Source organism: Magnolia sinica, chromosome 12 (genome assembly GCF_029962835.1).
Source record: "Magnolia sinica isolate HGM2019 chromosome 12, MsV1, whole genome shotgun sequence".
NCBI lineage: Eukaryota > Viridiplantae > Streptophyta > Magnoliopsida > Magnoliales > Magnoliaceae > Magnolia > Magnolia sinica.
This window is the reverse complement of record NC_080584.1, coordinates 78,798,131-78,855,573: the sequence shown is the minus strand read 5'-3', so window position 1 is coordinate 78,855,573 and position 57,443 is coordinate 78,798,131. Positions and strand designations below refer to the sequence as shown.

Here is a 57,443-nt window from a genome sequence, read left to right as displayed (position 1 = left end):
TATGACGTTCTTATGTCAAAGATCTACTCGTCTCTATGATTGTCGTGCAAGTGTCCGATCATGGACACAGACAGAACATCACCTCCACTTGTCTTTTCATCAGATGTGACAAAATTAGCCTTCCTGGAAGAAGCCTCTGAGTTTTCTTTCTTTGCTTTAGGATTTGTACAATCCTTCTTCATGTGTCCAATCATTTCATAGTTCTAGCACTTTAATTTTCCTTTGCCCTTGCCCTTTGATTTGGATATAGGTCTTAAAGATCCTGTACCTTTCGCTTTGTTTTCTTACTTCTCGTAAACAATGCATCAGAAGATGTCCCTACCGAAAGTGCCCTAGTTTGTCAATTAGCGTGAAGATTGAGTCGGTGAGTCAGGTAAGCCCCATATGAAGATTGATCAAGCTATCACCTCAATCAGATGTGTGTTCCGAGCTTGTCACAGGTAAATCAGGTTCACATTCCAAATTCGAAAACACCCAGGTAAATAAAAGCCTTAAAAGACTTAGAACAACATAGAGGTTAAAAGTCTGAAAACCTGGTTTCAAAATGGAAAATTTTCTAAGTTTTCAGCTAAGTTCGATATCATCGATTCTTAGTCGATACAATCGAACACTCAGTCTCGATGAATCGAACTGGACTCGATAACATCGAATTGAGTCCTTTTTATGTCCAGCAACCACAAAGTATTTTGGATAAATATTCGATCAATCGAAAGTACATTCGATAACATCGAATTTTAAATATAGATGATATTGAAAGATAGTCGATGATATCGAAGGACTTAGAGTACTCTCTATTGAACTTCTTTGGAAAATATTTTGACATTACTCGAGGAATCGAATCATCCTCGATATCATCGGAATTTAAACTTCGATGACATCAAGAGATGATCGATGATATCGAATCTGGACAGATTGTGTCCAGCAAGCTTGACAGGAAAATCAAATGGAAATGATCGAGGAATCGATACAACATCGATAACATCGATATTCAAATTTTGATAATATTGAGAAAGTCATGATGATATCGAATCTGGACAGATTGTGTCCAGCGAGCTTTGAAGGAATAGATTCGAAAAAGATCAAGAAATTGAAATTTGTTTTGATGATATTGGAATTTGAATTTCGATGACATCGAAACAATATCGATATCAACGTAATCAGGTTTTAAAAAGTCCAGTAAGCTATTATGTTTATAACGTCGAGGAATCAAACTGTGATTCGATAACATCGAAGTTCAAATCTCGATGACATCGAATAGGGTTCGATGACATCGATCCTTTCTCAGAAGTTTTAGGAATGTTTTTTAGTTGAGTTCGTATCATCGAACTAATATTCGATGGTATCGAAAGTATACATTCGATGACATCGAATCAGGTTAGATGATATCGAACTCAATCATAATCTGACAATTTTATGTCCATTGGAGCTTTTTGCCTTTATAAGGAGTGTAAGACCCCAATCATAGTCCGTACCATTTCGTGGACTTCCGCGGTCCTCCCGGTTGAATTACGGCAACCCTTGACCTGTATCTGACATTTGCGCGCGATCCTAAGCCGGGTCTTGTATACCGAAGTTGGCTCGATCTGAAACTTGTTTCATAGCGACCACGCCGTCGCCGCGGTTCTAACGTCGCGACTCACTCACCGATTTGATACCCAAGCTAGGAGATGTGGGCCTACGTTCATTCCGAAGAAATACCGCGCGTTGCGAACTTTTAGGGAATCTCTACAACATGTCACATCAAACCAAGTCAAGTACACCACCTTACCTCCATGCTACCTCACCCAACAACAAGTACAAGTGGCCTCTCTCTCTTTTCCCACAAGTCAACCCTCTCTCTCCCCTCACTACTCCTCTTTTATACATTTTCAAACAAACTCATATCTTTCCTTACAACCACCACACCACCTCATCCCTTTAACCCATTACTTCCCTCTTTTTCTTTCATTCCATCTCCTCACTCTCAAGCAACTAAGAATTCCATACGTCCAAGCTCTCTCCCTAAACAATAAGTGTGGCCCACTTTCCCACCCTCTATCAAAACTCCATCATCCACCATTAAAAGTTGAGCATAGGACCATACAAGTACAAGGAGCCAAAGAAGGAGGCTAATAGGTGGGTGCTCTACCGTTGATTTGCATTTGAAAGTCCACTTGTTGGTGGGACCCATTAAGATGTATATGTTGTAATCATGAGGGACCCATAGTGGCAGGGTCCCTCCATCACCGTCTTTCTCTCTCTCCCTCTCTCTCCCTCTCTCTTTCTATCCGTTTTGATGAAGTGGGCCCCTCTAATTTGTGTTTCATCCGCACCGTCCATCATGAATGGTGGGACTCCACCGTGAAGTGCAATTGCACCCGGGCTGTCCAGGGTTTGGACGCACCCCGATCCATAGCTCAGCTCGCAGACCGAGTGGAGATACCTCGTTTCAACACTTAAGGTCTTAGTGGAGGTGGCTAACATGAAGTGTGTGTACTGACGTGTGTATACTAACAAGCTAATAAAAAAAAAAAAGAAAAAGAAAGAGGATGAGGGCATGGACGCTGACACATCCCACCCTCCCACACACGTGTACACACACACACACACACACACACACACATATATATATATATATATATATATATATATATATATATATATATTACTTTATAATATAATATTTTATATTACAAGATGCACTGGTGGGCCACTCATACGTGGGACCCACCTTCAATTTACACCATCTGCACCGTCCAGATGTATCTGGACGGTGGATTTGTGCATGTACATATAATATATTATATTATATGCTATATATTTATATATATTAATATAATATATATTATCATGATTTGAGGTGGGCCACACGTGTGGCACACCATGTAATGTGCATGAGATCTCCACCGTCCAGAACATTCAGGTGTCTGGACGGTGGCTAGTGTAATTTATATATATTATATTATATTATATTATAATATATATACATATGTAAGGTGGGCCATGTGAGTGGTGGGTCCCACTGATGTATGTTTGTATCCACGCCGTCCAGCGATCTGGACGGGTGGAGTCCAACTTGATGCATGTTTATATTAATGCCGTCCATTCATCAGTGGATAGGTGGAGTTCACTGTGATGTATATTTGCATCCTCACTGTTCGTTCATTTGGACGAGGCCCCACATGGTGTATGAGTTCTATCAGCGCCGTCCATCCATTTGTAATCCAGACCATTCAAATGGACGATGGGCACTGACTGGCTGGTCTGCCACACCAGTTATAGCTATTGTTTCCAGTAGCAAGTTTCGTGGGCTACACACGATGTACGTGCTTCATCTATACCGTCCATCAATGGGCACCATGACATCAGTAAGTTCTGTGTGGCTTACACCTGATGTATGTATTTTATCCATGCTATTTATCAAATGGACCACACTGCAGTAAAACAGTGGGGGGATTGAACGTCCATCATTGAAACCCTTGTGGGAGCACAGAACTTTTGAAGCAATTAATATAATATTTGTTTTGCTTCTAAATTCCAGGTCTTTGTGACCTTATGAAAAGACTGGATGGGAAATAAATACTATGGTGCGGCCCATTGAAATTTAACTGTGGAAATCGTTATCACCACTGTCATTTGTGGTATGGTCCAGATGATCATTGTATATGATTCATTTTTAAATAATGCTCTAAAATCATCTCTAACAATGGGTGAAGGGAGTAGTTGGTACGACCCATTGGTATGGCCCATTTAATGTATTAGGGGCCCACTTGATTCGGCCCATTTGTAACGGCCCAATCGATTCGGCCCATTTACACCGGCCCATTTGGTTCGACCCATTTAACTTGGCCCATTTGTAACAGCCCACTTATATATATATATATATATACATATATATATATATATATATATATATATATGTATATATATATATATATATATATATATATATATATATATATATATAAGGCCCATATGATGGGGCCCACCTGTTTGAATCTAAGGCCCATTGTGACATGTATTAGGCCCATGACGCGTGACCCTTTTAATGTATTCGAGGCCCATGGGCAAGGCCCAATGTGATGTATTGGAGGCCCATGGATAAGGCCCGATGTGATGTATTCGAGGCCCTTGTGCGAGGCCGTGGGGCCATTATGTGTTTGGTTCTATGTGGACTACCCCATTAGGGAAAATGTTGGTTAAATGTCCACATTGATCCGCAATGATGGTTAGATGTCTACATTGTGACCTTCCCTTAGGCCTTGATAGGATTCTCACCGATTGTCGAATATCGATCGAGGACGATTTTCAATTCTGATTTGTCGTGGCCGATTGCCGATTATCGATCGAGGCCGATTTCTGATTCTGATTTGTTATGGTCGATTGCCGATTATCGATCGAGGCAGATTTTTTATTCTGATTTGTCATGGCCGATTACCGATCACCGATTCTGATTTGTCGTGGTCGATTGCTGATTATCGATCGAGGCCAATTACCAATTCTGATTTATCGTGGCCGATTTCCGATTCTGATTTGTCGTGGCCGATCGCTGATTATCGATCGAGGCTGATTTTCGATTTTGATTTGTCATGGCCGATTGCCGATTATCGATCGAGGCCAATTTCCGATTCTGATTTGTCGTGGCCAATTGCCGATTACCGATTTTGATTTGTCGTGGCCGATTGCCGAATATCGATCGAGGCCGATTACCGATTCTAATTTGTCGTGGTCGATTGCCGATTTTGATTGTCAAGGCTCAATGTGATGTATATGTGACCCGTATTTGAGACCTGACGTGATGTGTATTCATCCCATGTCCAAGGCCCAATGAGATGTGTATTGAGGCCTAGGTGATGGGACCCATTATGATGTATTTGAGGCCCATGGGCAAGGCCCATTGTATGTATTCATGGCCCATGGGCAAGGCCCATTTTGATGTATTCTCGGCTTATGGGCAAGGCCCATCGTGATATTATTATGCCCGACCCATTTGATGCATTCGAGACTTATGTGCAGGGCCCACATGTCATGTATTTGAGGCCCATGAGCAGGGCCCACCTGTTGTGTATATGTGGTCCTTGTGTAAGGCCCATTGTGTTGTATATTAAACCTTTGTGTGAGGCTGTGGGCGCATTATATGTTTGGCTCTATGTGGACCATACATCGGGAGCAATATTGGTTAAATGTCCACATTGTCGAGGCCGATTGTTGATGTCGGTTATTGATACCGATTATGAGTATGTGACAGCATAGTATCATGATACATGCCCATACGTATCATCTGCATATTTGTTATGAGATGTAGTTGACCATTGCATATGTCATTGGGCAATTTGTTATGAGACTCCTTGATGCGAGGAGATTGTCTCACATGAGCGCATGGTATGCACAGGATCAATGCATAACTGGATTGTATGAATTATGCATCTTGCATTGTGTGATTGTGATTATTATACGCCCTAGCAACATCAGGGCTATGACCTCCACAGGCTTGTTGTGGATGGCTAGATGGGACACTGGAAAGTTTAGTTCGAGCATCTGGGCACTTTGGATGTTCGTGGGTGAAAGTCCTTAAACCTCCAAGGCCAAGAGATGCTCCAACGTCGAGACTGAGTGAATACATGAGCGCTCGAGTGCCGAATACCAGGAGGCTGCGTCTCTCACTGTGTTGTGGTCGGTTGGGAGGGGGTATGGCCTTACCCGCCCGAGAGAAGAGGGCAATACTAGGCCGAGTTTGACCAGCTCATGAATGGATCCGCTATCGACGTGCCGGATAGGTATTGCAGACTATTGGCCAGGCGGATAGTGAAGTTTCTTACTCTCATTGGGAATGTGCAGCTGGGAGAGCGGCAGTGCCATTTGGAGTGTACTAAACCTCGGTGATGATCCCAGAGATGAACTGTACTGATATGTGGACTTATTGAGCACGAGTTGCATACTCATTCATTCATTCATTCACTATTCACTCGGGCTGGTGGTGCGCAACTATTTGTTATGTGTACCTTCGTAATGGCCAGGATTTCGATTGAGGCGCGTGACTAACCTGAGATCAGGAGTTTACCACATTGAGTTTGACTATCCAAATTAGGTATGAGACTAGTTTAGATAGAAGTCAATTGTGATAGACCCCATAGCTTGCGATACTACGTACTACCATCTCGACTTCACACTCCAGCATGGTCATTCTATTCGCACCGCATTTTGCATTACATCCGTGGCATATGGTATGGCTGACGCTAACTGTATTACTCATCAGGAATGTATATTGCATTGCATCCTCTGCATTTAATATTTGTCTCTCTATGACTCCTCATTTGCACAGTTTGATTTGTATTGCGTATCTTAATATTGTATGACTCATGGACTTGTAAGTATTCCCGCTTACTCTGTTATCGTGTGAATTATGATCTTGTCAGTATTTCTGACTACTCTGATAATTCATGATCTTGTCAATATTTCTGCTTATTCCGACATTGTACGATTTATGGATTATTAGTATGTGCGGTATTGTATGACTATGACATTGTATTGAATACTTGTACTTACCTTGTGCACATACTTACACCACTCTCTAAGCTTTTTATAAGCTTATGCATGATAGTTGCGTGCAAGTGATGTAGTAGTGTTGAGCTTGGAGCGTACAGTGGTCTTCTGGAGCATGATTTTCGATTTATGTATTTTCTTTTCAGCATTGTAGTCAAATGATTATATTAGTGGATATGTGATGGTGATATTGCTCTTGTGATTTGGGTATACTTGTGGTTATGCTTCTTTAAGATAAATGTACATTGAAAAATCCTCTTTGTAGGATCCTAGGATTGGAATTTGGTGCATGTGCATTGGGAGCCGAGAATGGGGTACTGCGGAGGCTGTCGACCAAATTCGGCGAACGAGAATTTTGTGAGCCCGGTTTCTGAGTTTGGGGCATGACACGCAGCCGTAGCCTCATCAGAGTTGGAGCGTACAGTCAAGCTTTTGAGTTTTTGTTATTACCATCATCTTATATTTCCTTTCAGACGCATTGTATTTAAAAGTTTTTGATCATAGTGGATTTTGTGATGGTGTTCTTGTGGTTATTGTTCGTGGGTTATGCTCATGGTTATGCTCATTATGAATTAAATTGATATTGAAAATCCTCCTTGTAGGATCCACGGATTGAGACCTGGTAAATGGGTGCTGGGAGCCGAGAATGGGGTTTTATGGAGGCTGTCGGCGTCGGATTCGGCGATCGAAAATTTTGTGAGCCCGATTTTCGAGTTCGGGGGGTGACAAGGAGAGCTTGGTCTTGGTTGTTGTATTGAGAAAAAAGTGAAAGCTTTGAGAGAGTAATTGCATATCACCTTCCCCATACTCTTTTTCTCATGGGAGTTCATTCCTCAATCCACCCCCATCATTGATATTTAATAGAGTGGATTGGCGAATGAAGTTCCTCATTCAAGGATCACCCGGCTACTATCTCAATGACAAATCATTGAGCTGGGATACCTTGAATGCTTGGAATCACTCATTTTCTAAAATAGGAAAACATTTAGTAGAGTAGGATTCCAAGATAACCTTAACTTAACCCGTCGCCTTATTGGAACATCATCGAGCATTGCGGATCAAGGGAGCTGAAAAATCTCCATCATCAAGGGGGTATATCTTCATCATCGTGTAGAATGGTGCTCATCTACTTATTTGTAAGTCATTAGAGTCCAAAGACCCTGTTGATCATTCCTTATGTAGATTAGGTCACAGGTGCTTCTCACCCCTTCAAGTTTTCATAGGAGGCCTCCAACGGGAGAGTACGTTTGGGTGTTGTGTGTTGACCCTTGTTCTTGTGTTGGGTATAAATTTTAGGTCCCTTTTGTAGGTCCTTAGCCTGTGTGGCCTAAACTAGGGTTCTAGTGTGGATCATTGACCTGTGTGGTCTAAACCAGGTTCCTTATATAGATCCTTGGCATGTGTGGCCTAAAACCTAGTTTCCTTGTGTGGATCCTCTGCTCTTGTGTAGGGCATACAACTTAAGTTCTTTGTGTGGACCCTTTGCTCTTGTGTAGGGCATAAAACTTAGGTGTTTCGTGTTGACCTTTACTCTTGTGTAAGGTATAAACTTGTGTCTTGTGTAGGCACGTCTTAGGTACCTTGTGTAGGTCCTAGAGTCATCCTTGTGCAGGTTGTAACAGTTTGAGGTGAACCTGATTTAAAACCTCCATTAGTAAAATCCGGTACACTCATGGGATGAGTGCGTCTGCCGGGAGTGGAGTTGGCACATAGCCGAACCACTATAAACGACTGTGTTTGGGATTGATTCTTGCTTGATCTTTCATTATGTTTATCTTTTATATACAACCTTGATAATATGAATGTTTTGATTTGAATTACATCTCATACACAGTCACTTTTCTCATCCATCTTAGACTAGTTATTGTATCATACTAAATATTGAATAGTCTTGTGATTGGATCCTCTACTTGGCTTGGAAGCCATTAGAGTTAAATTGGTGATATCTTGATAGTTGCATATTAAATCAAAATTAAGGTAATAAGATTTAAAATAAGGCATAAAATTTTATAAAGTCGTATTCACCTCCCTCTAGGACACTTTGACCTATTCCTACCTCTACTATAGCGGTCCACACCACAATTTCACCTACGCCAACGTTTATGTTTCTTATGACCTTTCCTTGAAGGACTAAGATAATGGTGTTCACACTTAGGGATTTATTTGCTGTGCATAATAAGTCTCTGAATGACTCAAACGATGCTGGAAGAGAATTCAACAGCATGCATGCCTAATCTTCATCTTTGACTACTTCATCCATATCCAGCAACCTGCAAATCAATTTATTAAAATAAATGATGTGGGCCTCCACATCTCCATCTTCTACCATCATGAAGGTGAACAACTGTAGCTTCAAGTGTATACAATTTTTAGTGGATTTTTTTCGTATAAATATCTTCTAACTTCGCCCATAAATCAGCTGCAATTTTCTCCATCAAAACATTATACAGAACCTCATCCGTGAGACACAAACGGATCGAGGATAAAGCCTTTTTATTAAGCGTATTCTAATTATCATCACTCATAGTCGACTTTCGCTCCTCAAGAGTACCATCTTCACCTTGTTTGGTTAACGAACTGATCATCTTGATCTTTCATAACTTAAAATTATATTTACCTGAGTGCTTCTCAATGTCATACCTAGTGTTTCCCATTAATACTAATCATTTATATTTAGGCCCGCGCCCCAATGATTGGTCTGATACCACTTGTTGGATAAATGAGAGAATCACACAGAGATGAATTTAGGATAGCAATCCAAAAGCACTAAGCAAAATGGAAGGAAAATACAATGATTTAACGTGAAAAATCCTTTCGGAAAAAAACCACAGCACAAAGCAACAAAAATTTACTATGAAAGTAGAAATTACAAAGAGAGATGGCTTACCCAATTCGAATAACCTCGAATCTCACCCATGCAACACCCTTTTGAAACCCTAGAATTATTTAGAAACCCTTGGAATGCATCACAATCTCATTTACACCTATATATATAGCTTTGGAAAGAATCTTAAATGAAATTGGAAACAAATCCCGCAATTTCACAGTTTTACGAAAAAATTTGCGCAAAATCTGATTAGATTTAAGACATCAAATACAACATATGTTTTGATGCCTGGAATTAGAATACATTAAGTAAATCTATTTTAATACTCCTAAATTAGTTTACGTGACATTTAATGTAATAATTGTAATAAACCCACTAAAATATATACTTCAGTAAAAAAAATAAAAAAATTCTAAGTCTTGGGTGGACCATAATTGTGGCCCGCTTTTTATAATCCAACTACTAACATTAGGCCTTTTACAAGATTTCAATTTACATGATTTTGTTGGATTTCATTTCACCTTGGTTCCAATTGCCACTATTGGTTTACCGACAACCAAATGCCCCTTTTCTACCCATGTGCATCCATTTACCATCAATTACATTCAATCTTTTTTTTTTCTTTTTCTTTTTTTTATGGGATGAAATTTAAACGAATGGGAGATATTCCAACAGTCAACCTCTCCTATGAGGATCAAGCTACTTTAGCTTAGCACCAAACAAAACTTTATTATTATGTTAATCTGAAAGGCGTGATTCCGATGCCATGGCTAGCTCTTAGTCGTGTGAATGAATGGATAGTTCAGGTCGATGATATGTCACCCCTTGTGCCGTTTAAAAGGTCTCGGCGATCCCCAAGAATGTGGGGAAGTAAGAAAAACCTTTTTTATTTTTAATATTTATTACAATTCATAATTTTTTTATTTAAATATTAAATATCCCTTGTGTCATGTAAGATGGTTCCAAAATTTGAGACTCAACCTATGTTGACTCAACATCTAATACTATAAATTAGATCCACTAACAACGTTAAATCTAATAGTAGCACACTACATAAGGCACTGTTTAAGTGCATTTTACCGAAGGTATGAATGGTTTGATTCCCTTGTTCCGTTCCAATTCTATCAAGTCGACTCAATGAGTCTTCTTGGCTTAGTGTTGAGTCATGTTGAATACCCTTGATATATATTAATATACCATTCTCTAATGCTTTTAGAGTAAATAGGTAGTTGAGATGGTACTAGAGGAGAAAGTTAGGTTTTCGAATCTCTCCTGGGGGACAAAGAAAATCAAGTCCAGCTAAGGAATTGGGAAATCAAGCCTGGTGTGATTGTCCCTACACCCACCCTCGCCTAGCCGAGCTCCACATCGTACACGTGAGTGTTAAAGTCCCTTGGTATGCATTGATATACCATCACAAGTCACATCCACACGCGACTGAGTTTTCTAGCCAATTAATACTGAGTTTTCTAGCGACTCAGCTTAAATTCTCACTGAGTTGAATTGACCTAAACGAGTTTTGAGTCCAGTCAGTGAGTTTAAAAACTATGCATGCAAGGACTCAAGATTGAATTTTCCAGTATTTTTTAACTTTGATACATAAAACTATTTTATAACTTTGATACATGCAACGCCCGGTATTTTGTAACATGATTAGAAGGATATATTTATTTTTTTTTAAATTATTTTTTTTTCTTTCAGCTTAAAACCACCCATTAATCCTTGGCTTCCAGTGATTCGGATTGAAATCTCACCGAGTCAAGCTAACTCAGAAGAGTTCAGAGTCGAGTCAGCGAGTTTTAGAACTTTGACACGGGCACAACACGGCGAGACAAACTCCACATTGACCGTATATGTCTAGAAGGGTGTTTCAGCCGCAAAATTTGAACTTTGAAGAACCAGTCAACCATGGTAACCACGGGGTATTTAAGTAATTTTAACTTCGCACTTTAATACCAGGAAACCTCCTTCCAAGCACCTCATCGTATCTTCTCCTTCCTACATATATCTTGCATGTTTCAGTAGGCATGGATATCAGAAGAATCATGCCATCTCTCTCTCTCCTCCTCTTCTTCATCCTTTCTCTCAAGGCCCACCTCTCCAATGGTTTAGATTCCATCGCCCCAACTCAACATCTTAGTTGGCCCCATAACCTAACCTCCCAACGCGGGATATTTGAACTGGGTTTCTTCACACCAGGCAAATCCCAAAACTACTACATAGGCATCTGGTACAAACAGATCTCAGAACAAACAGTTGTCTGGGTAGCTAACAGAGAAAAGCCCCTCCCAAATCCCACCAATTCAATCCTAACAATTGCAGAAGATGGCAATCTAGTCCTCGTCAGCGCCTCAAAATTTCCAATCTGGTCAACCAATCTAACATCCAAGCCGTTGAACCCGACTGTTGCGGTCCTCCTAGATAATGGAAATCTAGTTCTGAGAGACCGGTCTGATCCGTCTGTCCTGCACTGGCAGAGCTTTGATCACCCAACTCATACATGGCTGCCTGGAGGGTGGCTTGGTTTGAACAAGGTGACGAAGGAAAACAACCGGCTTACTTCATGGAAGAACTCCGAAGATCCGGCCCCTGGGCCATTCTCTCTCTCAATAGACCCGAGCCGAAGCACACAGTATGTTATGACGTGGAATGGGACTCGAAATTACTGGACTAGTGGGGATTGGGATGGAAATATTTTCAGCAAAGTCCCCGAAATGATATGGAATTACATATTCAATTTCAATTTCAATGAAACCAAAGAGAGGAAGTTTTTCACTTATTCGGTGAAAAATGATTCCATCCTTACGAGATTCGTGATGGGTTCTTCAGGCCAAATGAATTCCTTTTTATGGCGGAAAGACTCACATTCATGGAATCTGTTCTGGTCTCAGCCAAGATCTAAATGTGAGGTTTATGCTATTTGTGGGGCCTTTGGGAGCTGCAAAGAGGAGAGCTTGTCGTCCTGTACGTGCTTGCATGGTTTCGAGCCAAAGTCTCCGAATGACTGGAATTTGAGTAGTTGGTCAGGTGGGTGCAGGAGGAAAACTCCTTTGAGGTGTGGGCAGAATGTGTCTTTTGATGGTGAGAAAGACAGGTTTTGGGCTTTGTCCGGCATGAAGCTGCCAGACCGCTCTCGATTTTTGGCAGTTGGGAGTGACAGAGAATGTGAATTGGCTTGCTTAAATGACTGTTCTTGCACTGCTTATGCTTTCAAGAGCAGGTGTTTGATATGGAATGGAGAATTGTTAGATCTGAAGCAGTTGTCTGGTGGAAATGTTGACGAAGGCACTCTTCATCTCCGTCTTGATCCCTCTGAAATGAAGTTTTCAGTCAGTAGGAAGGGAACCATTACATGGGCTGTTGTAGGCGCAGTTGCAGGAGCTGTTTTTATATTGGGTATTGTTCTATTTTTTATTTGGAGGCGACGGTGGGGACGGAAAATGGTATGTTCGGAGGCAGTTCAAGGCTCTTTGACTGCATTTAGCTACCGAAGTCTGCAGATTGCAACGAAGAATTTCTCAGAGAAATTAGGCGGTGGAGGTTTCGGTTCTGTTTTCAAAGGGACTTTACCTGATCAAACAACAGTAGCAGTGAAGAAGCTTGAAGGGCTTCGGCAAGGAGAAAAGCAGTTCCGGACGGAGGTTAGCACAATCGGAACGATCCAACACGTTAATCTCATCCGCCTTCGTGGGTTTTGCTCCGAAAGGGCTAAAAGGCTGCTTGTCTATGATTACATGCCAAATGGGTCTTTGGATTCTCATCTGTTTGGTAAGAATTCCAATCTCCTGGATTGGCCAACGAGGTATCAGATTGCGATTGGGACGGCAAGAGGAATATCTTATCTTCATGAGAAATGCAGAGACTGTATCATACATTGCGACATTAAGCCAGAAAACATACTTCTGGATGGTGGGTTCTGTCCCAAGGTGGCTGATTTTGGTCTGGCAAAGCTTGTTGGACGGGAATTCAGTCGGGTTTTAACAACCATGAGAGGAACAAGAGGCTATCTTGCTCCTGAATGGATTTCAGGCCTGGCAATCACGCCAAAAGCCGATGTCTACAGCTATGGGATGATGGTTTTCGAGGTCATTTCAGGGAGGAGGAATACAGAGCAATCGGGGGTTGGGGAAACAGTCTTTTTCCCGATTTGGGCTCTGAGAAAAATCATGGATGGTGAAATCCATTGCTTGTTGGATTACAGATTGGAGGGAAATGCGAACATGGAAGAGCTTGGTCGAGCTTGCAGGGTTGCAGGCTGGTGCATTCAAGATGACGAGAATGACAGGCCGTCTATGGGGCAGGTTATTCAAATCTTGGAGGGTGTTTTGGAAGCAAACGTCCCACCGGTACCGAGATCACTTCAGATTCTCATAGAAAATCAGAACATGGTTTTCTTCTCCAACTCTTCACCGGTGGCTTCTCAAAGCTCTGAACTGCCGAGCAATTCATCAACCAATTCACGGTCCAATTCACGGTCCAAAAGCGTGTCGTCAGCAAGTTCCAACGAGTAGAGATTGTCATGGAGATATCTTAGCATCCCAAATTCCAATTCAAATCATGGCGTAGAAATTAGTTTCTTATAGTAGCTCGGTCTTCTTCAGTTTCTGTCCGTATATAGGCCATGTGTGGATGTTCAATTGAATTCAATCGTGATATTTCAGTTGAACAGAGCAGATGTTGGTTCCCTATTTGTGGTTTAGATTGTTTTAGGTCCAACTTGAAATCATGGAACTAGGTTGCTTGTTCTGCATGGACCGATTATCACGTTTCAGTTGAATTGAGGATCCAAACGCGCTTTAGGTTTCTTTGAAATCTTATAACAGCAACATGAGATTGTCGTGTTTTATATTACTATTGGGGTTCTATTGTTTTGATATCTTCTTGTTTGAGTTTCTTTGAATTGAAAATCCAGACAGCACATCTGGTGGGCCCATGATAAATGGGCGATTGCCCAAAATCCGATCCATTTAGACGATCCTAACATTTGAATTTAGGATGAGAAATTAATCAAACAATAAAAAATAAAAAATTTACTCGCATTTTTGGCCATGTTATGATGTAGCAGTAGGGATTGTGTTAGGTTTTTGCAGAGTTTAAAAGATGTATCTCATCCCCTTCACAACTGGCACTGATGTACAATTATCTGGACCATCCAAATTGTGGGTCCCATGGATGGCGGGTATCTATAATCTCACTCATCAACCTATTCACTGTTTTGATAATCTGGCCCTAAAGCAGGCCAGTCCACTCTATACATTGAATATGGAAGAATGGTACATATGATGAGTGGACCACCCTAGTTTTTGCACCAGGTCATTCTCGTGGTGGGGCCTGATGGGATTTTTCCTCCCAGGCTCGACCGGTCGAGGGTGAGGTTCGACTCGAACTCCAGCGACTTCGGGTTTAATTTTCTCCGCGCTGCTCGACCAGTTGAGGGGTCTGCTCAACCGGTCGAGGGTTCGCTCAACTAGTCGAGGTCCTTGCTCAACCAGTCGAGGTTACGCAGATTTACTTCCGTAATTTTGTGTGGATTGTAGAACTTTGAGGCGGTTTTCGTACCCATGCGAAAGAGAATTTCCTAAACTATAAATGGAAGGTACTAGGGCTTTATAGGTAATACAAGAGGGTTTCTTAAAGCTTTACAAGGGTTTACTAAAGGGTTTAGGGCTATCAAAGGTGTGTGAGAGAGAGAGAGGAAGCTTGTGGAAAGGAGGTTATACTCACACTACAACAAAATGAGCCTTTCTCGGCGGGCAAAACCGCCGTCAAAGGTCCAAAAAACTGCCGGTAAATATTTTACCGGCTGTCAGCCAACAGCCGGCAAAGGCTTAGTCAGTAAAGGTTTTACCGGCGGCCACGGTTTTGTGGGCCGCCCCTAAATCATAATTTTGAGCAGAAAATGGGATAAGGCTACGGATAAAATCCGTAGCTATAAAGAAACCTTTTGGATTTAATCCGTAGCCTAAGGGCACAAATAATAGTGTATATTATGTGAAATCTACAATCCAAACTACTGTATTGTTATTGAAATGCATTGTTGGATTGAACATTTTGGCCTAATTTCTTTTTATTGTATCAACACATGAAATTGTCATTATCCTTCCCTGCATCAAACTTGAGTTGCAATTACAGTATGGACACCAGAATTCATTGCTGCAGTGTCATATTTTAAAAGATCTTGTTATGGCCATCTCAAAGACACATACACGTCCACCCCCATGTAATGCATGTAGGGCTATTGTACCTCTTTTCATTCTACTTCCTGTTGCATTTATGAATGGTTGTTTTTTTTTTTAGGCGCACTTCATGTAGTACCCTCTTTAATTTGAGTGTTGGGAAACAACAGCCATTGAGCTGGCATCATTAATTTGAATAAACCAGCAAAATAGTGATTTAGGCAAAAACAACTTTGATTTACAAGCCAAAAAAAAAAACAACAACACCACCCTAACAATCCATAAGACCACTCCAAAATCTTTGATTTTGCCCTCCTAAAAGTGTCTTCAAAGCTGACCGCGTAGGTTCCTACTGCAACGATTATTCTGTTCTCCCCATAGAGTCCACAGCCTGGCCAAGAAAGGTGACATCTCATATAAACAGCCTCGAAGTTGTAAACTTAAAAGTTAGAGTAATCTTGTGTCATAATGCAACAAACATGTTTAGACATTTAAGTTTTCAACAAAACTATAAACAGCTTAGGATGATGAATCAAACCTTGATACAAAGCTGTGCAAGAGGAAGGTCACAAGGGGCTCAGGCACCCAATACTATTGATGGGCTCTTAGGCGCCCACCATGGATGGACCATCCTCAAAATGATAGGACAACTTTACATTATTAAGAAAGATACATTACCATTTCAACATCAACTCAAAAAGCCAACATTTGGGTTACAATCTTCCAATCTGGGAGATCTTTTGGGAAGTCCATCCATGATGGGTCGGATGAGCTCAATTCAATGGTCAGGATCATTGAACCATGGGGCCCTACTTACATAGTTGTAGGCAAATCAGTCAGTTTCGAATGGCAGTGGCAGAACAGATGAAGGGAAAAGAAAAGCATAAGCCACATATATCTTCTGGTTTTTTTTTTTTTTGGAAAAGGAATAATTCATTTCACTAAAAGGATTTACAAAACTGGCTTGCATCAACCAGGATTCAGGCTCCCACAGACAAAAAGGCGAGGGGAGCCTATTGTAAGGCAAAGAAGATAAAAGAAAATAAAAGGAGGGAGCGAAGGGGAGTAGATCTTACGTCCCCCTCCTCACCGAGCCTAGGGTCAATCTGTCAAGGAAGGGTAGGCCTCTAACCATTGGAGGGAGGTTGGAATGATCTAAAAACAAACTCGACCTTTGACATTTGCTCCCCAATTTGGCCAAGGCATCCATTGGCCCGTTACCTTCTCTAAGAGTATGAACAAATTTTACATTTCTAGCTTTGGAGAGGTTGTGTATTCTGTCTATCCATCCTTTCCATTTCCAACCGGGAACAGCATAACCCGAGAGGAAGTTCACGACGAGGAGCGAATCACATTCAACAAGAATATTGGGTTACCCAAGATGAAGGCAGTGCTGAAGCCCATCATGAATTGCCCGAAGCTCCGCTTGAGTATTGGAGGCAACGTCATAGCCCGTGTGGAATCCAAAGAGGAACTCACTCCTCTCGCCTCACCTAGATTACCCCTAGCAGATCCATCAATGTTTAATTTGACCCAACCTGGCGGGGGCTTCCTCCAAATCACCACCTGGGATGAACATTGAGGCTGGGTAGGCACTGGAATGCCCATAGCCTCAAGCGCCCTGCTCATTGAATTGGACCGGGAGGGAGGAATTCCCCATCTATTAACGATGAGATGAACCCAACTATAGATGCGAGAGATGATCACTCCCTACTTCATGGTCACCCCTTCATATCTCGCCAAATTTCTGCTCTTCCAAAGTTCCCATAGAATGAAATAAGGAATAAGCTTCTTGAAAGGGGTTGACGGACCATTTCCTGGTCGGGATTCCCACTAATGGGTTAGGTCGGCCTCAACTGAGGAAGAAGGGGCCATGTGAACGTCGAAGATTGAAGCGAAGTGGGACCAGATGGCGTGCGCCATCCTGCTTTGAAAGAAAAGATGGAGAATGGTCTCAATCTGGGGTCTGTGGCCCTAGTTACTATCAACATAGCAGCAACTGCATTGAGAAGCGAGGTGAACGCCACGAGTTTGAACCCTCGCATCAACTGGGAGCGCTCTCGAGATAATTCTCCAAACCAGCACTGACACCTTTGGGGGAACTTTGACATTCCAAATTTTGGGACCCCAAGTTGTGGCAGGCCTGCGTGATCTGATGACATTCCAAGCCGATGCAACAGAGAAGGCTCCTGTGGGATTTCTATGCCAGATAGGTAAATTAGGGCCATCCGATAAACAAATCCCAGTATGGAAGTTGAAGTCAATGTCCTGCTAGGAAAGAATGGCGAGAGCAGCCGAAGGCGGGAGAGGGCCAGACTTGCCCAGAAACTCGTTAATTCTGAGGTCCCTGAGAGGAGGTTCGATGTTGTAAGTGACCCTACTTTCCATCGGGCCTAAACTAGTCCAATTAGCTTTCCATAGATTCTGGTTGCCCTCGCTAATTTGCCATTGCATGTGGGTGTCCAGAAGCGGGAAGAGGACTTTGATTCTTTTCCACAAAGGAGAGAAAGAGGATGTCGGTTGAGTAGTGTCATTTGTGAGTAGGTCCTGGGCGTATCTGGATTGCACAAAACTGCACCACATATATCTTCTGGTTAAAACTTACAGATATGTTAGACTCTCCAGCTTCTGGAATTCAGATGGAATGGAACCATTCAATCGGTTGCCGTGCACATTACTGAAACAAGATATCATGGGATCAGAAATGAACAAAAATTTCTTGTAAACAAATCTGAAATCAAAAGACTCACAATTGATTCAGTGCAGTGCAGGAACTGATGTTCCGAGGAATCGGTCCTTCAAGGTTGGTCCTTCAAGGTTGTTGTTGGCAATATTCCTGGCATGATAAATTAAAATATTCCCACAAAAGGTTAAAATAAGATGATAGAAATAAAGGAGACCGTTTTAAAAATAAATAAATAAAAACTCACGATTATTATTTATTATTTATTTTTTTTAGCTTGTTAGTACACCCACTGTCAGATCACTCCAGCTGTCCAAGCTCGGCCGGAATGCTACCTACCAGTTCATTGTTGTTCAATTGCCTGCAGAAGGAAAGGATCAGATATATTTTACACAAATACCCCTGAACTGGAAATTTTATTTTAAAGAAGGAACCCTCACAGATAGCTTAGCTTGGACATGTTCCCCAATTCGGGTGGAATTGGCCCAGTGAGCTTGTTACTGTGTAGGTACCTGGGAAGAATAAACAGAAAACACAATGACCAATCATGGCACATACGTATTGCTAAGATCATAAACTAGATGTGGTAGTCTCCAACTCACAGCTTGCCAGTATAGGACAGATTGCCTAGTATTGGTGGAATTGTCCCGACTAACTCATTCTCACTCAAATCCCTGGACAGATGCAAGAAGCATGGATTTTTGTGATGCTTGTTATCAAACCTGAACTATTGATGAATAGGACTTGCACAATAACAATATATTAAGCAATATAAGGAAAATAGAACATATAACTTTGAAATGAGGCCAAGAGACTGGTTAGGAATCACTGGTTCAAAGATAAGATCACACAACTCATAAACATGACCAAAAATACCACTGATTGTATCATCCAACAGATCCTTGAGCATGGAATCTCCTGAAACTACTGTTTTCCTTAATGGTCAACAAAAACCCATTTGGCAGTTAAGGCAATCCAAATAAGGAAAAAGAGACTCAGTGCACCATAGGCTGTCCACCATAAAGCTCCAAGAAGTAACTTCACAGAACATGTGATATATGCTAAAATTTAAAATTCTAAATAAATAAATTAAAAAAAAAAAAAAAAAAACCAACGACAAGAAGAAAACTTATATCTCTAACATTTCTGTCTAAAGCCCCAAAGAATGAGAGCATATAGACTACCAAATTGATTCAGTCAAGAATGATTTACAACCTTCAACTAGAAACGTAACATCTGACAGTGTAGGATTGTTTACGTATTGTCCACCCAAATACACCTGCACCAAGAATTGCGTTTCAGCATGGACACATAAAATCCGAACAAAAAACAAGACCTTTAAATTCAAAATTGATTCCCAAACTACTCGACTGGGCCAAGTTCGATATCTACCAACAAGTTTTGCAACATCAATTCTAACCACGGATACAATAATCAGTAAATTAAATTGGAAAAAAGCAAGGACAGAATGGAAAATGCTTATACCTTCATGTGATTTTTCAGATGTATCCAAAACCTTTCCAGTTTCAGCACATGACCATTACAATGTGGAACCATGGGTTGCTGCCAATATCTTTCCATCAGGTGAAATGCTAAGCCGGTCATAATGCAGAGTTGAGCCACTGGCATCATGAAGTGGAATGGGAAACACCTTCAAAGTCTTTGGGTCCTCATCAAGATGATAGCGAACTATTTAGGTAAAAGGAAGTCAGTGAACCAGGAAAATTTTTATCCATCATAATAAGATTAAGAAGTGTGTGTGAGTGATCCAGGGTCCAATCCCTGGTAATGTTACTTTCCAAAAAAGAAATCTGTCATAACACATGCAAATACGTCTGTCGACTGTAAATGATAAAATAAGGATTCAAATTAGATAAGAATCCCATTCCCAGCATACCACTAAAACAAGAGCCATTGCAAGCATTTCAGTTTCTAAATAACTTAAACAATCAGAAGAAAAGAGCTTTATCAAGATCAAGAAGAGCTATCTGAAAAACTCCTGAACTCAAAATGGTAATTTAATGATCTGATAGCTATCTAAAAGTAAGGGACTCTTCTAATTGGCAATAGTTGTCCATTATCTTAATCGATAGCTTTCCTTCTTTCAATTAATTTTCAATAAAAATTTCAGCATTCTATCAAAAAAGATCTTGAGAGTTTCAATGGAAGATTTTCATGTGGAACAGTGGAAGCAACTCATGAGACAGTGGATTATTTGCAAAACTATTTATTTGCCTACGAGGAAAACTCAGGTAGAGAGTGTCATTTCCCATATCAAGCATGCTCTTGACATTCTTTATGCATGTATTGTTTTATTATTGGTATGTGTGTGCACGTATTTGTTCTATTTGAGAACTCATCACCTGTTTGTTGAAAAAGGAAAGGGTTGCAGCACACCAGTAAAGGTCTTCCTTGAGTGTTGATTTCATGCTAGATTGCAAGATAACAACAAACTGTAGAAGGCCTGCAACAACCATTGCATGAAGCCACACCTAGATATAAAACAGAAGGGGGGCCCGAACCCCTACTCTATAGACATACCTCCCCTGGCACCCCTAACTTTTACAATCCACTCTCCTAACAGCCCTATAGCACACAACATACAGCAATAAGACAACCACCCATAAATCCATACATACAGCAAACACCAACCTTGTGAGCCCAAACATCCAGCCTCTAGTCTTCTTCACAACTGCACATCAGCCAACTACAAACATACCCACATGGTGGTGCATGATATGGAAACCTCTATAATACCTTTGAAATAGCCCATAAGCTGAAGTGGACTATGTACTCATCGCTTGTCATGAATCACGTTGAAATCATGAATTCCTCAATCGCGTAGGATTCACATCAGCTCTTGAGACCATGCTATGAAACCAAATATATTAATCAATCATATGCTTCTTATGATTAAGAAAACTAGATAAAATCAACTCAATGAGGGATTTTAAGAGGTTTTAACCTCTTCCCGTTATCAGCAATGTCATCTATGAGAAAAACTACATATGAATCAGAGAATCATGTTAAATGGAACAAAGGGAAAGAGATATCAGGAGTGGTAGCTTACACAAATTCATCTCAATCACAGTCAAATGGTTGGGAAGATTCATTTGGGAGAGAGTTATACTCTGTACTCAATGCCCTTGACCTACACACAAACATAGATTTATGCCTAATTGAGAAGATAATGTCATCAATTAGTTTTTGTTTCTCTAGTCTTGACTAGAAGATTGTTGGATTCTTTCCCACTATCTTTTTCTTTTCTTTGATCTATTTACATTCCCCTTTGTGGTTGCATCATCATATCATTTAACTTCACTAACTCCTAGGTAATTACAGTTTGAGCCAAATAACAGTAAAATCAAATGAAGAAACCTGTGCTCCACAGTAGGTAATATGAATCCTAAAAACAATAGTACACTTTTTGATTAGACAGCTTAGAATGCAAGCGTTGGCATTACTAGCTAGGTTTTATTGCAATCATAGCTCCTTCATACATGCAACAACGAGCTGCATGTTCATTTATTTCCCTACCTTCAATGTTTTGAGCTGCATTACGTGACCAAGAATACTCATGAGGTGATTAATCAACTCTTCTGATATTATTCCTTGGCTTGACTGCTGTAACCATGGAAACAGAATGCTTCAATTTCTCCCATGAACACCATCAGTTTATCAACAAAAACTGAAAGGAGATACAATTTCACAAATGTTACCAAGTACCAAAGGCATTATTATTATTATTATTATTATTTTTTTTTTTCAATTTCTCTGTCTTTTCTCTACATCTTTTGTTTCCAAGGAAAGCAATTCTGCAGAATTAGATTGTTCATCCGCACAGAATAATACATTTTCTTTAAAAACAGGGGATGTCTCATTACAAAGTATGACAACTAAACATATTACTGGGTTCAGAACTTAAACCCAGAACCACATCACATTTCTCAATAGCAGGTATTGTACTGTGCTTAGGATGAGAGTTTGTATATGTGAGGCCCATGGTTCAGTGATCCACACCGTTAATATTGCTGGTCAATGTGGACGACCATGCACCAAAATGTCCCAGATGGTTAGAAATCCTAAGCCTTCAATAGGTGGACATTACAACAACCATGTTTCAGTAGTTCTCATGGAAAACATCATAGAACAATTATATTATTTCCTTTCTTTTCCTTTCGATTCACATACCCAAACATGTCTTTAAGGAAGAAATACAGAAACAGTTCACATTTAGCAAAAAAAGAAGAAGAAGAAGAAAAAAGGGCCAAATATTCTATAGCTACAATCTTCACATCTATATGATATTTGGTGAATGTGTCGTTGACAATAGGGTCCATTAAATTACATCCATTTTTTTTTTTTTGGAAAGGTGACAATAAGTCCCATCAACTCAACGGTATGGATCAATGAACCATGGGCCTTGCTCATACAAACCAGAAACCTAAATGTACATTGCAAACTCTTGGCCAATCATTCTATGACAACCCTTTCAAGGACAGCCAACAGTTCAGAGAACCCACTGAATTCATACTATGAATGCACGCTTTTCATGTGCCAAACATACAGTGGAGCCATAGAAATCCCAAGGAACCCCAATAGTTTTCTCATTCAAAGAAAAGGGAGATTTATGTAGTAGAGCTGGTCAAACCTGAATATGGCAGAGCCAACTCACCAAAGTAAACATGGCAGGGTGATTGGATGATTTCAAACTACACTTAGATTGGATACCCATCTGCATTCATAGATGAAGATGAAGCAGCAGAAAGCAGAATTTCTTAAATAGAATATCTAGAATTCTAGCATATGTTTATTACTGTAAAATGAAAAATAAAAATAAAAATTGCCAATAGAATAAGACTAACAATTTTTTTTTATTGAGTTACCTCGAAGAAGGATGAAAAAGAGAAGCACAAAACCATCCTTGTGTACATCCAAGCATAGCATAGATACTGCTGTGCAGGATATAATTCCTCTGTTCTGCATTGGGGGCATGAGCAATGATCGAACACACAAGGGGATATAATAGAGCAGAGGCTTACCTAGTTGATCTTTTCATTCGAAGGACCATGAATCCAATGTTCCCTCCAAACAATCGAAGACGACAGAAGATGTTTCGTCTTCCATCCTGATGACTGCAGCTGCAAAGAAGCAAAACCACTCAAACACATCTAGATTAGAAACAGCATAAGCAACCTCAATAGTCTATACATAAATGACATTTCTATTGGGCATCTAGACACATTCAATTGTAGAAACAATGCATTCTTACATCCACCATCAACAGTCACGACAACCCAGATGCTGCCCATGTTCCAACATAGCACATTATAAGAGATCCGGGCTATCCATCAGACATTTTCTTCATTCTTTGGGATTTCAAACGTTTCAACATCTTCCCTAAAGGCAATTCAGCCCCCTCTGAGACTTCAATTAGATCATAGGATCCGAACAGAAAACTGTAGGATTTAAACAACATTGAGCAAAATATTCGGCTCATAAGTTAATTTACATATCCAAATAGTGCTAAATTAATCTACTAGGAAATCTCACACATCTGTAGGTTATGGTATCAACATTTGAATCTCGCTGGCAGATGGTTTCTATAGACATAGCTAATGAAAGAGCCAAAGACAAACTAAAACGGAAATCATATCAGATTACCATTAAAAAGAGTAGACTAACAGATGCACACAAAATAAAGCCAACAGGACCCAGGGCATTGGACTTGAAGATATTGATGATAAATGGAAAATGGCGCTGAATTCGAAAGAAGTGGTAGAAGCTTTTGAACTATGCTCCAAGTAATATTAACAACTTGCTAACATTCAGCCATTTAGTACATCCTTTTGTATATTTACCTAGTAAAACCATTTTCTTTCCACATCTTTATGGCTTCTGGTGATGCCCTTCTTCCAGCCTTTGTTGATTTGCAAATCTTGTGTAAGTGTTGTCATCATGTATGCCATCTAAGTGGTTAGTAGAACAAGGAGACGTATCCATAGGATCTAAAGCTCCATTGCCAGAAAAAAGAGTTGTATCAGTGGTGCTAACCGATGGCTGAGATGAGTTAAAGAGCAGAATTGAGACACAAGTACCGAAACATTAGATGAGACACATTCAGTTGACAAATAGATGGATACCGAACCTGAATCTGCTCTGGGAACCTCAGTTGGAGATCCAGGCCATTCACCAGCACTCTTCACTTTATGTTGTCTCGTCCACCATACACATAACACACATTCATCTGAAAACAGACCAATCAAATTATATAGCCCTCAGTTTGACTTTTGACCATAGTTCAAAAGTCAAACTGACATAATCGTCCTGGCCATTTGATCGAATAGATGACTGAAAACAAAAATGGTCAACAGGGGAAAATTCCCCAGTCATTGTGAATTTATATGTGTTGGTCCACCAAAGAAGGGTCAACTAGATGGATGATACAATGGGTTTATCCAAGCATACAACGATTTGTGCCCCGTTTACAGAGAGTTGAAACGCAGGACCTCTAGCATGATTAATACAAGAACAATTAGCATGCAGATTTTCATATAAAAATAATGAAATGCTTTAGTGAAATAAAAATAGAAATTCATATTATTTTCTTACTTTCTTGATCTGTTACAAAACTTTCATATGATTACATTAACTTCATGTAACTATCAACAGTGAAATGAAAATCATAAGGGGAAAAAAGTCTCACCAAATTGGTTCACAAGAAGAAGAAATGCAAGTTACGAATTCAATGCCACCACATCTTAATAATTGCCTCTATCACTGAAGAATATATGTCAAATCTCATCCAAAAGCCCTAAACCTAGGAGGGAGAAAGAGAGGAAAGGGAAGGGAATGCAAAAGCCCCCGGTTTGTAATGAGTAAAAGGACCAGATCTGGCCAGAGGATGGAAGAGAGAGAGAGAGAGAGAGAGAGAGAGAGAGAGAGAGAGATGAAGGTTCTCGAGGCTGGAGGGAGTGGACGGGGGCCGAGAGAGAGAGAGAGAGAGAGAGAGAGAGAGAGAGAGAGAGAGAGAGAGTCAGCGATGGGGAGAGGAAAAGTGTCGAAAATGAGATTAGGGCATTTGCATTTTGATTTAATAGAGACCATTTTTTGACAGCTGGATTTGGTTCCAGCCGGTAAAGGGTTCCACCAACTGCCGGTTTTACCCTATTTTCTTGTAGTGTTATAGAGGTGATCTATTGTGTACTTGACATCTCAGTGCTTCTACATCCTCGTAATGGGTGAGATCTCTTCATTTTTCTTTATTCTCTTATTATTTATCCACTGCTGCATGAGTGAATAAGGTTTAATCCAAGCGGTGTGTGCTTGTGATCGGTTATAATGTTCTACTTCATAGTGGATTGTTGATCTGGATGAGGTCCCGTGGTTTTTACTTGTTTGAGGGTTTTCTACATAAAAATCTATTGTGTCGTGTGGTTTGTACTTTGATTTATTTCATTGCTTTATTATCACATAATTCTAATGTTTTTGGGAGGTTAGATCCTACTGTTTTGTGCAACGGCCCCCAATAAAGTGGTATTAGAGATAAGTTCATTAAATGAAGTGGGATTAGTTTTGAATTATGGAAGGTGGCTCATCAAGGATGATCAACCTCAATGGTTCTAATTGGACCATATGGAAGGCTAAGATGAAAGACTTGCTTTATTACAAGGACTTATATTCTCCAATTCAAGGCATATCAGTAAAGTCAAAGATATGACAGATGATGATTGGAAGAAATTGGATTGTAAGGCGGTGGGGTTTATTAGACAATGGTTAGACGATTCTGTATTCCACCATGTGTCTACGGAGACCTTAGCTGCTAGCTTATGACTGAAATTACAAGGGTTGTATGAGAGGAAGACGGGCGGTAATAAGATTTTTCTGATAAAGCGACTTGTGAATCTCAAGTTCAATGATAATGGTTCTGTGGTTGAGCATAAGAATGAAGTGAGCAATATATTGAACCAGCTCTCCGCTATGAAGATGGTCTTGGATAATGATTACAGGCTTTGTTATTGCTTAGCTCATTGCCTGATAGTTGGGAGACATTGGTGGTGTCTCTGAGTAACTCCGCGGCAGATGGAAAGGTGTCCATGAAACAAGTTACTAGCTGTCTCTTCAATGAGGAGACAAGGAGGAAATCTTAGGGGTCCACTCAACAAGAGGCTTTTATGACACAAGAACGGGGGAGAGAAAAGAATAGAAAAGGCGGGAAGGCCCGAGATAAATCAAGAGGCAAGTCGAGTACCAAGAAGGATGTTGAATGCTGAAATTGTGTCAAGAAGGGCCACTATAAGCATGAATGTCATAAGAATAAGAACTATAAGAAAGGAAAAGGAAAGGAGAAGGAAGATGAATAAGATTCCATTGCAGTCACTTCAGATAGCGACGTTGTAGTTATTCTTTCAGCAGATCACGATGTATGTCTCACGGTTACAGGTCAGGACACCGACTGGGTGATAGACTCGGGAGTCTCGTTTCATGCGATTCCACGGAGGGACTTCTTCATAAGCTATAAGTCAGGTGACTATGGGACTGTGAAGATGAGAAATTTTGGCGTATCAAAGATCGTAGGGGTCGGTGATATTTGTGTGAAGACTGATGTGGGCTGCACATTGGTTCTCAGGGATGTGAGGCATATCCCAGACCTTTGCCTCAACTTGATGTTGACGGGAAGGTTGGATGATGATGGATATGAAAGTTGATATATTGGTGGGCGTTGGAAGCTCATTAAGGGTTCATTGATCGAGGCCAGAGGAAAGAAGTTTTGCACCCTTTACAAGGTAAGTGTCAGTGTGTGCAAGGGTAGGTTGAACACAGTGGAAGATTCAGTTATTAACATGTGGCACGGGCATTTAGGACACATGAGTGAAAAAGGGCTTCATGTACTAACGAGGAAGCGCCTCCTTCCAAACGTGACAGGTATACCTCTCAAAACCTGTATTGGTTGTTTATCAGGGAAATAACATAGAGTTTTATTCGTTAAAACTGCTTCTCATGTTTATAAAGTGCATGCATTAGATTTAGTTTATTTTGATGGTTGTGGTCCTATGAGGACAAAAACCTTGGGTGGGGCATTGTATTTTGTCACTTTTATATATGATGCATCTAGGAGGATTTGAGTTTATTATTTGAAATCCAAGAATGAGGTCTTTGGTGTGTTTAAATTATTTCATGTTATGGTCGAGAGAGAGATAGGTAGATCATTGAAGTGCATCCGTACTGACAATGGTGGTGAATACATCGGTGACTTCCATAAGTATTGTAAGTCCCTAGGTATACGGCATAAACAAACTGTTCCCAAAGCCCCCCAGCATAATGGTGTGGCTGAGCAGATGAATCGCACTATTGTAGAGAGAATCAAATACATGTTATCCCATGCGAAGTTACCTAAGATGTTCTGGGGAGAAGCAATGCACATGAGTATATTTGATAAACAGGTCTCCATCAGCTCCGTTGAATGAAGAAGTACTTGAGAAGGTGTGGATTGGAAAGGATCCATCATACAATCATCTCAGGGTGTTTGGATGTAGGGCATCCGTTCATGTACCAAAGGATGAGAAGTCCAAGCTTGATATGAAGATCAGACAGTGTGTGTTCTTGGGGTGTGGTGATGAAAAATTTGGTTACAGATTGTGGGATCCGACCTAAAAGAAGCTCATCAGGAGCAGAGATGTGGTATTTTTTAAGGATCAGTGTATAGAATACATTGGTAAGCCAGAGAAGAACCAGCCTAGTTCAGGTGAACTAGAGGACATGGTTCCGGTTATTCCTCCCATGGTGCTTAATGACGGAGGAGTACAGTAAGGTGCAGAGGGCGAGGGAGTTCCTACAGAAGATGGATCGGGGGATCACCCCCCACTTGATTCACCTGTTGAGCCACAGGTGAGGAGGTCATATGAGGACAAACAACCGTCCAAGAGGTACTCGTCGCATGAGTACATTATGCTCACTAATGGGGGAGAGCTAGAAGATTATTCTGAGGCCATAACTGATGAGCATAAGGGGGAGTGGTTGAATGCTTGCAAGCGGAGATGGAATCCTTGCATAAGAACCACACTTATGATATGGTGAAACTTCCAAAGAGAAAGAAAGCGCGGAGCAACAATTGGGTGTTCAGAAAGAAGATTGAACAGAAGAATTCACAGACAAGGTTCAAGGCCAGACTTGTGGTGAAAGGGTTTGGTCAGAGGAAAGGCATAGACTTCGAGGAGATATTCTCACCAGTAGTGAAGATGACATCCATACGGGTGTTGCTTGAGTTGGCGGCTAACATGGATCTAGAGATAGAGCAGTTAGATGTTAAAACTGCATTTTTTCATGGTGACTTGGAAGAAGAGATCTACATGCACCAACCAGAGGGGTTCGAAGTCAAGGGTAAAGAGTAAATGGTGTGTAGGCTAAGGAAGAGTTTGTATGGGCTGAAACAAGCTCCACGACAATGGTATAAGAAGTTTGACTCATTTATATTAAAGCATGGGTATGAAAAATGGAGTCGGACTACTGTGTGTTCACGCGTAAGTTCTCAGATGGTGATTTCTTACTTCTACTTTATACATTGATGACATGCTTATCATGGAAAAATGTAAAGAAGATCAACAGGCTGAAACAGGAGTTGGACAAGTCATTTGCGATGAAAGACTTGGGCTCGGCTAAACATATCCTATGAATGGAGATAACCCGTAACAGAAGCAGTATGAAGCTTTAGCTATCACAAGAGCAATATATTGAAAAAATCCTAAAGCGGTTCAATATAAATGTAGCAAAGCTGGTCAGTACTCCACTAGATGGTCACTTCATATTGAGCGACAGTCAGTGTCCCAAGACAAAGGCAGAGGAGGATGAGATGCAGAAGATACCCTACGCGTCAGCAGTAGGAAGTTTGATGCATGATATAGTGTGTACACGCTTAGGTATAGCATATGCGGTTGATGTTGTCAGCCGGCATCTTCCCAATTCTAGCAAAGAGCATTGGACAGCGATGAAGTGGATACTGCAGTATCTAAGAGGCTCGTCCAAGTTGACCCTATGCTATGGTGATGGAAGAATTATGTTAGAGGGCTACACAAATGCAGATATGGCAGGTGACATAGACTCCAGGAAGTCTACATCGGGGTTCATGTTTACATTTGAAGGGAGAGTGGTCTCTTGGCAGAGCAAGCTATAAGAGGTCATTGTCGACGACAGAAGCCGAGTACATTGTGGTCATAGAGGCATGTAAAGAGATGCTTTAGATGAAGAGGTTCCTATAGGAACTTAACCTAAAGCAGGAGCAGCACGTGGTCTATTACGATAGTCAAAGTGCTATTCACTTAAGTAAGAATCCAAGTCAGCACTCCAAGTCTAAGCACATAGAGATTCAGTATCACTAGATCAGTGATACTTTGGAACAGAAGGTGTTATAGCTTGAGAAAGTCCACACGGATGATAATGGGTCAGATACGATGACCAAGGCATTGCTCAAGGAAAAATTTGAGGTTTGTAGAAACCTGACTGGCTTGAAGAAGGCGGATCTCTCCTAAGTCGGAAAAGGGGAGATTTGATGGGATTTTTCCTCCCAGGCTCGACTCGAACTCCAGCGACTACGGGTTTAATTTTCTCCACACTGCTCGACCAATCAAGGGGTCTGCTTGACCGGTTGAGGGTCCGCTCGACTAGTCGAGGACCCTGCTTGACCAGTCGAGATTACGTAGATTCACTTCTCAATTTTGTACGGATTACGAAATTTTGAGGCAGTTTTTGCACCCATGTGAAAGGGAGTTTCCTAAACTATAAATGGGAGTTACCTAGGGCTTTCTAAGTAATACAAGAGGGTTTGTTAAAGGATTTAGGGCTATCAAAAGTGAGAGAAAGAGAGAGAAAGAGAGAGAGAGGAAGTTTGTGGAAGGGAGGTTATGCTCATAGAGGTGATCTATTGTGCACTCGACATCTCAGTGCTTCTATGTCCTCATAATCAGTGAGATCCCTCTGTTTTTCTTTATTCTCTTATTGTTTATGCACTCCTGCGTGAGTAAAGAAGGTTTGATCCAAGCGGTGTGTACTTGTGATCGGTTGTAACGTTCTACTTCATAGTGGATTGTTGATCTGGACGAGGTCCTATGGTTTTTACATCTTTGAGGGTTTTTCACGTAAAAATCTCTTGTGTCGTGTGGTATGTGCTTTGATTTATTTTATTGCTTTATTATCCCATAATTCTGGTGTTTTTGAGAGGCTAGATCCTAAGGTTTTGTGCAACGGCCCCCAACAGGGCCCACCAGAGGCACATTGTGATGTGGTAGTTGGTGTATCATGGCTCTTTAAAATCTCAACACTGTAGTGTTTTTAAGTCTATAACATGAGTCGGAGCAAGTATGCAACTTGAGTTCAGGTTGACCCGAACCCGATTGACCCAACCTGAGTTCTAACTGGGTGGGCCGAGTTGTCAAGGTCTGCTTATTGGGTTCAGGTCAATCAAATTCAGGCTGGGTTAGGGAAAATCACGTGTTTGTTTTGGGTTGGGCCAGTTTACATTGAGGGTGGAGAGGTTTGGGTTGGGAACCTTAGTTTGGAATTTGGCCCGGTTTGCATGGTTGGGTCCTCCTGAGGTAAGGTTGGGCTTTGGTTAACCCTTAACCTGACCCAACCTGCCTGACAAGTACTTCTCCTTTCACCCACTTGACATGTGTAGAATGTCAGGAAGGTTTATTAGCTCATCACAAAAGAATCGGAAACGAAATGACAACTCCCCCTGCCACCAGCCAATGGCTAGTGATCGGTGCTCTGTGGGCTCCACAATGATGTATGTGTTTCATCCATTCCGTCCATCTATTTTTTCAGATCATGTAATGGAATGAGACCAAAAATGAGATATATCACAATCACAAGTGGATCACATTACAGGAAACAGACAATGTTGAATGAGGGTCGACCATTTAAAAACCTTTTAGGGAAAAGTAAAGTTTTGGATCAAGCTGATCTTTGTTTTTTCCCTTCATCTTGGCTTGTATGACCTAATCAACAAATTAGATGTCAAATAAACAGTACAGTGGGCCTTAGGAGGATTTTAATGGTGGATATCCAATCACTATTGTTATCCTGTCGTGTGGTCCACCTGAGATTTATATCCCTGTCATTTTTGGAATCAGGAACTAAAATGATCTTAGAAAATGAATAAACGGAATGGATGAAACACATACATCATGGTGGGGCCCACAGAGCACCGACCACAGCCACCGGGCTGGTGGCAGGGAGAGTAGCCAATCCGTTTCCAGAAGAATCAGGCAGTCCAGTTATCAGGTAGCAACATGTGTTCTTCAAATGCAAAGGCCAATGAGTTAGGAGTAAATTGGCTAGACTAGCTTGCGTAGGCCCCAGCTTGATGTATGAATTAAATCCGTGTTGTCCATCCTATTTCTTAGCCTATTTTATGTGTTGAGCCGAAAAATGAAGCTAATCTGATTTTCTGGCGGGCCATAGCGTAGGAAATAATGATTCTTACCTTTAAAATTCATTAGGGCTCACCTTGATGTTTCTACTCTCTAAAACATACTGGATATTGGGCTCTTTTGGACGGTCTCGAGCCATGGAATCAAATGGGTGGGTTGGATTCTCCGGATGTAGGCCCCACCTAAGAAATTCTGTGGAAAAATATAAAAAATAAAAAATAAAAACCAATGCAGCAGGCGCTGTTGCTGCACATCCAGAGGACGCTGCAGCAGCGTCTTGCTACTGCTGCGCTGGATAGGGCAGGGACGTGGATCCCAAACGTAGGCCCCACCGTGATGTGTGTTGACATCAACACCATGGCCCCCTTTAGTGCTGTGGGCCCCCTCCAAAAATCAGTTGTATGTGGAACTCAGGTAGCCCATGTCACAGGAAGCAGTGGGATTGAACGTCTACTGTAGACGCTATTTGGGTCACAGAAGTTTTGGATCATTATGAAATTTATCTTTGCTCTTTATCCAGGTCCCTGTGACCTTATTAACAGATTGAATGGAAAATAAACATTAGGGTGGGCCCCACGTGGGACCCACTGATGTATGTGTTCCACACCTTCCACCAGTGTCGCCTCCACTATGAGTTATGTACTTTATCTATGCCGTCCATCCCTATGGGACCCACCATGATGCATGTGTTGTATCCATACCGTCCAACCACTTGGCAAGCTCGTCTTAAGGCTTGAGACTAAAAATGAGACAGATCTAGGATCAGGTGGACCACATTATAGAAAATAGTGGGTTTGAACGTCCACCATTAAACCCTTGGGCTACTAAGTTTGGACCATTATAATATTTATTTTCCTCTTAATCCAGGTCTTTATGACCTTATGATTAGATTGGGTGGAAAATAAACTTTATAGTGGCCTTGTGATTTGTTTAACAGCGAGAATTATTATCTCCACTACTATTCGTGGTATGGTCCAAATGATCAATTGATCCTTCAATATGATTATTTTTTTTTGGGATGTATGAGGCCCGCCTAGATGTATGTATTTTGTATTCACAATGTCCATTCACGTAGCCCTCACATGATGTACATGTTGTACCCACATTGTCCATTTGATGGGCCCATTTGGAACGAGCAAAGCCCACCCCATTATGTGGTATATGAGGCCCATTTGATAAGGCCTAGCGTCGAGGACCATGGGTGAGGCCCATTGTGACGTATTCGAGGCCCATGGGCGAGGCCCATATAATGTATTTAAGGCCCATGGGCGAGGCCCATTGTGATGTATTCAAGGCCCATGGGCGTGGCCCAATGTAATGCATATGGGGCCCATGAGTGAGGCCTATGGCGATGCATGTTAGGCCCTTGTGTGGGGCCATGAGCCCACTATATGTATGGCTCTATGTGGACCACTCCTTGGGAGCGACGTTGATTAAATGTCCACATTAATGAGCAATGGTGGTTGAATGTCCACATTGTGACCTTTCCTTAAGCCTTGTTCGGCCAATTGTCGAGGCCGAGTATCAAGGCTGATTTCGATTGTCGAGGTCGATTGTATAGGTCGATTCCGATTGTCGAGGGTGAGTATCTGAAAAGGCCGAGCTATATGTCCTAGAGAGGGGGGGGGGGTGTGGTGTGAATAGGACTATGCCAAATTTTAAAAAAATAACAGTGGAATTTAAATAAATTAAATACAGATAGTAATAGACAATTCCATAATGCTGAATTTAAAGACAACCTCAAATGAACGAGTATTGAGAGGTTGATACAGATGTTGTTCTAAGGACAACCTTACACCATAAAAACCAAGGGTTTATGGCAGGACAACCTTACTAGAACAGTTTGTGTGTCAAAAACTCAAACTGATATAGAGGAATAAAGAAATAAATAGCAAGGAAAGAAATCTAAGCTATTACAACATTCTTCACACTTGTAAAAAAGAAATTACAACATTCTCCATAATACAAAAAGGGAAATTACAATCCTCCATAAAAAGAAATAAACGATTAATCCACAAGACTAGAGATTATAGTGGTTCGCTTGTGTGTACACCAACTGTTAAAAAACAGCCACACAATTATTCTACTCATAATATCCTCACACAGTGGATATTAGCGTTCATTATGAAAATAGGTTTTTTCGGGTTTACCTAAAACCCTCACAATTGTGTCTTTCAAGTGGGCTTACACAATTCAAAAATCCCACACTCTGAGTTTTCTGGATCACCTCAAACAAACCAAAATAGAGAGATTTTTCTACCTCAATCTCAATGAAACGAAAATACAGAAATTTATAACAATGTAAAATACCTGGATATTCTCTTTTTAATGAAGCCCAGAAGAACCAAATCGGAGTAGAAGTTTAATGTCCAAACTCACTTATGAAATGGTTCTAGGTTCTAAATTAATTTTAGATTTAAAGTACCTTGGGCTAGCTTGATTTGATTTTGATTCCGAGAAATAGGAATGCTTCAATCCCTCTTTTGAATAAAATTGGAATGCAGAAATTCAAAATCAAATGCAAATAAAGCTAATAAAAGAGAATATTAAATGAGCACAATATAGCTTAAAAAAGGTCACTAACTTATCTCTCAGAGTGGCGTATTGATTTAGCTTGAATTGAATGGAAAAACTCTGAAATTCGTGCTCTATTTACAAGTGAAGAAATCTCGTTCACGATTGGTCCTGTGGTCTCCACGACTAGTCGTAGGACCAATAGATTTTTAAAATTTTAGTGCGATAAGAGAAAGCCGTTCTATGACTGGTCGTAGGCCCTTCACGACTGGTCGTGTGGAACTAGATTTAATTGCTGGACTTTGAGTCAAGGCTGCAGGACTGGTCGAGAACGAGTCGAGCACTGTTTACACGACTGGTCGAGCAGTCTCCAGGACTGATTGAGGCTTAACCGAAAATTTTAAAATTTTGTAATAAACTTAGGACTTGTCGAAGAATTTCTTAGACTGGTCGAGCCAGTACTAGGACTAGTCGAATAGAGTTCAAGACTAGTCAACAAACAGTCTATTCACTTATAAAATGATCTAATTGAATTATGTATATTCAAAATGACCTACCCTAAGGTCAATCTAAGGTCATTCATACCTTGTTTGTGATGTATGAACATTGAAACTTCTTTTCCTTCGGTTGATAGTTGATCTTTAAAGTTCACGAAGCTTGTGATCATTACACATGATGAAGCTTGAACTTGAAACTTCTGAGGCTTGAAATTGACTACCATTGAAGTTTGAACTTGAGATTCAAAGACTAGGAATGTTGTCTTGACTTGTAAGAAGCTTCAACTTGAAATATATTCAACCTTGAATTTGTAACTTTAAGAAGCTTGAACTTGAAATATCTTGAATCTTGAGCTTGAGATTCAAAGTATAGGAACTTTGTCTTAACTTGGAGCTTAAACTATGAATCTTGAACATTGAACACACACTTGATGTTGTACTTGAACATGACCATGTAAACTTGCATTTCTTGAAGTAAAGATCTTTGTTCTTGAGAGATGCATTATCTTCATTATGTAGATGAGCTACATAAGACACAGATTTCATGAGAGGTTTTGGCACTACAAAAATTTGAAAATTATAGGAGCTAGAAACCTTAGTACTTATAATCTCCCCCTTTGTCAAATTTGTGACAAAACACACTTCATAATAACATAAGCAATATACGTACAATAAAGAATTATGCACCAATTATAAACAAAGCATCAATTAACAAAGCATCAATTCCTCCAACAATAACTCCCCCTTACTTAACTCCCCTTCACAATTAATTCATCGACAATCCATATGCTATATATCACAAGCATTGACAAAATTTACTTAACTCCCCTTCACAATCAATTCATCCACAATCCACATGCCATATATCACAAGTTGACAAAATTCCCCCCCCCCCCCCTGTCACAATATGACAAAGGAAGGAATCATGAAATAGAAGAGGAAGTACATAATGAAGGAAGAATAAGAAGAGTAGTGAGGAATAAATGATCAAGATAGTCAAAATATTAAATCCATAAGCAAGTCATGATCAAACATAATTAACCAAGTTCAACCAAGTACAACCAAGTGAAACCAAGTGAAGTTATGTATAACTACTTAAGACAAGAGAAATCCAAGTATCATTAAAGTTATTACAAACCAAGATTATAAAATACTAATCAGATCCTGAAGAGGGAGCATGAATAGATGGATCAATTTGATGTAAACCCTTATTAATGCACATTATATATTTACGTATATAAACAAATTGAGAATCTTGGGTTACACGAATCTGAGCCACCTGTTCCTCAAGAGTATTCAACCTCTTAGCGAAATCAGAAGGCTGATAATCAAGGTCAGCCTCAGAATCTGATTCGATCTCATCAAAGTTATCGTCCATATTAATGTCATTTGGAGGTAAATCACCAGCTTCTTCTTCATTTGCGACATCATTTCCACCAGCACCTACATTGACTTGGCCTATGGCCAACCTCAAATTCATCTTGTTTATATTTGAGTTGTTAAAGATTTGGTGTTGAATAGGAGCCTCTCCAATAGGTATAGCCACTAACATATGAGTGGCCAACACAGTCATAAGATATGCAAAAGGGATATCACTGTGTCCAGGATGGAGATGGAATTGTATGATGGAATGACAAATTAAAGAAGGAAGACATACAGATGTACCAGAAATGATGGAATGAAGAATCCGAACCATGAAAGAGGTGAGTTCGGTTTTATTACCAGAACGTGGATAAAGAGTTAAAATAAATATCCTATAAAGGACCCTATATCTAGGTAACAAATACTTTAAAGCAAGCATATTCCCATTTTGACTCTATTGCGCATTTATATTGCATAATGCTCTAGTAAGCATACGTTTTTCTGATTCAGATGGTTTATCAACTAGAGTGCTAATGGGAATACCTTCATCATTGACAGGTATTTTCATCAGACCAGAGATCAAATGTCGGTCTACTTCAAATAGACCTTCTCTAGTTGTTATAATAAAAGTTAAATTTTCAGTTGAAAAATCAGAAATACATGCATATATAGCTTGCGCAATAGACCGGTATGCTGGCTCACCCCAATGTAAAATGTTAACTCATCCTACAAATTGAAGAAGAGAAAGGATTTCAAATGGAGCAAGAAGTTCAATATGATCAAATCGTTCAACTATAACATTGCACAACCTTAAATTCCGGATATAGGAGGGATCATCTTCGGGTGACCGAAGGTGGCACATTGTGATAGTTGTCGATCTAGAAGTTGAAGGACCATGAGAACTTTTCTTTTTGCCTCTACCTTCCATTTGCAATTAGGAAATCAAGGAATCAAAGGGTTGTAAAAGAAGTAGAGTGGGTTTTTTCAAAATCAGATTTTGGAGAAGAAAACCCCAAAAACCTCAATGAAACAAGAAATAAATCACTCCAAAGATGAAAAAGAAGTGATATGAACTTAAATCTATAAGAAAAATGGAAATAAAGCACTAACCTTGAAGAACTAGGGAGATGGGTTTGACCGGTCGAGCTAAGACTCGCTGGAGAAGAAACCCAAATGAAGAAAAAAGGGATTTTTCCCTAAATAAACATCAAACCCGTGCTACACGACTAGTCGAGGACATGCTTAATCGGTCGTGCCACGACTGGTCGAGTATGTACTCGACTGGTCGTACACAGCCAAAAATATACAATTTTCTTGAAATTTGAAATTTCAAACAAATAAAATAACAAATATATACAATGTAATACAGAAATGCATGAATAATCAATTCAAATTGCACATATCAAGCTCAAATTTCAATTTAGAAAATCTGCTTTTGTCAAGCGGTTTTGTGAAAATGTCAGCAAGTTGAGTCTCGGTCGGAATGTATTTCAAAGTAATTGTCTTTTCTTCCACTAACTCACGAATGTAGTGATATCTAATATCAATGTGCTTAGTTCGTGAATGATGGATTGAATTTTTAGATATCTTAATTTTACTAGAATTATCACAATATAAAACTATAGAATCCTATGCAATTCCGTAATCGCTTAACATTCTTTTCATCCATACAAGCTGAGTACATACATTACCTACAGCAATGTATTCAGCCTCAGCAGTTGAGAGCGATTCTTTGTTTCTTACTTTGCCAAGAAACTAAATAGTTCACAGCATAGAAACAACTACCACTGGTAAATTTCCTATCATCAACGTTACCAGCCCAATCAGCATCAGTGAAACCAACTAATTAAACACTAGTATCATGTGGATACCAAAGACCCGGATTAGTTGAACTTGCAACATATTGCATAATCCGCTTAACAACAGTTAAATGTGACTTTTTAGGGTCAGATTAATATCTAGCGCAAATCCTTACGCTAAATGCAATATCAAGTCAACTCGCATTTAAATACAACAAGCTACCTATCATACTGCGATACAATTTAAGATCCATTTTCTTACCTGTAGAGTCCTTTGAGAGTTTTAGAGTTGTACTCATAGGAGTATCAAAATTTTTTCCATTCTCAAATTTGAACTTTTAAATTAAGTTTAGACCATATTTAGTTTGAGAAATAAAGAAACCATCAGGTTGCTGTTTAACTTGCAACCCAAGAAAATAATTCAATTCTCCAACCATGCTCATTTCGAACTTAGATTTCATAAGATCTACAAACTCAATAATCATGTTAGCACTGGTAGATCCATAAATAATATTATCAACATATATTTGTACTATTAAAATGTTATCATTATGTTTCTTTACAAACAGAGTTTTATTAACACTTCCCATTAAAAAATTATGACTTAGCAAAAACTTAGTCAACTTTTCATACCCTGCCTTGGGAGGTTGTTTTAAACTGTAGAGAGCCTTTTTAGGCGATAGACATGATCAGTATTCTTAGGGTCTTCAAAACCCGTTGGTTGTTTAATATACACTTCTTCATGCAAATCGCCATTTAAAAAAGTAATCTTTACATCAATTTGATAAATTTTGAACTTTCTAAAGCAAACAATAAATATAAATAGTCTGATTGATTCAAGACGAGTTACTGGGGCAAAGGTCTCATCATAATCGATACCTTCAATTTGAGTGTACCCGTATACAACCAGTTCAGCCTTGTTTCTAATAATATTATCAAGTTCATCAGACTTATTTTTAAAAATCTACTTAGTTCCGATAATATGTTTATCTTTTGGTCTAGGAACTAAGTACCAAACATCATTTCTAATAAATTGATTAAGCTCTTCTTGCATCGTAACTATCCAGTTTTCATCAGTAAGAGCTTCTTTTACGTTAGCCGATTCTATCTAAGATGTAAAGCACACGTAGTTATACACATTTTCTAGTTGTCTACAAGTGCATACACTAGTGAGAGTTTCCAAGAATTTGATTAGTTGGATGGTCTTTAACAGTCCTCAGTTCAAAATTATTTTGACTTGATGAAGAATCCGGTTTATTAATTAGAAGTACTTCATCATTATCTGAACTTGTGACAGGTGTATTCAAGTGATCGTCAATAACCACATTAATGGATTCTTGAATTACACCAGTCCTCTTATTAAGAACCCGATATGCTCGACTATTCAGATCACACCCTAAAAATATCCCTTCATCACTTTTGGTGTCAAACTTTTCCAGATTTTCTAGGTCACGTAAAATATAGCACTTGCTGCCAAAAACTTGAAAGTATTTGATAGTGGGCTTCTTATCAAACCACAATTCATAAGACGTTTTACTATTTGATTTTCTAGTATAGACCCGGTTAATTATATAACACGTAGTATTTACGGCTTCGGCCTAAAGATTTTTACGGAGCTTCATACTGTTTAACATTACATTTGCCATTTCTTGAAGCATTCTATTTTTTCTTTCTACTATACCATTTTGTTGTGGTGTTTTGGGCGGAGAGAATTCATGTGATATTCCCTGATCACTGTAAAACTTCTCAAAACCGCTATTCTCAAATTCTGATCTATGATCGCTATGGATCTTACAAACTTGAGTCTTTTTTTCAGTTTGGATACGTCCAAGTATCCTTTTAACTTCATCGAGAGTTTTTGATTTGTCTCTTAAGCAGACTACCCAAGTATATCTGGTAAAGTCATCAACAATTACCAGTATGTACTTCTTGCCACCTCGACTCTTCATTCTAGTTGGTCCAATAAGATACATATGGAGGAGTTCAAGCGGTTTAGATGTGGCATTGGAGTCCACCTTTTTGTGAGAGCTCCTAGTTTGCTTGCCAATCTGGCATTTATCACATATTTTATCTATTTTTTGTATTTTGAGTAGGCTTCTTACTAACTCTCTTTTACTCAATCTATACAAGTTACGGTAGTGTATATGTCCAATGCGTTCATGCCATAACTCGGTCTCATCGGTATGGACCATATACCATGATAAATTAGATGAGCTAGAGTCACTTACAATATAGTAGTTTTCAGAAGTTCTGCGACCAGTTAATATTACCGTTTTTATTTAAAGTTTCATACCCTAGGTTAGAAAATTTTACGCTATGATTTTTATCGCATATTTGAGAAATGCCTAATAAGTTGTGTTTTAAACCTTCTGCATATAAAACATTCTCAAATAAAGGGAGCTTAAAAAGTTGAACCGTACCTTGGCTAATAATCCTGCAGTTGCTACCATCACCAAATGTGACTGAACCATCAGTCATGTCTTTAAGATTTGTGAACAGACCTTTGTCACCAGTCATGTGCCTGGAGCATCCACTGTCTAGGTACCACTTTGAATGGCTTGAAACTTTGAAAGCCGTGTGAGCAACCAAGCAAGTAACCATAGGAACCCATTTCATTATAGTTTTGGGTTTATGAGTATAGTTGGTCTTTTTGTGTTTGTAGTTGATATAAGACCGACCCTTTGAGTTAGATTTTAAGAGCTCCTTAAGTAAATCAACAATTTTTTTAGCTAAAGGATTACGATTCGGATTTTTATAGTTAATATGATTGCTTTTAGGTTTCAACGATTGAAAAGTTTTAGCATTTTTAGGATAATTTTGATTTTAACTTTTTCCTTTTGAGTTTGAAGACTCTCCTTTCGCAAACCTAGGAGGAGTATTCTTATGTATGGGAGGAATATTTTTGTCGTAGTCCAAACCGGATCGGTCGCCACATTTTCTGGATCCGGATGATAGTTTTTCTAACTTAGGATCACCTTGGGCATACCTCCATGTGTCTTTTAGACTCAAAAATGAAGAGACTTCAAGTTTTAGTTTTTCATTCTCAGATTTTAAATTTTCAATAAGGGAGGTTTTGAAATATAAATCACATTTAGTTTTTTCAAAACAATCTAAAATGTGGGATTTTTCTAAAATAAGAGTGTCAAAATTTTCTTTAAGTTTCGATAACTTTTCTTTCTGAAGTTTTAGTTTTACCGCAATTTTACAACTTTCCTTGTGTAGGGCATTGTAAGCATCTTGAAGATCTTCTTCATTTTCATGATCACTATTAAGATTTTCTTCACTAGTTAAATCATCATTATCTGAAAATATGAACTTGGCTAGAGTCATAAGGGCTTTAACTTCATTACTCGACTCGGTTTCAGAATCTTCTAACTCAGAAGAGGCTTCAGAGCAGGAAGATTCATCCCAAGTAGCCAACATACCCTTCTTTTTGGGTTTGTCCTTTTTAGGATACTTGTTTGCTAAATGCCCATATTCATGGTAGTTGTAACATTGGCTATCTTTTAATGATTTCCAAGTTTTAGATTTAGATATTTTCTTATCATTATATTTTTAAAAATCAAAACTTTTTTGCTAGAAGGGCCATATCATCTTTAGAATTTTCTAAATCAGAATTATTACTATTTTCTGGAAAAAAAAAACATTTAGAAGATTTAAGGGCAATGGATTTACCTTTAGGAGCTTTAAAGTTTAACTCATAGGTCTGTAATGACCCAACTAATTCTTTTACCCTAATATTTTCCATATCACAAAGTTCCTGTATTGCAGTCACCTTTTAATTGAATCGTTTAGGTAGTAAGCGTAGTATCTTTGCACAGACTTTACTTTCCGGGATTTTATCACCGAGACCCCACATAAAGTTAACAATGTCATTTAATCTAGTATAAAAGTCTATAAAAGTTTTACTTTCCTCCATATGTATTTCCTCAAATTTAGTTGTGAGGATTTGGACTTTATATTTCTTAATAATTGATGTTCCCTCGTGTGTCATTTCTAAAATATCTCCGGCTTGCTTTGCAATATCACAGGATATAATTCTTTTGAATTCATTCAGCGATAGTGGGTAAGTGATTGCATTTTTGTATTGGCACTACTCTCACTTTTCTGAAGTGTGGTCCAAGAGAAGTAGGGTGTAACTTTCATAGTTTTGGATCCATCGATGCCAGTTACTTCAGTGGTAGGAGGGGTCCAATCAGTCACTGTGGCTTGCCACACGCTCTCATCCATGGATTTTAAGAAAATTCTCATCCTGGCTTTCCAATAGGCATAATTGGAGCCATCAAATGGTGGAGGCCTAGTGACTGATAAGGTATTAAAATTTGACATCTTACAAAGCTCAGATCGATTAGCTCAGGAAATTAATCCAAAAATTAATAACAATAAAAACGAGCTATTAGGCTTTGATACCACTTGAAAAGGCCATACTATATATCCTAGAGTGTGGGGGGGCGGTGAATAGGACTATGCCAAATTTAAAAATACCATAGCAATAGATTTCAAATGAACGAGTATTGAGAGGTTGATACAGATGTTGTTCTAAGGATAACCTTATACCATAAAAACTAAGGGTTTATGGCAAGACAACCTTACTAGAACGGTTTGTGTATCAAAAACTCAAACTAATACAGAGGAATAAAGAAATAAATAGCAAGGAAAGAAATCTAAGTTATTACAACATTCTCCACACTTGCATAAAAGAAATTGCAACATTCTCCACAATGCAAAAAGGGCAATTACAATCATCTACAAAAAGAAATAAACAATCAATCCACAAGACCAGAAATTATAATGGTTTGCTTGTGGGTACATCAATTGTTAAACAACAACCACACAACTACTCCACTCCTAATATCCACACACAGTGGATATTAGCGTTTACTATGAAAATAAGTTTTCAGGTTCACCTAAAACCCTCACAATTGTGTCTTTCAAGTGGGCTTACACAATTTAAAAATCTCATACTCTGAGTTTTCTAGATCACCTCAGACAAACCAAAACAAAGAGATTTTTCTGCCTCAATCTCAATGAAATCAAAATACAGAAATTTACAATAATGTAAAATACCTAGATATTCTCTTTTGATGAAGCCCAGAAGAACCAAATCGGAGTAGAAGTTCAACGTAGAAGTTTAATGTCCAAACTCACTTATGAAATGGTTCTAGGTTCTAAATTGATTTTAGATTTGAAGTACCTTGGGCTAGGTTGATTTGATTTTAATTCCAAGAAATAGGAATACTTCAATCCCTCTTTCAAATAAAATTGGAATGCGGAAATTCAAAATTAAATACAAAGAAAGCTAATAAAAGAGAATATTAAATGAGCACAATATAACTTAAAAAAGATCACTAACTTATCTCTCAGAGTGGCATATTGATTTAGCTTGAATTGAATGAAAAAAACTCTGAAATTCGTGCTCTATTTATAAGTAAAGAAATTGCGTTCACGACTAGTCCTGTGGTCTCCACGACTGGTTGTAGGACCAACAGATTTTTGAAATTTGGGTGCGATAAGAGAAAGTCGTTCCAAGACTGGTCGTAGGCCCTTCCCAACTGGTCAAGGGACCTCTACGACTGGTCGTGACCTATCCACGACTGGTCGTGTGGAACCAGATTTAGTTGCTGAACTTCGAGTCGAGACTGCAAGACTGATCGAGAACGAGTGGAGCACTGTTCACACGACCGGTCGAGCAGTCTCCAGGACTGATCAAGGCTTAACAAAAAATTCTAAAAATTTGTAACAAACTTAGGACTGGTTGAGGAATTTCTTAAACTGATCGTGCCAGTACTAGGACTAGTCGAACAGAGTCCAAGACTAGTCAAGAAACAGTCTATTCACTTATAAAATGATCTAATTGAATTATGTATTCAAAATGACTTACCCTAAGGTCAATCTCAGGTCATTTATACCTTGTTAGTGATGTATGAACATTGAAACTTCTTTTCCTTCGATTGATAGTTGATCTTTGAAGTTCACGAAGCTTGTGATCATTACACATGATGAAGCTTGAACTTGAAACTTCTGAAGCTTGAAATTGACTACCATTGAAGTTTGAACTTGAGATTCAAAGACTAGGAACGTTGTCTTGACTTGTAAGAAGCTTCAGCTTGAAATATATTCAACCTTGAATTTGTAACTTTAAGAAGCTTAAACTTGAAATATCTTGAATCTTGAGCTTGAGATTTAAAATATAAGAACTTTATCTTGACTTGGACCTTGAACTATGAATCTTGAACATTGAATACACACTTGATATTGTACTTGAACATGACCATGTAAACTTGCATTTCTTGAAGTAAAGATCTTTGTTCTTGAGAGATGCATTGTCTTCATTATGTAAATAAGCTACACAGGACATAGATTCTAAGAGAGGTTTTGATAGTACAAAATTTGACAATTATAGGAACTAGAAACCTTAGCACTTATAGTATCAAGGCCAATTCTGATTTGTTGAGGCCGATTGTATAGGCCCATTTCGATTGTCGAGGCCGAGTATTGAGCCCGATTCTGATTTGTCGAGGCTGATTCCGAGTGTCGAGGCCGATTCTGACTGTCGAGGCCAATTGTATAGGCCAATTTCGATTGTCAAGGCCAAGTATCGAGGCCGATTCTGATTTGTCGAGGCCAATTGTATAGGCCGATTTCAAATGTCGAGGACGAGTATCGAGGCTGATTCCGATTGTCGAGGCCGAGTATTGAGGCCGATTTTGATTTGTCGGGGCCGATTGTATAGGCCAATTTTAATTGTCGAGGCCGATTCGGATTTGTCGAGGCCGAGTATTGAGGCCGATTTTGATTTGTCGAGGCCGATTGTATAGGCCGATTTCTATTGTCGAGGCCGAGTATCGAGGCCGATTCTGATTTGTTGAGGCCGATTGTATATGCCGATTCCGATTGTCGAGGCCAATTGTATAGGCCGATTCCGATTGTCATGTTCGAGTATCGAGGCCGATTTTGATTTGTTGAGGCCGATTATATAGGCCGATTCCGATTTTCGAGGCCGATTCTGATTTGTCGAGACCGATTGTATAGGCCGATTCCGATTGTCGAGGCCGATTTCGATTATTGAGGCAGAGTATCAAGGCCGATTCTGATTGTCGAGGCCGAGTATCGAGGTCGATTCCAATTTGTTAAGGCCGATTGTATAGGCCGATTCCGATTATCGAAACCGATTCCGATTGTTGAGGCCGATTGTATAGACCAATTTCGATTGTCGAGACCGAGTATCGAGGCTAATTCCAATTGTTGAGGTCGATTTCGATTGTCAAGGCTGATTGTTAAGACTTATGTGATGAATATGCAGCCTGTGTTTAAGGCCTAATGTGATGAATTTGAGGTCTATGCGATGAGGCCCATTGTGATCCATTTGAGGGCCGGTCGATGGAGTTCATTGTGATGTATATTAGGCACATGTGAGAGGCCCATCGTGATGTGTATTAAGCTTTTGAGTGAGGCCCATGGTGTTGTATATTAGGTCCTTATGTAATGTTAGGCTTTATGTGGGCCATTCCTTGGGGGCAATGTTGGTTAAATGTCTACATTGTCAATGCCGATTGTTGATGCCGGTTATTGATACCGATTATAAGTATGTGACAGCATACATAGCATCATGATACATGCCCATACGTATCATCTGTATATTTATTGTGAGATGTAATTGACCCTTACATATGCCATAGTATAGATGGTTTATGAGACTCCTTGATAGGGGGAGTTATCCCACATGAGCGCATGGTATGCGCATGATTGATGCATGATTGGACTACATGACTCATGCATCTTGCATTGTGTGACTGTAATTACTATATGCCCTAAAGACATCAGGGCTGTGACCTCCACAGGTATGTTGTGGATGGCCAGATGGGACAACGAAAATGTTTGGTTCGAGCATATGGGCACTTTGAATTTTCGTGGGTGAAAGTCCCTAAACCTCCGAGGTCAGGAGATGCCCCAACGTCTAGACCGAGTGGATACATGAGCGCCTGAATGCCAAATACCAGTAGGCCAGTCTCTCACTGTGTTGTGGTAGGTTGGGAGGGGGTGTGGCCTTATTCGCCGGAGTGAGGGGGCTATAAGCTAGGCTGAGTTTGACCAGCTCGCAAATGAGTACGCTATCAACGAGCCGGATAGGTATTGGTAGACTACTAGTCAGGCGTATAGTATAGTCTCTTCCACTCGTTGGGTTGTGTGGCTAGGGAGATGACAGTCAGTGTGGAGTGTACTAGACCCCGGTGATGATCCCAGAGATGTACAGTACTAATACGTGGACTGATTGAGTAGGAGTGGTATACTCATTCATTCATCCATTCACTATCCACTCGGGCTGGTGGTGCGCAACTATTTGTTGCGTGTACCTTCGCAATGGCTAGGATTTCGGTTGGGCGTGTGACTAACCTGAGATCAGGAGTTTACCACATTATATTTGACTATCCAAATTTAAGTGTGAGACTGGTTTGGATAGAATTCCCTTGTGATGGACCCTATAGCCTACAATACTACATACTATCATCCTGACTTCACTCCAGCTTGGTCATTTCATTCGCATCGCATATTGCATTTCATCCATGGCATATGGCATTTTGTATTGCTACGTTATTGCACTTATATGGCTTAGACGGACTTGTCAGGATCTGCATATTACATTGCGTACTCTGATATTATATGAGTCATGGACTTATAAGTATATTTCTACTTACACTGATATCGTATGATTCATGATCTTGTCAGTATTTCCGCTTACTCCGATGATGTATGATTTATGGGCTTTATTGTGTACTTGGTACTTACCTTACACATACTTTCACCACCCTCTAAGCTTTCTATAAGCTTGTGTATGATAGATGCGTACAGGTGGCGTTAGGTCATAGCAGTGTAGAACTTAGAGCGTGCAGCGGACTTCTGGAGTTTTGATTTTGATACATATGTATTTTCCTTTCAGCATTGTATTCAAATGTTTATATTGGTGGATAAGTGGTAATGTTGTTTGTGACTTGATTATGCTTGTGGTTATTCTTCATTAAAAAAAAAAAAAAATTCACACTGAAAATTCTCCTTGTAGGATCCCAGGATCGGAATCTGGCTCATGAGTGCCGGGAGCCGAGAATGGGGCACTATGGAGGTTTTCAGCGCCGGATTTGACGATCAAAAATTTTGTGAGCCCGTTTTCCGAGTTTGGGGCGTTACAAGTGGTATATTGAGAAAATCCTAGAGCGGTTCAATATAAATGCAGCAAAGCCTCAATACTCCACTAGATGGTCACTTCAGATTGAGCGATAGTCAGTGTCCTAAGACGAAGGCAGAGGTGGATGAGATGCAGAAGATACCCTACGCGTCAGTAGTAGGAAGTTTGATGTATGCTATGGTATGTACACGCGCAGACATAGCATATGCGGTTGATGTTATCAGCCGGTATCTTGACAATCATGGTAAAGAGCATTGGGCAGCAGTGAAGTAGATATTGCGGTCTCTAAGTGGCTAATCTAGGTTGAGCCTATGCTGTGGTGATGAAAAAACTATGTTAGAGGGCTACACAGATGCAGATATGGCAGGTGATATAGACTCCATGAAGTTTACATCGGGGTTCATGTTCACGTTTGCAGGGGGAGCGGTCTCTTGGCAGAGTAAGCTATAGAAGGTCATAGCATTGTTGACGATAGATGCCGAGTACATTGCGGTTATAAAGGCATGTAAAGAGATGCTTTGGATGAAGAGGTTCCTACAGGAACTTAGCCTGAAGTAAGAGCAGCACGTGGTCTATTGCGATAGTTAAAGTGCTATTCACTTGAGTAAGAATCTAAGTCAGCACTCCAAGTCGAAGGACATAGAAATTCGGTATCACTGGATCAGTGATACTTTGGAATAGAAGATGTTATAGCTTGAGAAGGTCCACACGGATGATAATGGGTCAGATATGATGACCAAGGCATTGCTCAAGGGTAAATTTAAGGTTTATAGAAACCTACCTAGCTTGAAGAAGGCGGATCTCTCCTGAGTCCGAAAGGGGGAGATTTGATGGGATTTTTCCTCCCAGGCTCGACTCGAACTCTAGCGACTTCGGGTTTAATTTTCTCCGCGCTGCACAACCAATTGAGGGGTCTACTCGACCGGTCGAGGGTCCGCTCGACCAGTCAAGGACCCTGCTCGACCAGTCGAGGTTACACAGATTCACTTTCGCAATTTTGTATGGATTACGGAATTTTGAGGTGGTTTTCGCATCCATGCGAAAGGAAGTTTCCTAAACTATAAATAGGAGTTACCTAGGGCTTTTTAAGTAATACAAGAGGGTTTCCTAAAGCTTTACAAGGGTTTGATAAAGGGTTTAGGGCTATCAAAAGTGTGAGAGAGAGAGAGAAAAAAAAAAGAGTGAGAGGAAACTTGTGGAAGGGAGGTTATACTCATAGAGGTGATCTATTGTGCACTCGACATCTCAGTTCTTCTACGTCCTCGTAATCGGTGAGATCTCTCCATTTTTCTTTATTCTCTTATTGTTTTTCCACTTCTGCGTGAGTGAAGAAGGTTTGATCCAAGCGGTGTGTGCTTGTGATTGGTTATAACGTTCTACTTCATAGTGGATTGTTGATCTGGATGAGGTCCCGTGGTTTTTACCTCTTTGAGGGTTTTCCACATAAAAATCCCTTGTGTCGTGTGGTTTGTGCTTTAATTTATTTCATTGCTTTATTATTCCATAATTCTGGTGTTTTTGGGAGGCTACATTCTAAGGTTTTGTGCAACGGCCTCCAACAAAGCCCACCAGAGGCACGTTTTGATGTGGTAGTTGGCGTATCACAGCTCTATAAAATCTCAGCACTATAGTGTTTTTAAGTTTACAGCATGAGCCGGAGCAAGTATGCAACTTGAGTTCGGGTTGACCCGAACCTGATTGACCCATGCTGGGTTGGGCTAGGTTGTCAAGGTCTACAAATTGGGTTTAGGTCAATCAAATTCAGGCCAGGTTAGGGAAAATCACGTGTTTGTGTTGGGTTAAGCCAGTTTACGTTGTGGGTGGAGAAGTTTGGGTTGGGAACCTTAGCTTGGAATTCTACCCGGTTTGCATGGTTAGGTCCTCTTGAGGTAAGGTTGGGCTCTGGTTAACCCTTAACCTGACCTGCCTGACTAGTACTTTCCCATTCACCCACTTGACATGTGTAGAATGTCAGGAAGGTTTATCAGCTCATCACAGAAGAATCGGAAACGGATTGGCAAGTCCCCCTGCCACCCGCCAATGGCTGGTGATCAGTGGTCTGTGACCTCCACAATGATGTATGTGTTTCATCCATTCCGTTCATCTATTTTTCCAGATCATTTAATAGAATGAGACCAAAAATGAGATATATCACAATCACAAGTGGACCACATTATAGGAAACCAACAGTGTTGAATGAGGGTCGACCATTTAAAAACCTTATGGGGGAAATAAAAGTTTTGGATCAAGCTGATCTTTGTTTTTTCCCTTCATCCTGGCTTGTATGACCTAATCAACAAATTAGATGTCAAATAAACAGTACAGTGGGCCTTAGGAGGATTTTAATGGTGGATATCCAATCACTATTGTTATCCTATGGTGTGGTCCACCTGAGATTTACATCCCCCTCATTTTTGGAATCAAGCACTAAAATGATCTGTAAAAATGAATGAACGGAATGGATGAAACACATACATCATGGTGGGGCCCACAGAGCACCGACCACAGATCTCATGTACTTATTCTGGGCCTTTGATATAGTGGGCCCAAAATGGATGGGTCATGTGCCATCTTCTTGTATTAGAACAAGCCCTTGTGCTTCTTTGCTAGTGCTTGAACATTAGCATTTCTAGAATTTCAACTCCAATTATAATCAGCCAGTTCATTTTCCAGCAGGATGGCGGCGGCAGTGATCTGCCAGAGCTGGGCGAGGAAGCCCACGTCCAGCTTGCTTTGGATAAGTACCAGGATTGTCAATAAGCCAGGGTCGAGCTGGTCAATAAGCCATGTCCAGCTTGCCTGGGCCTTGACGAGCCGAACTAAAATACGCCCGAGCCTGATCCCAGCCACCCAGAGTGCTGCAAGATCCTGGCTGCAATGTGACAACCATCACTGAGATCTTGAAATTCTCCCAATAATATCATGAAAAATACACTAAATGATATTATCACAATGATATCGCAAAAATAGTTAAATATAATAAAGAATTAATTATATAAATTTGTTTTTATTCACAATAAATATTTTTAAATAATTTATTTTAGGCCAGATTTTCCCCATAATATCATGGGAAAAGCTTTAAAATTTAAAAATCTCGCAAGAAATTTCTCTGCCTAAAAGTCACCAAGAACAAGTATTTATCACTATGCTTGGTTGTTCATGAAGAGTGCTCCACCATATGACAAAAATGTCCATGAAACCTTAAATGGGACAGGCTGATGGGTCAAATATGGAGCCCAAACCAGCCCATTAATAATATAGGATAAAATTTTAGGTCAGACCCCAACCCATTGGCCTAATATATGAGTGGAAGCCCATCTTTAGCAGGCTAGGCTCAAAATCTAAATGAATCTGCTCAACTCATTGAAGGTTTGAAGAGTAGTTACTTGATTTAATTCTATAATGGGGAAATCATAGTGAAAAAAAAAAAAAAACCTCGATGGATTCTAACCCCAAATTATAAAAAATATAATTTTTAAATGATATGATATTAAGATCTTTTTAATCTACTTTTCATCTTAAGCCTACCAACGAAGGCCGTCAACAGGTAACAAAAGAGTTCTTCCAAATAAATCTTTTAGACCGATTAATATCAACCCATCCGGGACTGCAGTTGGATGATTTGAGGGGAAAATTTATTAATGACTATTTTTTTTTTGTGAGTTTTCAGAAAAAAAAATGGTTTGTTTGAAAAAGCTCTATGGAGGGCACAACTCAGGCAATCCAGGGAAATTTTATTGAAGGCTAACCGTTTTCCAAAAAAAAAAAAAAAACAACCTAACTTAGCGAGAAAACTCCAGTAAGAACTGCAAGTTGGTGATCCACTGGGAAATTTATTAATCATCCAAAAACTGTTTAGCTCATTTCTAGCATTATTAACAAAGATTTGCACACTCCCTAATGGATAATCCAAACGATGGAGTAAGATCAAATTTATCATGAATCTTCCTTCAAAGCCAGAAAAGGAAAGGGCATTAAAAATAAAAAATAAAAAACTTCTCCATAAATTCTAACAACCACATTACAAAAGGTACAGGTATCATCTTATATAAAATTAAATGTTTCTGCTTTATCTTTCATTTGAAGCCTACCAAGAAAGGTCTTGATTGATACTAGTCTAGCTAGACATTTGAAAGTCATCACCCCACACAGGGTGCCTGTGACTTGACGTGGTAGGATTTAATTGAACCATGTGACAGGAAAGAATGAGTTACAAAATAACTTTCAAACATGATTTGTGGCCCATCTTTGACAATTGGGTAATCGAATGGGAGGTGGATTGGGTAGTGACCCCTCCAGTACTGAGCTTGATAGTTACTGGCACTGGTCAAAGCTCTATGTACCCCACCACATGTATTTGTTTTATCCATGATGGCCATTAATTTTTTCATCTTGCTTAAGAGAATGGGCTAAAAAATGAGTGTATCCAAAGCTCAAGTAGACCACACCACAGAAAATAGTGGGGATTAAATCCCATTGTTGAAAACTTTTTGTGGGCTACAAAAGTTAGCTATTTTTCATATTTTGACTTCATCAATGTTTACATGACTTTATGAACGGCTTGGATTGCAAATAAAAATTACAGTGGGCCCTAGGAAGGTTTTAACAATAGGCATCACTGTCCCACTGCTTCCTGTGGTGTAGTATACTTAACTTCTGGATCAGTTTTGGTTTTTGGCTCATTCCCTGCAATGAGATAGCAAAATGAATGAATGGTGTGAATGAAATGCATATGTAGAACTTTGACCGGCATGGAACAATATTGAAGTGGTCACTACAAGTGCAATCAAATCTTGCCACGACAGGTCACAAGGCAATCCGTGTATCAAAGAAGGCCCTTCGTTGGATAATCTACACCGATGATTTTATGTGTAAGGAAGCAGATTGAATATTTCCAAAATATCTTCCTAACAAAATGATAGAAACCTCCAATACCGGAATACTTTTTCACTGACAAAATAATAAGCTTATGCCACAATTCGAATTGTTAAGATTGTTTTATTGAGAATTTCTTTAGATAATATTCAATTCGATGTTATTTTAAATCTTTCAGTGGCCTAGATTAACTAATTAGTAATCTCACTAGTCAGAAATGAAAAACCCGGGATACCACAGAAATAAGCCCGTTTCCTACTGCATGATTGCTCTTCGGAAGGGCATGTTTCATTCGGATTAGGTGCAGCCCGGGCCTCACAACACACGGTGCGACCCTGACCATGGGGCCCACCTTCATTTATGTTTTGTATATCCACATTGATCATGTTTTTCAGCTCATTTTAGGCTATGAGCCCAGAAATGAAGCAGATCCAAATCTCAGGTGGACCACATCAAAGGAAAAGGTGGTGATTGACTATTAAATAGTTCTGATGCGCCACAAAAGTATTGTATCAACCTGATATTTGTTTTTAATGTATGGTGCAGTGCACCTATCATAATTTAAAACCCATGAATGGTGGAAAAAGATGCAGGCCTCTATTATATAATTCCACCAGTAGAGGTGTACATTTCCTGAAATGATGAAATTGCTCCTCCCTTCCCTAAATAACACTTTTGACCCAGTCAACCCAAGTTAAGATCTCTTCTGATAATCAGGAACCTTGCCAATCACAGCCGGTCATATGGATGTACGATCATTGGATCGGTACCGTCATCTCGCTGTCTTTACTCTGGATAACCCATGGCAATAAAGTTACAACCATTGGTTAAACGTAACATTCGTTTAGACTTTTCCCATTTTTAACGTGAACTGAGACCTAGGAAAGCTTAAATAGTCTAGCTGTTCCACGCGTGGCACAGCGACAGCAGGGCCCACTAGGGGTACGGGTTGACTGGGACGAGGTTTGGCTGGTGATCCCAACACCAGCCAGCTAGCTGGTGTCAAATCTCTATGACCCTCATGATGCACGTGTTTTATCCACACCGTCTATCTATTTTCTAGCTCATTTTTAAAGATCACAAGCTCAAGTGGACCACACCACAGGAAATAATGGAGAGAATGATGTCCATCGTTGAAACCTTCCTACGGCTCACAATGATGTTTATTTGTCATCCAACCTCTTCATAAGGTCACATAGACCTGGGCGAAGGGAATTTGGGCCCATTACGTTTTCAATGGCAAGCGTGCAATTCCTATGTTGCTGTTGACTTGATCTTTGAATCTGCCTCATTGTTTTAGCTCAGGATCTAAAGATGAGTTGACAAAATGGATGAACAGTGTGGATAAAACACATAAAACATGATGGGCCCATAGAGATTTGACACCAACTAGTTGGTTGGGGTCACCGGACATGGTGGCAAAACCATTAACCATGTCCGGTCAATGAATAAAGACTAGCTCATCTTGACCTGTGCTTAGTGGCACATATCATGCCTTGGGCCAAAAAAAGCAGAGATACAATGATCCTAACCATTCATCCATGGGCCCCACGTCTCTCATTGATGTAAATTTGAATTTCTCGTCACAAGATAGATTGATGAAAATGAGTGAAAATAGTTATTATTATTTTTTTTTCCCCAATTGATCTCAATAAAAGAGAAGGTAGGGAGTCATCTCCACCTTATACATGGATCATGCACAGGGCAATCAGAGCCGTTCATCTGTTGACCAATGTGGCCAGACCATGCCTAATATCACAAGATTTGAGTTTTTTGTTTTTTGTATTTTTTTTTAATTTTTTTTTTGGGTTCCATATTTCTAGCAGCTAATGCAATGGCATATTGTCAGAAGAAATGTACTATTAAAGCATAGCAAATTGACTAATTCGTAGATTTGAAATTTTTGATGTGATGTAAAACATGAGTTTCATGTTTTATTTTCAGCAAGATTTTTGAATAATATCACTAGAAAAACTTCAAAATCTGAGAACCTTCTGAGAAAGTCTTTTACGGAAAAATTGTCCAGAAGAAAATTTCTCAGTAAACAATCCTACAAATCAGCTCGAAATTTGAGAATCCAATGATGATAAGTTCGACCATTATAATCCCGTTCCCACTTAAAGCGGTGGTTCTGCATCCGTCTGACATTCAAATAGGCGTGAAATGCCTACAAGATTGGAATTTATTAAAAGCAAGTTTTAAAATGTAGTTTGCGTCGGGGGACCACGGAAGCACACGGAGATGAATTTAGGAGAGCAATTCAATTGCACAAACCAAGCAACAAGAGAATATAGAGATTTTTACGTAAAAATATCCTCGTGAAAAAAAAGCACAGCATAAAGCGACAGATGAAATATGAAAAAAAAATAGAAATTACAAAGAGAAATGGCTTACCCGATTCGAGCAACTTCGAATCACACCATTGCTACACAACTTGAAACCACTTGGACGAATTTAAAACCCTAGTAATATCTCTCAATCCCGTTTACACCTATATATATATATATATATATATAGCCTTGGGAAGAATCCCAAACGAAATCGAAAACAAAATTCTGCAAATTCCTAAATTTGTGAAATTCGGTGCGATCTGATCGATAGCATCGCATACCCTTCGATGTCATCGACATTAAACCTTCAATGGCATTGAAGATTCTTCGATGACATCGAACTAATACCAAAATAGTCCAGAGCGACACATGAAATTCTAGATTCCTTCAATCGCATCGACCTAGCTTCGATGGCATCAAACTTGACTTTGATGGCATCGAACACTCTACGATGACATTGAAAAATGATACCAATATGTTCAGCAACCAGTTAGAGAAAATTCGAAAAATTCCGATGAGATCGAGCATTGTTCGATGCCATTAGAGGTGGCATCGAACAGTTTATCAATGACATCAACAGGCCCTGTATCTGACTCGATTTAAGACATTAAATACAACAATCTACACCATGTCTTCAATTATCAAATGTGTAACTTCTTATCCTCTTCTCTTATCATAGCTCCATCAATGCTTCTCATGCACACTCCCTCTTAGTTTTACGCTATTGCCAAGCCCAGAGAAGTTACATAGAACTTGAACTTTTTTGTAAGAACCACCTTGGTGAGCATATCCGCTGGATTCACGCTGGTGTGAATCTTCTTCAAAGTCATGCTACCTTCCTCAAGCACCTGCCGGATAAAACGGTGACGAACATCAATGTGTTTAGTACGAGAATGATAAATAGAGCTTTTAGCTAAATTAATAGCGCTCTTGCTATCACAATTAACCGGCACGATTTCCTTCTGAAGCCCCAACTAATTTATCATATCTCTCAACTAGACACCTTCCTTGAAAGCTTCTGTTACTGCCATATACACTGCTTCGGTCGTAGAAAGAGCCATCGTAAATTAAAGCTTTAACAACCAACTAATCGCTCTACCTACTAATATAAATTAGTAACCTAAAGTTGATTTTCTAGAATCCACACTACCTGCATAGTCTGAATCCACATGCCCTAGCAACTTTACCCTTGTCTTTTCAAAAGTTAAGGCGTATTCCTTTGTACCTCGAATATATCGAAGTACCCATTATACCACTTTCTACTGTTGCTTGCCAGGGTTTGACATGTATCTACTCACAACACCAATTGTTAGTGAAATATCTAGTTTTATATAAATCATAGCATACATTAAACTACCATAACGTTTGAATAAGATACACGAGATGTGTCTTATTTTTTCTCATTAGATTTAAGACATTGTTCTGAGGAAAGCTTGAAGTGAGCCGCATAGGGAACGCCAACCGACTTTGCATTATCCATCCCATACTTGATCAATACCTTTTCAAGGTATTCTATTTGTGATAACCAAAGTCTACTCCTCTTCTTGTCTCTGTGTATATTAATGTCGAGAACTCTCTTTGCAATCCCGGATCTTTCATCTCAAATATCCTTGATAATTGAGTCTTCAGTACATCGATTTAAGACATATTATGATTGGTATTCAACATATCATCAACATACAATACTAGGATAATGAACTTGCCATCACTCAGTATCTTATAATAAATATAATGATCGTATTCACTCATAGTAAATTTCTGACTCAACATGAAAGAATCAAAGTTCTTATACTACTGGATAGGTGATTGTTTTAAGCCGTATAATGACCTTATTAACCTACAAACCTTGTTTCCTGCCTCTTTAACTTCATAGTCCTCTAGTTGCTTCATGTAGATCTGCTCTTCTAATTCTCCGTGTAGGAATGTAGTCTTCACGTCTATCTATTCCAGCTTTAGATTGTATTGGGCAACCAGTGCCAATACGAATCTGATAGACACTTACTTAACCACCGGCGTGAATATCTCTGTGAAGTCGATTCCTTCTCTCTGAGCCTAACCCTTCGCTACCAACCTTACCTTATATATATCCGGTTTCTTCTTGAAGATCTACTAGCACCCGATCGCTTTTCGGCATACTGGAAGCTCCACCAGCTCGCACGTGTTATTCTTGTATAAAGAGTTCATCTCATCGTCCATTGCTGCCTTCCACTTTTTTACTTCAGACTCATCAAGAGCCTCCAAAATATTAGACGTGTCCCCCTCATTTGTAATGAGGGCATAGGGGATGTTAGAGCCATCCATGTATCTTGCAGGTAACATGCGATCTCATGACGTGTTTCTTCTAAGTGACCTTCTTGTACCTCTGTCTGCGCATCTGCCTCAGCCTGAGTATCACCTGTGTTAATCTGAACATCTATGACCAACCTTGTAACGCCCCGAACAGTTTGATACTTGAGCATCGAAAGTTCTCGAGCGTTACCATAAGATTCAATATAATATATACATGTGTACGATATCAATCCAACTATCCTATCCTTACATCCTTACCCCAACACAAACATAACCATTGGGAATTATCTTCATTCAAAGATCAAGCCATCTGATTGTTGATTTTAAAGACAAAGACCATCCATCGCATGATTTGACATATGAACCTTATCATAACTAAATTAACAAATAACTATCCAGATGTAATGATTTCGATGTAAGTTCATTTGTAGGAATTGTTGAAAAATGTGCCTATAACCATGTAAAACCCTTAGATTTCACAAAACTCATAGATCAGCAATAATTACGAAATTGCCACTAACTTAAACCCCTGAATTCTAAATCACACGGTTTCTACGATCCGTTTAATGTGAAACTTAACGTATGTATCATAAATTAACTGTACATGTCGAATTTCAGCCCTTAGATCATTGTAAAAATGACCCAATAGATAGATTAGCTATTAACCATGGATTTTGGGGCCACCTGATCTTTGGACATGTTTCAAATTTGGGCTCACCCCTTTAAATTAGATGGAAAAACAAATGGATGGTGTAGATTTCTCAGATACATCACTGTGGGCCCCACAGCCTATCGAGAGTGTATGCAGGTGTGTACACCAGCACTGCACTAAATTAGAGATCGGGTCCAACATGGTTTGACTCGATGAATCTTAAACAAGAAAGGAATTTCCTTTCTTCCTTCCGGACTCGATGCACAACCGTCCGTTGGGATGAGTAGTGGCCCACCACGATCATCCACC

General features: G+C 39.7%; 1 protein-coding gene and 2 long non-coding RNA genes across 7 annotated transcripts; 1 reads left to right on the top strand and 2 right to left on the bottom strand.

Annotated features, from left to right (window-relative positions):
* Positions 1-11,376: 11,376 nt before the first annotated feature.
* Positions 11,377-14,148, top strand: LOC131220299 (G-type lectin S-receptor-like serine/threonine-protein kinase At2g19130). The gene has a single exon (XM_058215248.1). It carries the CDS (start codon positions 11,377-11,379, stop codon positions 13,858-13,860), a length of 2,484 nt encoding a protein of 827 aa, XP_058071231.1. The 3' UTR covers positions 13,861-14,148.
* Positions 14,149-15,698: 1,550 nt separating this feature from the next.
* Positions 15,699-18,337, bottom strand: LOC131221830 (uncharacterized). Its single transcript, XR_009159611.1, has 3 exons — positions 18,276-18,337; positions 18,131-18,202; positions 15,699-15,916 (listed from the first exon to the last, which is right to left on the bottom strand). It is a non-coding gene; the product is annotated as an uncharacterized LOC131221830 (long non-coding RNA).
* On the bottom strand, positions 18,330-24,711 carry LOC131221829 (uncharacterized). Of its 5 annotated transcripts, XR_009159608.1 has the most exons (11): positions 24,357-24,711; positions 22,884-22,943; positions 21,746-21,896; positions 21,279-21,359; positions 20,966-21,079; positions 19,694-19,897; positions 19,424-19,487; positions 18,811-18,882; positions 18,649-18,720; positions 18,498-18,569; positions 18,330-18,361 (listed from the first exon to the last, which is right to left on the bottom strand). It is a non-coding gene; the product is annotated as an uncharacterized LOC131221829 (long non-coding RNA). The 5 variants fall into 5 exon arrangements; XR_009159609.1 differs by lacking the exons at positions 20,966-21,079; positions 21,279-21,359; positions 21,746-21,896; positions 22,884-22,943; positions 24,357-24,711 and adding an exon at positions 20,572-20,758; XR_009159605.1 differs by lacking the exons at positions 20,966-21,079; positions 21,279-21,359; positions 21,746-21,896; positions 22,884-22,943; positions 24,357-24,711 and having other exon boundaries at positions 19,694-20,535.
* Positions 24,712-57,443: the final 32,732 nt, after the last annotated feature.

What these genes read in the sequence shown, in the direction of transcription:
- LOC131220299 (XM_058215248.1), top strand. Translation starts at nt 11,377, where the DNA reads ATGGATATCAGAAGAATCATGCCATCTCTCTCTCTCCTCCTCTTCTTC.